General features: G+C 40.0%; 2 protein-coding genes and 1 non-coding gene across 7 annotated transcripts; 2 read left to right on the top strand and 1 right to left on the bottom strand.

Annotated features, from left to right (window-relative positions):
- Nucleotides 1-3472: 3472 nt before the first annotated feature.
- Nucleotides 3473-38295, bottom strand: NUCB2 (nucleobindin 2). Of its 5 annotated transcripts, none has more exons than XM_016225159.2 (14): nucleotides 38182-38295; nucleotides 33743-33865; nucleotides 27001-27144; nucleotides 26300-26407; nucleotides 17817-17943; nucleotides 14192-14295; nucleotides 11776-11961; nucleotides 11490-11580; nucleotides 10845-10903; nucleotides 10654-10746; nucleotides 9537-9626; nucleotides 6694-6864; nucleotides 6340-6418; nucleotides 3473-3608 (listed from the first exon to the last, which is right to left on the bottom strand). In XM_016225159.2, the coding sequence occupies exons 3-14, from the start codon at nucleotides 27142-27144 to the stop codon at nucleotides 3601-3603; spliced, it is 1260 nt and encodes a 419-aa protein (XP_016080645.2). In that variant the 5' UTR covers nucleotides 33743-33865; nucleotides 38182-38295; the 3' UTR covers nucleotides 3473-3600. The 5 variants fall into 5 exon arrangements, with proteins under 5 accessions (XP_016080645.2, XP_016080641.2, XP_087677884.1 ...); XM_016225155.2 differs by having other exon boundaries at nucleotides 38202-38295; XM_087821758.1 differs by lacking the exon at nucleotides 38182-38295 and adding an exon at nucleotides 37702-37764.
- Nucleotides 3808-4497, top strand: LEUTX (leucine twenty homeobox). Its single transcript, XM_087822125.1, is given in 5 exon segments — nucleotides 3808-3869; nucleotides 4066-4220; nucleotides 4223-4315; nucleotides 4318-4384; nucleotides 4386-4497. Coding segments are annotated over 5 exon segments (489 nt in total).
- Nucleotides 32836-32973, top strand: LOC148092021 (U4 spliceosomal RNA). Its single transcript, XR_015715369.1, has one exon. It is a non-coding gene; the product is annotated as a U4 spliceosomal RNA (small nuclear RNA).
- Nucleotides 38296-53411: the final 15116 nt, after the last annotated feature.

Here is a 53411-nt window from a genome sequence, read left to right as displayed (position 1 = left end):
ACAGACCTAAGTATACTATAAAATTTACATGCTTCATGAAAATTCATATTTGAAACAAAACCCCAAATTACTAATACATAACACTAAGTCAGCTAAACCAAAGACTAATATCTAAAGGGGTATGAAGGAGAATGGTATAAACTAAACACAGAACAAATACTTTCTAACAGAGCTGGAAAGAGTACTATTAGCCACTTTCTAAGAAATAATATTCGGTCATGAATGCCTAGTACTCACAGAACTGGAATTCCTTAAGTCCATAAATAATTTTAAGCTAACAATTCTTTTAAAAATAATATAAATTATAATAATTTGCTAGAAACTGTGAGGTATGTCTAGATTAATATCCATCCATTATTTATTCATGCCAAAAAAGCATTTTAAGAAATTCCTGTAAGTTCTCCTCCAACTACTTTCCAATTTAACCATAGTCCACCATCTAAAAGAGTTTACCCTAGGAAAATCTCTGTCTTATCACAGTTTCTGGGCACAGATACAGTAATAAATGAAAAGATATTCCAGACCATTTTTTAAATGTTTCCTACAATTTAAACAATAAAGATAGGAATTCTTCTCCATCCCTCAAAAATGAAGCATCACTCTATTGAGTGATTTTTGTGGAGGTTTTTGAAGCTAAATATAAGCAGAACATTTCTAGATTGCTATATTTAATTTTGGAATCCATGACTTAAAGAAAAAAAATTCAGAAGTATGTTTGGAGGAATATGCAATAATTATTTTAAATTTCATAAAATGAAAAATAAGAATTTAAAAATTATTAATGTTAAGAGAAACAATGTAAAATTATGAGGTGTTACAGTGGATTGGCTCACTTGAAAACCTTAAACACGTATTCCTGTACTACAGAGGTAGGGAAGTTAAACACTATTATTTCCCAGCCTCCCTTGCAGCTAGGGTTCTAGGTCTGATTGGTCCAACAATCATATGCACTCACTTGACACTTTCACTTGGAACCGAGTTACACGGGGAGAGAAGCAGCACATGAGGTATCCATTTTTGCCAACACAGAGCATAGCAGTGGTAGTGTGGTTCTGGAGCTGGCAACTGTTCACATCTTCCCAATCCAGCAGGTAGCTTCCCAATGTGGCAGGCAGATTCTTGATTATTCCAAAAGCAGCAGCTTCTTTGGCAGCACTCTCTTGTGATGTAGTTCCTAGAAGCTCAGCCTAGGTTCTGTTTCTTCAGCCCTCTCAAAGATTCTGTGAGCCATCCATACCCCTTACTCAATCCCATTTGGTTTAATAGCTAAAGAAGATTCCATTACCTACAACCAAGAATCTTGACCTATACAGAATTTGGTAGCTAGAAGTAAGGTACAGCAAGTAAAAGGATCTTCAATGTGAAGTGGGCTGAGTTGAGGAGGTAGGGCTTTGGGACATGAGACTGAAGTTAGGGTATCAAAGAAAGTGGTGGTAGAACTTCAGAATGCTAACATGTGGGGCTAGCTCTGCCTCTTTCGGCAAAGTCCTGTAAGACAGGTGCAACTCGGGATAAGGTTGACAAGCCTGCAGAGATGAAAAGGTATATAGCTTTGCTGAGGGAATTGTTCTCTGCCTACCAAACAAATTCACAAAGGCCTAAATCTGGAGCCCTGAAGAACTGAAAAAGTCAACTACCATACTCCATAAGTAAAGGTTCTGAGGAAGCTGCTAAAATTTCCTTAACCTTTTTCAAGAACCTTCCCTTAAGAATTTTCTGCCAAGTAATGGGAGCCATTCTAAAGAAAAAGATCAGATAAAAACTGTTGTCATCCCATCCAAGTCTATATATAGTGTAAAGTGCTCCCAATAGATGCTATTCATTTACGATCCCAGAGGAAAGAGAGAACACAGAAGCAAGTAAAGATGGGTTCTTTGTTAAAAACTATACCTTGACAAGATCTTTCTGGTTACTCATGATAATAATTGAAGAAAACAAACCAGAAACTTACTAAGTTTTTAGGGAACTGATTTGCCAAAAAAATAAAATAAAAACCCTAAACCTGCAATGGCCTGTAACTATCTAAAACAATCCCCGAGCCCCCAAACCCAAAATAATAGGAAGTGAAGTACTAAGACAGTCCAGCCTCCAAGAAGGGCACCCTTTCCAATTCCCACTTGGATGTGTACTTAAAAATTAATGAACAATAAAGTCTTCCTAGAGGGCAATGCCAAGGGCCCCTGAGGACATTAGACAAGGGAGTTACTCCCAGAAAGGTGAATCAGGAATTGTCTGGTGAAAAAAACAGGGAATATATTTATGGACAGAGCAGAGAGACCTTGCAATGGATCAGTGACTGCTATGTTTCCCATTTTCTCCTTTTTCAAAAAGGTTGCTTTTATTGCAGTTATCCTGTACCTATTCCACCATTATGCATATGGTACCCATGGGGCAGACACCTGCGTTTTAGTTTGTAGATGGCCAGAGATATCATGGTATTTGAGCAATATGCAATAATGGATGGGATTTGGGTGGTTTCCTTCTGAGGTGGTGGAAGTGAGTGTTTTCTGTTTTAGAAGAGTATACATAGATATTTAGGTTGCCAGCAGGCTGTCTGGGTTAAAATTAAAAGTTGCTAACCAAACACTCCCTCTTCCCATCTTCCTTAGTTAAAGAATCCTAACTTTTAGCCGGTCACATTGCCACAAGGATTTCTCAGCTTCCCTAGCAGCTAGATGGCCATGTAACTCAGCTTGAGCCAATGAGATGTAAGTTCAAATGCTGTGTGGTTCTCCAAGAAAATTGCCTCAAGGAAACTGATTCAACTGGAGAAATTTCCTTTTCTTGCCCTTCCCTGCTGCCTCCAAAAGCAATCTTGGATAGTAAGGATCCACGTAGGTTACTTAGAAGTAACTTGAGGATAAAAATCATGTACTGAGGATAGTAGAGCAGAAAGATAGAAACCTGGACACCACCTGCCTACAGATTTCTTTTATATAAAAGGGAAAAACTCCTATTTAGCTTAAACCACTGTTATCTTTGGTTTTTTGGTTATATGTAGCAAACCTGACCTTAAGTGATAGAGTATAAAGCAAAAATATGAATGACAAATGACCTAAAGTGGTAGCAAAAGTTATTCAGTAGAAGGATTTCTAGCAGCTAAGGAAGCTGAAAGCAGGAAAAAGTTACCAAGGAACACTGGGGAATACGATGGTCTTCGCAGGAGAAGAATTGTGAATGGCAGAGACTTTTATTGAGAGAGGGGATGATAAGCACCCATAAAAGAATATCTATCTTCATGAATAAGTGAGAGCAATTTATTTTAAAAGCAACAAACAGCTTTCTCACTTAAGTAGTTACTGATAGTTTCATTAAATTATGGCCTATGGCCACTTGATTAAATCACTACAGGAAAACAAAGAAAGAAGGGGGGAGGTATGAATGTGAAGGCAGTTACTGAAGTATTCTTCCTGGTTCTGGTGGTCTTCAATCTTTAAATATCTGTGTGTCCCCCAAAAAAATGTGCTCTCACTTAAAAATTATCTTCCTTTATTCCATATATGCTTTAAAATATTTATTGAGTAGAGAAAAAGGGAGGTAAAAAGATGGCACAGATGTTGATTTTACAGTTTTCTTCCAAGTTCTGGTGGACTTCGGACTTTAAATGACTGTTCAAAGAAAAAAATATATATTCTCATTTTAAAGATATCTTCCTTTATTTTGAATCTTCTTTTATATATAATATTTGTTTTTTAAAGACACTTAGCTAATCATAGATTACAATTAAAAAATATGATTGACACAGACGAAATTCAGGAGCTCAGAAACACACACAGCAGATCCTTCATTCTACTTCTAAAAGATATGATGGCAGACGCCAAAACACTATGTGAAATCTGGGAATTTGACCTCTTGTCTTTACATTTTGGGTGATTAGGCAGCATGCTGGCTTTTTTTAGTGTGTTTGTATGAAGAATAAGGGCCTTCTACATAAATCTTCCCCAAAAAATGGATCGGAAAAGCCAAGGTCTGCTCGTCAATATTGCACAACCTTTAGTCCAGAACAGTTTAGGAAACTGAAAGATACATTTGAAAAGACCATGTACTCACATTGGGTTACCATAGCAGCACTTACTTCATCTCTCAACTTGATGAGTTAGTAATAAAGACTCAGTTCAAGAACCAGCGAAGCAAAAGGAAGCAGCAGCAGCTACAAACTCAGCTAAATCTGGCACTAGAAGCACCGAACCAAATAGTTTCAGTGAAGGAGGCAGAAACCCCTTACCCATTACTTCTACAAACATCATGAGTCCCAGCATTGTGAATGCCTATGGCCATAAACCACCTAAGACTTCTGGTATCAAGCACCCTGGGGGGCCAGTGCCTCTGTGTGGAATGCACCATGGGATTCTCAGCTTTGTGATCTCCAGCAGATATGTCTGGGTGTCTGATCCTCCTTAGGCCTCCACTCCCTATGGCATAGATCAGTTTGCACAACTATATGACTTACTTGGGGATGATCACCCCAGCAGTCTAGATCAGTACCTCTTCCCATAGTGCCCTGGTTGAGGGGGTATGGCTGGGACTGGTCTCCAGTGTGATGGATGACACATCCACAGCTCTTGAGAAAGGTCTGTGATCCAAATCTTGCCAACCTAGAGACATTTCCAAATACTTTTAATGGGTCGACTCCAGTCTAAGCAGACCAGTTATTTATTTTTTTATATAAGAAGAAATCCCTCTACCTTTCATCAATTGCCTGAAATTTCTGTCCTCTGAGACTCCTGAGCCAAATTTCAGTATCAAGGACAGTCACTGATGCCTCTGGAGGAAGCACAAGCCAGCTAGCTTTCCTTGGGTCCTAGCCTGTCCTGATTGAGCTTAGCACCATAAAAGCAAACCAGCTAAAGTCAATACTATGTAAAAATTCCTGCCCCCCAAAGGACCATCTTTATTTCTTACAGACACAAAAAAGAAACAGCAAACATTTAGTAGTATGACATCAGCAAGATTGGTGGACTAGGAGGTCCCAGTACTTGTACCTCCAGAAAAACAATGATTAACAACCACTTACTGATGAAAATAGCTCTGAGAGAGATCTGGAGTACAATGCAGGAGCTAGAGCAACCTAGTGGAGCGCGGAAATCAAAGATGCCCACAAAGAACAGCACAGGCAGCATTTTACCTATGTCAGCCCATCCCCCACTCGCACAGAGCTTTCTGCCAAAAGGGGTACATACCCTCAGCTGTGGCCTCCCCCTTTGGAGGAAAAGGAGAACAAAAGACCCCAGCAAGGACCCAAGCAGTCCCCGTGGCTGTCAGAGACACCCAAAGTTTTTAGCACTAAGGACTCCCACAGTCTTTGCCTATGCTAATAGCAGATGGAGCCGCCCAGAATCCACGCCCCTGAGTCCCCCAGAGAAGGAGCCAATGCTGTGACCCAAACCACAGTGGCCCTGGCCTAGTACATGCACACCCACACCCTTGACGGTTAGGTGTGAATAAAATGGACATTGATGGGGTTTTAATACAGTACTACCCAAGGTGATGCAGGCCAAAAGTACCCGCTACCAACACCTCAGGATTAAAGAGCCCCAAACGAGTCTGCTTTATTTATCCTGGTTTGGAGACATTTTGAAAGCCAAGATTCAAAGATTATGGTAAGAAATCTGACCTGCAATTGCTTCGAGCAATGGTTAGGGAGATGAATCAAGATGAAGACTGACAAAAGTACCAGGGTCTCTTGACTCGACCCCTCACTGGAGATTCAAAGCCTTTACACCACAGTAGGTAAAATGGTCAGGAGGTAAAGAGAAGTTTCCGGGCTCACTGACATGGCAGCCCCACAAACTGTAGTATCAAAATCCACTGTCAAAGCCCTAGCATGGGCTACAATTAGACTGACAGAACATAAAGGTTGCTTTCCCAACAAAAGGTTCAATGGGATTATGAACATTGGAATGTTTAGACAGGTTTATGCAAAAAACTTGTATCTTCTTTATCTGTTTTATGGGAATGGATATCCTGTCTGGCTGGGGAAGCTTACCCTATCAAGTGTTGTAAAACCAAAACTGTTAATAAAGTCAGAAAGGAGGCTATAAGTTAAGAAAAAAATTTAAAAAATAAATAAATAAAACATGTTCTCTGATAATATCAATAATTGATTAGAAAGAATGATAATGTTGAAATAAATCACCATAAATATGGTTATCAAATTATATAGCTTTTGAAATGTACAGATGCATAAAAACTTTAAGGACTTCTATAATGCAAGGTTCTCTGTTTCCACAAATATATAGAAAATAGCATAGATATTAATAATTTGAAATTATATTTGCAATAAATGTGGATTTCAATTTATTTTCTTAAACAAACAAATAATCAAACAAAATTACATACGTGGCTCGAACTTTGACTCTCTACCAGGGCCTGATGGAGAAATTTCTTGTAACTTTTTTTGTTCCATCTGCTGTACGACCTGGGGCATGGAAAAAGAATGTTTTAAAAGGAAGTATTATTTGACTTTCTCTGATATGTGTGACCTCTAACAAATCACAACAGACTAACTGAAAATTATTTTCCAAAATGAGATAGTTAAATTCTAAAATTTAGATTAATATTCAACAAAGCAGTTTTAAAAATACCAAAATTTAAAATACTATAGCTAATAGTACATTAAAATATTACAACACAGGCTTTTAGCAAAAGGCCCCAAATCCTTTTTAATGCCACAATCCTTTTACAAAATACCACCTGATGATATTCCAGCTTCTGAGCCTGGAGTTGGTCATGCTGACGCTGTAGCTCTTCCTTTTGTTTCTGAAGCTCATCAGCTTTTTTCTTAAGTTCATTTTCTTGTACAGAGATAAGGTTTTCATATTCTTTCAGCTCTTCCTCTGTAAAGAGCTGTTGCTGATCTAATGTCTAGAAGAAAAGAAGTGAAGAAAGAGTAATCTTAGAAATACACCCATAAGGTCTGAGTCAGCTTTAAAATTCTATGATTAGCAGAGTACAACAGGATATAGTATTATACCTTTGGGATAAGAAAGGAGGGGAAATAAGAAAATGTATATTTATATACTCATCTGAGCCAAAGGAAAACCTAGAGACTAATGAGACTGTTCACGTACAGAACAAGGGAGGAAAGTGGGTAGAAAGGACCAAGGGAATGAAGGGAAGGAGATCACACTCCTTTGAATACACCTTTTTGTACAGATTTGATTCTCAGAAACATGTCAATGTTTCACATACTCAAAAAACCACAAGGATCTGTAATATTTCAAACAAAAATAAAATTTTTAAAAAAACACAAAAACCTCAAGGACAGAAAAATTCCCCAAATTGAATACAAATAGGCGCAAAATAAATAATACTTTTATCTTAAGTAAATAAGATACTGACAGAAGGGGGAGGGGGAAAAGAACTAATCCAAGAAACTTCTGATCACAGTATCTGGACTACATGCCCTCAGGTTAAAAACAAACAAAAAGTCTAAACAAATCCTAAAGCCTTGTTTTGCAGAGGCATGGATTAGCAATTCTAAAATGCTTTGTACATGCTAGGACTGAGCAAATAAGTGGGATATTATTGTGAAAAATGGGAGCCAGGCTGCATATGAAATATAGAAAGAGGAAAAGATAAAGTGTATTGAAATTGAAGGTGCTGGATTGAAATTTAAGAAGATACTGCCCGGCTGGGCGTGGCTCAGCGGTTGAGCATCAACCTAGGATCCAGGTGATCGGGGTTCGATTCCCGGTCAGGGCACATGTCCGGGTTGCGGGCTCGATCTCCAATGACTCTCTCATCATTGATGTTTCTATCTCTCTCTCCCTCTCCTTTCCTCTCTCTGAAATCAATAAAGATATATTTTAAAAAAAAAAAAGATAGTGTGAACTCATGAGTTTTAATACATATTGATAGCTATATAAAAACGAATATAAATGTATGTAGGTGTGTCTATATATATGTATGCAAGTATGTGTGTATTTATGTACATATATAATATAAATAAATAAAATTCTTTTTAAAAAATTTTTAAATTTTCCAGCTGTTATCTGCGGAGATTGCTGGCTTCCCTAATCCAAACAGCGGGACAGATAAGGGCTGCTAAAGCCTGGCCCCTACCTCTTCTACCACCACCACCACCACCACCACCCCGCCCCAGCCTCCTCCCTGCGGTTTTTAATGACTCAGGGGAAATCCGAGCCAAAGAGTTTCTAGTGAAAACCACACTCCTCCCTCTCTCCAACTCTTGTCAACTTTTGCTCTGAGTACGTTTTACAGGCTTGTGAAAATGCTGATTAAGACACCTGCCACCTGCCTAGGGCATCTACCAGACTGTCGACTTAAAAACAAACTATAACTCCTCAAGACAACCTCCAGGATCTGGAAAGCTTCAGTGCAATCTCCCAAGTCCCCCTCCCCACTTCATCAGTTTTGCCCTAGCTGCATTTACTCCCCAGTGCCCTAACAAAAAACAATCCAGCCTGTCTTAGGTGCCTTGTGCCGCTGCCAAAGGCGGATGCTTGGCCCTTTCCTCTTTTTAGACTGGGGGTGGGAGAATACAATAAACTCCCTCTTTACAACTATCTCTCCTCTCAGTTGTAAAATCTTTCACAGCCTCAAGTCACCAGCCAAAACCCTAACAGTCAGTACCTTTCAACCACTCTTGTAAAGATGTGTATGCACTCATTTATACACGGTAAACTATGGTATAAATTGGTATGGTAAACTATGGTACAAAATATGGTATAAATTGCTCCTTTCTGGAGCAATTTGACAGATATATTTAGAAACTAAAAAAATGTTCATAAACTTTGAGAATAGTTCTATTCCTAGGAATTAATCCCAGGGAAATCACAAATGGTGCAAATGTATGAACAAATGAACAGTTATAATTGTGTTTTTTATTACAGTAAAAAAAAAAAAAAAAAAGTGGAATGGATCCAGAATGTCTAAGTCTGGAGGAATAGTTATATAAATGATGCTACAACCACTCAACTGCATGCTAAGTAGTCATTTTTAAAATCATGTTTTTGAGGAATGGCATTGGAAAATGGCATTGTGAAATATTGATAAATTTTTAAAAACCAGAATTTTGCAAACATACAAAGTCATTTATATGTATAAAGCCATTTTTAAAAATACATAGCTATGAATTTATGTATATATGTAAATTAAAAATGGAACCACACACTATACACTGTATGCTATATATGCATATATTAAATATATAAACTATTTCTAAATTGGCAGAACACAGTACCTAATTTTAGTGTCTACCTCTAGATGGTAGAATTATAGGTAACTTCTAATTTATTCTTTAAATGTACTTATATTTCTAATTTTCAAGAATGGTCATTATTTTATAATTTTTAAAAGACTTCTAATTATATGCAATGTGATTACAAATAAGAGTGCAATTGCCAGAAGCTTTCCAAGAAATCAAGTTCATTATTTTGAAGTGACATTTTATATGAAAAGCCAAAGTGGTAAGGCTATACACGCAAGCATAATGGGGAATAAAAGTTAAAAGTAGAATACACTGATGTAGAATTTCTTGAACCACACATCCCATTTCAAACAGGTTCTGTTACCTCCCAGCTATCCGGCTCCAAGAATTCCTTTTTTTCTGTAGCTTTCAAAAACTCTTCTAGAGTCACCAATCGGTCTTTGTTGGAATCAACCTGATTAAAGGAAAATTTAGTAAAATCAAATAACTCTTTTTCATATTATGTAGACACTAGAAACTGTCTTCCAATAGATGCTACTACATAAACATACAGCAGTTAGAGCGAGCCTAACATCCACAAACACTAGGGGGGAAAACAAAACAGAACACTCAACATTATACCAGAATCAGAAAATAGGTATTTTTCTCTTCTATATAATTCAAATTTGGAAATGCTGTGAAATATCTACATCCCTGATACCCCCCCAAAATCACCAAGTTTAAGTTGCTGATCTGTCTTCCGCCCTCACCACACCATGTATAGTCCCTCTTGAAGCCAAATGTTTGGGCAAGAAAAATAACCTTTTCAGTAAGAGGATTATTTAGCCAAGAGTAAAGAAGTTTAAGTTAAAATGCTCTCAACAGTTTTTCTTAAAAACAAACAACCTAGTAAATCAAAACGGAAGTTCACAATCTCTCCAAAGCCTCCAATGGCTCTTATAAACTATGGCAAATTCAGTTTAAAAAGCAATAACCAAAGAAATTCATTTGATACCTGGGATGCCCGCAGTCAACAGAAATCCCAGTTCATCAATATCAGGTGAAAATCACTGAAGCAAAGCAGTGGGGCTTTAGTTACCCTGCTTATGATGTCTATATCAGAGTTTCCAGCTTAGTAATTTGAACAAGAAATAAGTATTTGTTGTTATCAACCACTTAGGTACTAGAATTTTGGATTATCTTGCCAAAAACTAAAATAATCATTTAAAATACTAAATATTGGACTACATTATTTTTTACTTCCAAAAGGATGTTTTATAGTTGATATGCAGCAGCATCTTAATCTTTTAAAATATTTTAAAGGAGTTACAAAATTATTTTATTGACAGCAAGGGAATGTACTGAATATTCTGGATCTAAAATGCAAAATCCAGTTAAATACCTATTCTGCAAACCTGTCTTCCATTCTGTGGTAAGATTTATTGCAACAGCTTAAATGATGCATAGAAATACTGTGACATATCTTAAACTTTCAAACATACCTCATTCATTACATGCTCCCTCATTCTAAGCCTTTCTTCCTCCATTTCCACCATATCATCCTCTTCATTTTTAGGGTCATATACTTTCTCCAACTAAAAAGAAAAATTTAAAGCCAACATAAAAGAAAGAAAGATAATAAAAGGAAAAAAAGAGAGAGCAAAACAACAGAATACTTAATGAACTCATTTACCTCTTTAGTAAATAGGGCTTCTAATTCTTGTTCATCAAGGAAGCCATCATTATTGACATCTAAAGTTCCCAATGCAAAAAACTGATTTTAATGCCTTAGAAAATAAGTCACTAAAATACAACAGTTTACAAATGGTTTGCAAAAGTAGTACTGACATGAAGCATCAATATGAGGCAGAAAAAGGTTTCTTCTTTTTTATGAAGCCTCAGATCAGTCCAACTAATAACAATTCACTTATTTATAATTTGTCATAGTTTTTTAGAAAAACATATCACACAATTTTCTCCAAAAATATAAAGTAAAGCAATATGCTATAAGAGTAAAAGTAAATTTTAATATTATAGCGTAAAACCTGTTAGATATCACCTACCTCATCACAAAAATACCTTCATTTTACAGAGAATCTTGTAATAAGTCATATAATGACTTACCAGTAAAAGCTAATATAAAGATACAGCTACTGACATAAAATATTTTATACTGCATATCAGCAATAAAGACTATTATATTACTCCAGAGAAAAACTCTAAACATTTATTATCAATAGGACTCAACAGCAGACCTTGGTAGAAATATTAAGAGTAAAGCAACTATAATTTTTCAAACAGTAGATATAAATATTAATGTTTGTATCAAATATGTTACCATGTAATTTGAAAAATGTCTTGGGATCAAAGTCATTAGGATCCAATCCATCAGCCTCTTCCCATACCTCTTTTAGTTGATCTTTGCTTCCCTGTGAATCAATTTTAAAAAACACTTAAACAAAACATAATCTATGTGTATATATTCAAAATAAAATACAAAGCTGAGGAACTATGCAGAATTAGGAATCAATATTTAAGTACCAATAACTTATGATAAAATTCTACTATCTGGTACAAAGAAGCATTTTCCTCTAATTATGGTTTCATAAAGTCATAATCCTTACTGGATGATTAACTTTGGGGTGATTTTCATGCTTTTTCTTCATTTCTTCAAATTTAGATTCTTCTTCTTTTCTCTTTTCTTCATTCAGTGTTTTTAAATATTCTCTCCTTTCATGTTCCTTCATCATTTCATATTTTTTAAATTCTTCATGTCGAGTTTTATCATAGTGTTCCAGATCACTTGTAGCCTATAATTTAAATAAAAAGATGTTTGAAAAGTATAAATAAAGCCACTCTTGCATATATCATATTTTCTAAAAGAAGACAGTATAAGAGGTCCAAAAAAGTAATGGACTCCTCTTTTTAAATTCTACCATTTTATTTCAGTCATTATTATTACCAGAAAAGTAGGCAAAGGAACTGAAAGTTTAGGAAGTTCCTCATAAGTAAGTAATATATGAATTGATTTGAAAAAGAAAACGGAAGGGACTGTATCAAATCTGTACAGTAGCAAACTACATTAGTTTCTCAACACTTAATTCCATCTCGTAACATCCAGGCAAGAACATTTAGCTTGGTAACTTGGTACAATACAACATGAGAGGTATGCAAACTCTTATCTAAAATCCCTGAGGCCAGATGAGTTTCAGAATTTTCTATCAACTAATATTTGATAAGGGAGCCAAGGACACTCAATGGAGAAATAACCATCTCTCTTCAATGAATGGTGCTGGGAAAATTGGATATTCACATGTAAAAGAATGAAACTAAACCCTTTACACCACTCACAAAAATTAATTTTAAGTGGATTAAAGATTTAAAATGTAAGGCCTGAAACTATAAAACCCCTAGAAGAAAACATAGGGAAAAACTTCTTGACGTGGGTCTTGGTAATGATTTTTTAAATAGGACACATAAAGCACAAGCAACAAAATAAAAAAACAAGTGGGATGGACATCAAACTAAAAAGCTTCTGCACAGCAAAGGAAACAGTCAACAAAACAAAAAGACAACCGATGGAATGGGAGAAAATATTTACAAATCATGTATCTGACAAGGAGGTAATACACAAAATACACAAAGAATTCATAAACTCAATAGCAAAAAAAACCAATTAATCCAATTCAAAATAGGCAAAGAACTTGAATAGACATTTTTCCAAAGAAGATATTCAAATGGCCAGCAGGTACACAAAAAAGTACTCAGCATCACTAATCATCAGGGAAATGCAAATCAAAACCACAATGAGATATTACCTCATGCCTTTTAGAATGGCTATCAAAACAACAAGAGATAAATGCTGACGGGGTTGTGGAGAAAAGGGAACCTTTGTGCACTGTTGGTAGGATTGTTAATTGGTGTAGCCACTATGGAAAACAGTAAGGAGGTTTCCAAAAAAATTAAAACTAGAACCATCATATAATCCAACAGTTCCACTTCTGGGTGTATATCCAAAGGAAACAAAATCACTATGGCAAAGAGATACCTGCACCCCTATGTCCACTGCAGCATTATTTACAACAGCTAAGAGATAAAACAACCTAAGTGTCCATCAATTCGGGCATAAAACAGAAGGAAATCCTGCCACTTGTGACAACATGGATGGACCTTGAGGGCCTTATGCTAAGTGAAATAAGTCAGACAAAGACAAATACTGTATGATCTCACTTATATGTGGAATCTTAAACTAACTTCATAGAAAAAGAGATCAGATTTATGGTTACCACAGGCAGAGGGGTGAGAAAATGGGGTGAAGGTGGTCAAAGGGTACAAACTTCTAGTTATAAGACGAATAAGTCCTGGGGATGTAACGTACAACATGATGACTATAGTTAACCATGTCGTATAGTATATTTGAAAGTTGCTAAGAGAGTAAATCCTAAAAGTTCTCATCACAAGAAAAAAAATTTTTTTCGTAATTATATGAGGTGATGGATGTCAACTAAACTTATTTTGGTAATCATTTTGCAATGTCAAGTCGTTATGCTGTACATCTTAAACTTAAACAGTGTTACGTGTCAGTTATATCTCAATAAAACTGGAAGAAAAAAAAGAATTTTCCAGATTTTTTAGAAAGGGAATATAGCACATATGCCACATTATGGAACATCCCTGCAGAGTCTGTAATCAAACAGAATAGTACTTCTTCAGCAGAATCTAGGAGTACTCACATTAAGTAAGCTAAATAAAAAATATAAATAGCCCTACTATAATTCAAGCCAGGTTTCTGTTTTTATAGTTTTTTGGATTTTGCAATTGTGGCTAAAGTATTACAGACCTGTATATACAAATTATTATCTGTACTAATAAAAGTTAAGCCATCTCCCTTTAAAGATATGCTAGAGAGTATTATATAAAAGTTATATTACCACTTCACTGAATTTACTTGTCAAATTACATATATATAACCATTATATATAGTTACTTACAAAACCTCAAAGGCACAACATAGACATTATTTTTTGGAATTATTCTTACTGCTTTGATTAGCATATCTAAATCTGTAGATTCAAATTTGTCAGGATTCAGGTGGTTTAGGTGATCAAATTGTTTTAGAAGAGCATGGTGGTCTATGCCTGTATCTGAAAGAAAATGAGAAAACTATAAATGATAAAATACTAGAAGCTAGAAACATTAGTATAAGTGTTACATAAGAATAAGCATTCACATTTATTCCTAGTGGACTTTATAACAAAATTCAAAGTTTTAGATTAAGGGATCATATTTTCTTTTAGAATATTATACATTTTGTTATTCTAGGCAAAGGAAATGTCCTTGAATCTAGAATGGAATACAATTTAATGTGTATATCTTAATGTTATTTCTTGAAAGACTAGTTGACCATCAGTATAATTAACAGCAAAAACTATTTATTATCATAAAACTATGAAATTTCCTACTTTTCTTTAGATAAATTCTAATACACTGCCCTCCCCAAAGTTCTAAGTAGAATTTCTAAAAAAAAGTGCTCTAAAATTTGTATGAAAGACTCTTTGTATGCTGCTCCAATGAATCTTGACAAAGTCTAATTCAGGTAAATTCATCTGAATAATGACTTTTGTAAAGAAATATGGATTGTTTTTCTTTGTAAAACATTTTTTAAAAACAAGCTACAAATAATATATTGTAGTTGAATGGATGGAGTGATTCTGCACTGTGTTGTATTATAGAATTGAGCAAAACAGGTGTGTGTTGATTTGTTAGAAGTCAGGGTTCCCACTTAGGAAAAAGGAATATAGTACATAAGAGAAATACATATTAAAACTTCACTAGTATATCATGTAACAGAATGGTGAAATCCCTAAAAATGCAAACTATTAGCAAGGCCGTGAGAAATTATTGCTGGTGGGAAAGTGTGCTGATACAACCTTTGTGAAGTTGGCAATATCTATCCAAATTACAAATAACATAGATCTTTTGATTTAACAATTTCACTGTGGGGAACTTATCCTACAAGTAATCTTACACAAATACATAGCAACATATGTACAAGAGTATTCACTAGAAAAAAAACAAATGTCTATCAACAGAGGCCTGGTTAAATAAATTATGGTATCTCCATATAATGAAAATCTATGCAGCTGTTTTAAAAAAATGGAGATGGTCTCTATGTATTAATATAGAAAGATCTCCAAAATATGTTGTTAAAGGAAAAACACAAGGCAAAAAAGTGTATTGTATGCTAGCTTCTATATAAAAAGAGAGAGAAAATAAGAACTTCTTTTGTATTTGCTTATATAAGAATAAAGAAACTTGGGAAGGATAGTGTTAGGGCAGTGGGAACTGGGAGGTTACAAAAATATCAAGGAGTTTTTTGCTATATACCTTCTTAGACTTTCTGGGTTTAAACCATGGGAATGTATTGCCTACTTTAAAAATTATACCTCCCCAAATTAAGATTCTTGAAACCCTTCTTCAAATTATCAGAAATTTCAATTCTGAATCAATGACAAAATATTCATAAGTTTTCTAAGCATATTAGACTGTTTTCTTTAAATAATGAAATTCAGTCTCTATCTTGAAATAAAGAAAATATTGCCAAGATAAAGGAAATAGAGGCTAAGAGGAAAGAAATTTCAAAACACCTTAGGCCTGGTTTCAAGGGTGAAATTACCTTGTGTACCTAGTGATCTGAAATAGTATGTACAGTATGAGCTCAACTTACCTCTCATTGATACCCTTAATATCAGGATAATGAGTGTTTGGTACTTGTTTTCTAAATCTATTCACTAGCAACGAGTCTAATGCTCTACATGAGCATTTCTCCAATATAATCCACTGACCAGAAGCACATATTTAAAATGCAGATTATTCATCCTTAGAATCAGAATACCTGGAAGTAAGGTCCAGTAATTTGCTTTTTTTTAAAAAAAAAATTTATCTTTATTGACTTCAGAGAGAGGAAGGGAGAGGGAGAGAGAGAGAGAGAGAAACATCAATGATGAGAGAACCATTGATCAGCTGCCTCCTGCACGCCCCTGACTAGGGATCCAGCCGACAACCCAGGCATGTGCACTGACTGGGAATCGAACCACAATCTCCTGGATCCTAGGTCAATGCTCAACCACTGAGCCACGCCCGGCCAGGCCAGTAATCTGCATTTTTAACTAGCTCCCCAGGTTGTTCTTATGGAATCTGAAGATTAAAAACTACTATTCTACCAAGAGTAAATGTTCAGATTCTATTAGTGACAATGCACCACCCAAATAACCAACCTATAGGGGCAAGTCACAAGGACACAGGAGCCAGCTTGAAGGGTCTCCCATCTGCTAAATCTGGCCCCTTGATTTTCATTCATTATAAGAAAAACTATTCTAAGATAATAAAGGAATTCACCTATGTTGTCACCTAATGCTTTTACAGTTTTATTTTCTACACTTAAATCTTTGATTTATTTGAACGTATACTGATATGTACAAGATAGAGAACTATTACCTTTTCCCAATCAGATACCCAATCACATTGATACATTGTATTAAATTATCTTTATCCCACTAAAAATGAGATACAACCTTTAATTCAAACTAAACTCTACGTGTATTTAATTTTACTTCTGGAATTTCTATTCTGTTCCATGGTTCTTTCTACTTATATGTAAAAAACATACAGTTCTAATGACTGAGGCTTAGTGATGTATTTTAATATCTAATATATCTAGTCCTTCATTATTTTTCTTTTTTAGAGGTATGTAGCTTTCCTTGTTTCCTTTTTTCATATGAACTTTAAAATTAACTTGGCTAGTACCAGAAAAAAAAGCACATATTTTTATTTGGATCCTGTTACATTTATAAATTAACCTATGGAGAATAAACATGTTTACAATGTTGAGCGGAAGAGGATATATGATAAATCTCTGTACCTTCCCCTCTATTCTGCTGTGAACCTTACATTGCTCTTAAAAAACTGTCTTAATTTTTTTTTTTAATCAAGCTTCAAAGAATTATTCCAATTTATCATTTGTTCTTTGACTTTATGATTTCTTTTGTCACACTAAGATCTTCTTTCCTTATTTCTAGTCATATGATGATTTATAGTATTAGATTTCTTATACTCCTGAAATAAATCCACTTGCTATGATATAGAATTATTTTGATGTACAATAATTTTAGTTTTGACACCAATATATAATAAAAGTGTGGAAGCTTTCCTTCTTTTCATTGGCTCTAGACTAGTTTAAATAGCATTCACAATCTGCTTTTTAATGGTTTGATAGAATTCTCTTAAAAACAATCCGGGCTGGTGTTTTTTGTGGAGCTAGCTCTGTGACAATTTTTCTATTTCATCTATGGAAAGTGGTCCAATTACATTTTCTTTCTCTGCTTTCTTTTGGTTTGCTTTGATGTTATTTTTCCTCTTTTAAATCAGTGGCTTAATTCATTACTTTTCATTCTTCCTTTTTATTGATATAATTATTTAAAGCTAAGCATTTAGATTTTTGAATGATGGGAATGTATTACCCATTCAACTAATTAAATGTTAAAAATTAAGAAAAGCCAAATTAATACTAACATTAAATTTTGACTAGAAAACATGTCAGGTGCTAATGTAAATTGACCTCAACAACCAAATATTGAAATTTTCCTACTTTTTATTTAGCACTTACCTTGATGGGAATCCAATTTAGCTTTAATTAGCATTCTTAATCTTCCTATTTCTTGCCTTTTCAGTTCATCAAGTTTTGTCCTCACGTGGTGACTTACTAAATCCAGCTCTTTGCTTAGTCTCCCACTCTGTTGACAAAATAATAAGTTAGTTTTATCTATTAGAGTGCATTTTTAGAACAGATACCATATATTAAAAATAGAGTTATAATAGTGACACTTTTGACTAATTTAGATAAATTTGATAGTACAAAAGCATTTCTTTTTTTTTCTTTTTTTTTTAATATACTTTTTAATTGATTTCACAGAGAGGAAAGGAGAAGGAGAGAGAGAGAGAGAAACATCAATGATGAGAGAGTCATTGGTTGGCTACAGCCCACAACTCGGGCATGTGCCCTGACCGGGAATCGAACCCTGATCGCCTGGATCCTAGGTCGACGCTTAACCGCTGAGCCACGCCTGACCGGGCCAAAAGCATTTCTTTCAGAAGATATTCAGTGTGTAAGTCTAAAATCAAGATACCTAAAAGCCATAAAATTTATTAAAGCACAAAGGAGAAACTCAAAAAGTAACTTGAATTATAAAATGCTGCATCCATTTTGGGGGGGGGAAATTCGCAATTCCTCAGCTGCCTAGAAATAAATAAATAAATATTAAATAAACTTTCTCTTATAAAAAAAAGTTAAACAGAGTTACCATATGATGCAGCAATTCCATTTCTCAGTATATACTGAGAGAATTGAAACATATGTTCACATAGGAACTTGTACGTGGATGTTCATAGCAGCATTATTCATTCTAGCCAAAACTGCAGAAATACTCAAAATGTCCATTAACTGGTGAACTGATAAACACTATATGGAACAGCCATACAATGGAATATTACTTGGCCATAAAAAGGAATCAATGTACTAATACATGCCACAGCACGATAAACCTTGAAAACGTGTGTTTTCATTTAATATGCTAAGTCAAAGAAGACAGACACAAAAGCCATATATCGTATATATGGTTGCATTCATATGAAATGTCCAGAATAGGCAAATCCATAAAGATAGAAAATAGATTAATGACTGCCAGGAGCTAAGGAGAGAAAGAAATGGGGAGTGATAGCTTAATGGGTACAGAGTTTCTTTTGGGGGCAAATGAAGTCGTCCTAAAATTAGTGGTAATGGTTACATGACTCGGTGGATATACTAAAAGCCACTGAATTATATGCTTTAAAGGGGAAAAGGTTATGGTATGTGAATTATATTTCAATAAAGTTTTTTAAGTAACTTGGCCTACTTCAGTTATAGTCATCCCTTTATATAAATACCTTCAAAATTCATATTTCTTTCTTTTTTTTTTTTTTAAAGCTATCTTTCTTTTTTTTTTAATATATCTTTATTGATTTCAGAGGGAGGAAAGGGGGGGAGAGAGAGAGATAGAAACATCAATGATGAGAGAGTCATTGATCAGCTGCAGCCCGCAACCCGGGCATGTGCCCTGACTGGGAATCGAACCCCGATCTCCTGGATCCTAGGTTGATGCTCAACTGCTGAGCCAAGCCCGGCCGGGCCAAAATTCATATTTCTTACGGTATCTCCTTTGACTACTTTTTTCATAGGTAAATTATCAGATACATATTTCAAGATTTCAGAAACAAAATACCTAGCGATTTACTTTCTCTTGTTCATAAATGCATTTGCAATCACAAACTGCAAGTCTAACTAGCAATCAGGCAGACAAACCATTTAGGACTGAGTCAATGGGGCCTGCTGAAGAAGGTGCGGAAAAGGAACCCCACAGGGGAGACCAAGAAAGAATGTTCAGAGAGGAAGAGGGAGAGCTAGGAAAATATGCTCTTATAGAACAAAAAGAGCAGTAGATTTCAAGGAGAGAATGGTCATTATTGCTAGATAAAACAATAGTTCTCAAAGTGTGGTCCCCAAGTGGAAGCATCTGCGTCACCTGGGAACTTTACAATACAGGCCCTAGACTTACTGAATCAGGAAGGCCCTAAAACTGTGTTTTAACCCATCCTAAAATCTGAGAACCATTGAGGTAAAGTAAAAGAGTTGAGTAAAAAGAGGAATAATAAGTGTTCACCGGATTTAACAGTTAAGAAATGACTGATGCAAAGCTGTACATAGTTAGATGATGTGACAACCTCAAATATTTATCTAATAAATATGTATTCAGATGAAACCTAAAAAGAGAAAAAGAAAAAGAAAGAAAAAAGGAAAGAAGTCACTGAGTTCAGAGCAAGATAGCAATAAAGTAGGTGGAAGTTACACTCACCTCCTCCCCGGACCATATCAGAGTTGCAACTACAGTTGGATCAGCCTAAATAACCATCTAAAGACTGACTGAACAGAAGTCTTAGACCTAAGGGTTCACAGAGGAACCCACATAGAGACTTGTAGGAAGAGCAGAGAAGAGAAAAGGGCTGGTCCTACACCCACATAAGGGTGGGGAGGTTAAGAATCCAGAGCACTATCTTGGCTGAAGAGGTCCCCCTGGAGGAGCGAGGGGCCTTAGCCCCACACTAGGCTCCGTAAGGCGCAGCACCAGAGCCCAGAATATGAGTCCACACAATATCCGGCTGTGAAGATCAGTGGGGCTTCCACCCAACCTGGTGAGAAGGGAGACTGCTCTTTTAGAGAGCCATTACACAAAATCTCATTCACAGCATTCACTCTGGGCTCTAGTGAAGGGTCAGCAGTTTGGAGGGGACCGGAATCATACAGAAAGAGATTGAACGGCGTGGCTCTAAGGAGAGGGTTGGAGAGAAAGCAGCAAATGTCCCTGTGCTAGGTCCCTTTCCCACACCACCCACAGATGCCATCGTTCCTGGGCCAAGCATTCCCCTCCATTAGGCATCAGCCTGGGAGAGGAAATAGACCCTACTTGCCAACTCCTGGAGGTCCTGCCCTGCCAGGATGGCCCTTGGTAGAGAGGTCTGTCCTGCCCTCCAGCCTGGGCCCAGGGTGCAGAATTTATTGAGGAGCTCTTGAAGTTCAGGCAAACTCAAGGAGTGCCAGAGTCACACAGAGAGAGACTGAGCTGTGTGGCTGTCAAGCAAAGGCCATTTTTCCCCCGTGTGCCTGAGTGGTGCCACTGTTCTGGGATTGGGCCTGCCTCCACCTCCTCAGGACATCAGCCTGGAGACTGGCACTGGCCCTTCCCTGCCGACTCCTGTAGGCCCTGCCCTGCCAGCCTGTCTTGGCCTCCAACCTAGGCCCATGGTGCAGACTTCCTGGAAAGGCTCTTGAGGAGGTCCGGAGAGACTCAGGGAGTGGCAGAGACACAAAAGGAGAGACTGAGTTTCATGGTTCTAGGGCAAGGGCCATTTTTCTCTCGTGCACCAGACGGGCACCAGTGTTCCTGGGCAGAGCCATCCCTCCACACAGCCAAATCTTGGTCTCTTTTAGCCTGACAATCTCTGCTGGATTTACCTGGACAAAGCCCTGAGACCCAACTCCACCACAAAGGTACAAAGGCCCCAGGCACGTGGCAGGTGGCCTTGGTGTACCCTGAGACTTTTGCTGAATGGCCTCACACCCAGCACTGGCACCGAGTTTGAATCTGTATCAGCCTAGTGAACACCACTTGCCCTTACCTGGTGACTCACTGAGAACCTATCTCACACAACTTTCATGTGGTCAGTGACTGAGCTTAACAGGCAGCTAGCAGGTGGAGGCAGATCTCAGGGTACCTTAGGACTTTTGCTGACCTGCCCCCAGGCTTGGTACTAGTAGAAGCCAGACTTGTTATGCAGCTTGTCCCCTCCCATGCACATCCAGGCCCAGCAGAGGCAGCCACAAACAGTGGACCATTTTGTAGCTCCAAACAAGTAGCCCAGGGCGAGTCACAGGCAGCATCTGACATTGACCGGCACCAGAGTCCCTCACAAGAGGCCCCACAACCAACACACCCAATGGCAGCCTTCAGACCACATCAGAACACGACCCAATTAGCTCCATAAGCAGCACACCCAAAGGGAGATTATGGCAGGCACCAGACCCTGCTGGGGTGAATTCTGTTCCATGGGGTGCCCCCACACAGCAGTTCATACACTGTGGTCAGGGTCAATCCTCATAGTCAGCCAACTTGAGGGTCAACCCCACCCACGAATGGGTCAACAGCAATCAAGACTGAACTATGCCTGGCCAATGACTGAAGGGTCCCAGGTTCAATCCCGGCCAAGGGCACATACCTCGGTTGCAGGCTCAGTCCCTGGCCCCGGTCGGGGCATGTGTGGGAGGCAATCAATAGATGTGTCTTTCTCACGTCGATATCTCTTTCTCTCTCCCCAACCTTCCACTCTCTCTGAAAAGCTATGGAAAAAATATCCTGGGGTGAGAATTAAAAAAAAAAAAAAGACTCAACCATAACAGGAGGGCTCATGTAACCCACACGAAGGACATTCCTGGAGCAGCTAGCTCAGGTAATAAGGGAGGCTGCACTACTGAGCCCATAGGACACCTTCTACACAAGGACATCCTACCAAGACTAAGAAACATAAAAGACCTACCTAATACTCAGAAGCAAATACAGAGAGGCTGCCAACATGGGGAGACAAAGAAACATGTCCCAAATGAAAGAACATGAGAAATCCCTAGAAAAAGAACTAAGTAAAACGGAGACAAGCAATCTACCAGATACAGAATTCAAAACAATAGGCATAAGAACGCTCAAGAAATTCAGGGAAAGAACAGATGAACTCAGAGAGGACTTAAACAAAGAGATAGTAAGCATAAAAAAATGCATAGAAACCATAAAAAGGAGCCAGTCAGAAATGAAGAATAAAATATCTAGAAGGAATTGAAAGCAGATTAAATGAAGCAGAGGATGGAATCAGCAATTTGGAAGAGAGGTAGAGAAAATACCCAATCAGAGCAGCAAAAATGAAAAAGAATTTTTTATTTTTTTAATATATCTTTATTGATTTCAGAGAGAGGAAAGGAGAAGGAGAGAGAGAGACAGAAACATCAATGATGAGAAAGTCATTGATCAAGCCCGCAACCCAGGCATGTGCCCTGACCAGGAATCGAACCCTGATCGCCTGGATCCTAGGTTGATGCTCAACCACTGAGCCACACCCGGCCAGGCGAAAAAGAATTTTTTAAAATGTGGAGAGTTTAAGGAACCTCTGGGACAACATCAAGTGTAACAACATTCCATTTGATCATGGTGTATGATCTTTTAATGTATTACTGAATTAGGTTTGCTAATATTTTGTTGAGCATCTATGTTCATCAGTAATATTGGCCTATAATTTTCATTCTTCGTAGTGTCTTTATCTGGTTTTGGAATCAGGGTGATTCTGGTGTCTTAAAAGGAGCTTGGGAGTCTTCTCTCGAAATTTTTGGCATAGTTTGAGAACGATAGGCATTAGTTTTTCTTTGAATGTTTAGTATAATTCACCTGTGAAGTCAGTTGGTGCAGGACTTTTGTTTGTTGGGAGCTTTTACTGCTTTGATTTTGTTGGTTGTAATTGATTGTTCAGATTTTCTGTTTCTTCTTGATTCAGTCTTGGAAAATTGTATGTTTATCCATACAATGGATAAACATACAAATGGATTTATCCATTTCTTCCCGATTGTACAATTTTTTGACATGTAATTGTTCATAGTATTCTCTTATAATCTTTTATATTTCTGTGGTGTATTGTTACTTCTCTTCCTTCATTTCTTACTTTCTTTATTTGGGTCCTTCTTGATGAGTCTGATTAAAGGTTTATCAATCTTGTTTATCTTTTCAAAGAACAGCTCTTGGTTTCATTGATATTTTTAATTTTCTCTTTTAGATTCTACTTCGTTTCCATCTAGATCTTAATTATTTCCTTCCTTCTACTCATGTTAGGCTTTGTTTGTTCTTTTTCTAGTTCCTTTAGTTGTAAGGTTAGATTGTTTATTTGAGATTTTTTGGTTTCTTGATGTAGGCCTTTACTGATATGAATTTCCCTCTTAGGAGGACTGCTTTTGCTGTATCCCATAGATTCTGTGTTGTTGTGTTTTCATTTTCATTTGTGTCAAGGTATCTTTTTGATTTCTTCCTTGATCTCATTGTGAACACATTTATTGTTTAGTAACATGTTACTTAGTCTCCAGGTGTTTGTGTGTGTACGTGTGTGTTTGCAATTGATTTCTAGTTTCATACAATTGTGTTTGGAGGAGATGCTTGAAATGATTTCAATCTTGTTAAATTTATTGAGGCTTGTTTTATGGCCTAACATGTGGTCTATCCTTGAAAACGTTCTGTGTACAGTTGAAAAGAATGTATGTTCTGCAGTTTGGGGGTGAAATGCTCTGAAAATATCGATTAAACCCATTTGGTTTAATGTGTCATTTAAGGCCACCGTTTCCTTGTTAATTTTCTGTCTGGGAGATCTACCCATTGATGCCAATGGGGTGTTAGAGTCCCCTACTATTACTGTATTACTGTTAATCTCTCCCTGTATGTTTATCAAAATTTGCTTTATATATTTAGGTGATCCTCTCTATAGGAATGGGGATGTAAGGTAAAGCATAGGGAATATAGTCAACAATATTGTAATAACTATGTATGGGGCCAGGTGGGCATTTGAATTATGGAGAGAACACTTTATAACCTATATGAACATCTACCTGCTGTGCTGTACACATGAAACTAATACAAAATATGTTGAATGCAAACTGTAATCAAAAAATAAAATTAAAATAAAAAGAAGTTACTAATACCCTTAATGAAAGTACACTAACTGAAGTGGTGCAAGCAAAGTCATAATCTTTCCAGTTAGCAGTGTTTGGGAAGTAAAGAGATATAGCACGGTTCTTCTTTCAACCCACTTGGCTGAAAAGGAAAGGACAAATTCTAAACTTTTCCCCCCAATTCTTCCTGAGTGAAGAGTCTTTGCTAAGCTACTTATAATAATTCCGTTGGCTTGGGTTTTATTGTCTATTTTTACTCTTATTTCTTTTTCATTGAATAACTGTTTAATTTACTTTATTTTGTCTCTCCACACCTCCAATAGGGAATAAGAATCGACTGTGAAAGGAAGACACTTAGAAAGGTATTCCCTACACCAACCCAGGAAGCTGTTGTCTTTTTCCTCCTGATTATCTCTATTCAGGTTGGGGCAAAAGTAGGTGTAGAGTTGTGAGTATGCAAAATACAGTTTATTCTTGTATTATTATTAATTATTTTATTATTTTCCATATGAACAACTGTACACCTACTTTTGCCTCACCCTGTATAGTACCTCCCATTTTCCACATTTTCTGTTACTTAATACTAATACTAATGCTCTTAATACTAATTTAAGTAGATAAGAGATATTGGAAGTTCTACATTAAATATCATTCACCCCAGGAAATTAGTTCCGCAGATTAATTCTTCAAAGGAAATACAAAATTATTCTCAAGACAACTCAGGGGAATTACTGGCTCAGAACAGTTCAGAGCCTCCCAGAGGAGAGCTATGAACTAATAGTCACACACAGGCTCTGATAAATGCCACAACCTCATACAGGTCAGTCTTTCAAAGGGGCCGACACCAGGGACAGAGACTGAAATAACGATGCTTGACTCAGAAACGTTCCTTCTAACAAAAGCCTCTAATTCTGATTCTAGAAATGGGTGAGATATTTTTTTAGGAAAGTTTTAAAAAATAAACAAAAATACCATAAGCAAACAACATTATCTTGAGAGGTGTAACTGAAAGATTTAAATCACTGGAAATTTTTTTTACTGCTGACTGGGTAAACCCAACTAAACCCACCCATTGCCCTTCAATGGTGAGCTTTAAAAGAATCTCTCTGGTCAGATCTTTTACAACTCCCTTTCTTTAGTTTGATTACTAAAATGTCTAGGGCTAGGATTATGTCTAATAGGGTTCTTAAGACAGAGGCAAATAGTTAAATCTCCCCTATTCACATATGATATGGCCTGTTACCTCTTCTGTTAATCTGGGCCTGATTAAAACATCAGAACTTAACCTATTCTAAATATTTGAATAGCTTCCTTATGTCCTCACGTCATGATCATAGTCCCTTAACATGATGTACAAGGCCCCCCCTCCATCATCTAAACCATGATCTAACCCAACCTTGTCTTTTAGCCAATCATGGCCTCTACTTCCCAGTCCAGGTTCCAGCAACAGTTACTATTCTAGTTTCCTGTATATCTCTTCTTTCAGTACCCTTGCACCTTGGCCTAGGATGCCTCCCAGTCTCTTTTCTTTCCTCGGTCACATCATTAAGCACTGGCATAATCTCTACCAAAAAGAATGACTTCCCACCTTCCCCACTACTTCTTACTGAATTATGAGTCCACCCTCTGTATATGCAAAACATATTATATACTCATCATATATTCATTTTAGTAACCTTCTTCTGGATGTTAGTCTCCCTTGAGGGTTTTGTAAGGGCTGGGAGTGAGTCTCATCTTTGTATCCCCAGCACTTAGATCAGTGTCTGGATGCTCAAAGGTTTTTTAAATAATTATTTAATTACACTTACCTTTATTTCCTCTATGTCTGCTTTCTGGAGCTTTTCTCTGAAATGACTGTCTGTTTCCAGTACATCAATCACTTGCTTGAGGTATTCATCATAATAAAGTCCAGTATCCTTCAAATTAAGAAACAAACAGTAAAGCTTCTGAAAGTTTTTCCTTCCCTACATCTAAAGATCTCAATTCTAAAAAATGAAAATGTCTAGCAAAAGTAAATGTCTAGTAAAATGGCTCTGAACATATCTACTTTGATAGTTTGTACAGTCAACATTAAAAAGCTCAAACGAGGAGTTGCAGAAATCATGTTTCAGGGATTGCACCAAAACCATGTTTTACTCTTACACAAAGGTAGGTTTTCTGTATGGCTTAGACAATGAAGACTTTAAAAATATTAATTGGTTTTACCCCATTGTTACCTGTTTCTCCATATTGCTATCTGCCTCTCCTTTGAATATAATGCAATGTTTTTGGGGGGACTGGTTAGCTCTACATCAGAAATGTATTGTGATTAATTCTTCCATACCCTTCTTAATATACTAACTACATTTAAAAAAAAATTGTCTAACATTAAACAATATATGCTTGTCCTATACTCTTTTCACTTCTATTTCAAAAATAGTTTCTAAATGTCCAATTTTATAACTAATAAGTATTAGCAATATCTTAGTTAAAATTCTTCCCACAAGGTTATAATTCTCATTTGACTTACTGGTGGTTCTATCTTTGCACTGTCCACAGGGTGAGGATTTTTTACTTTTGTCTTGTCTATGTCTATAGGCACAGCGTCAAGAGCAGTAAGTAGACATGTAACCAAAAGAAAACAATATTGCAGTAGGATGGTCCTCCACCTCATCTGAAATAAAGGTATAATTATAGTAAGGTCCTGAAAAGATGTTTTCAAACTATACATCCATGCATCCCCAAAGCCACATTAATAATATAATGAATTTTAATATAATAAATTTTAGGAAAAGCATTCTTGTTTTATTGACACATGTGCAACTCAAGAATATGTTTTATTGACTTTAGAGAGAGGGAGAGAGAGAGAGAGAGAAAGAAAGGGAGAAACCCATGGGTTGCCTCATGTATGTGCCCCAACTGGGGATGAACCTGAAACCTGGGTATGTGCCCTGACAGGAAAAAGAACAAGGGGTCCTTCAGGGCACGGGAGGACACTTCAACCAACTGAGCCATACTGTGCAACACTTAATGTCTGTTATTTAGTTGCTGTTTGTTTGTTTTTTGCATTTCAAATGAACCCTGACAGTTCTTTTCCATTGTCTTATTAATAATGTTTCAGATGCATTGTGAGAAAAATAGTTATCTCTAGCTATAAGACAATAGGAAAATTCTAATTCTTATTGCACAAATGGAAATTCAAAATGAGACCGATAGGTACTTTTGGGTAAATAATAAAAAATAATTTATTCGTTCAGTGGAAAAAAAGTAATGAAAAACAGAGCAAAAATTCTGACCTTATAAAATAAAATGTAAACATTAAAAAAGAGCAAATACAATTTATAAACCATCATTAACCTATAGAAGTATAGAACTGGCCATGCTCTATAACTTTACATAATTATCCAATATTCATATTCTTAATATTTGTCTGCTTCTACTGTCATTACTGAAAGGTAAGTTAAAATCTTACACTCTGATTTTTTTATTTATCTGTTTTTCCTTCAAATTTTGTCAATTTTTATTTAAATATTTTGAGGCCATGTTATTAAGTGTACACAAATTTAAGATTTTCTAGCTTTCTAGTGGATTTAATTTTTTATCACATTTGAGTGACCTTTATGCTACAACTTGGATTAAGGTATATTTTATTTGATAGTAATATAGCTAAACCAGTTTCTTTTGATTAGTATATAGATATAAACACACACACACACACACACTTCTTTTTTATTCAGCCCAACAATCTCTATCTTCTAACTGGAGTAGTTTCTTTTATATTTAATGAAATTGTTGATAATGTACTTAATCAATTCCATGATGGCAATTCCTCAGTTTAACATCTCAGAAATCAGAGTGATTTTAGTTGATGAAGTATTAAAATTGAGTTTGACAAAGTGGTAATAGCAACATAATCTTTACTGCCTACACATGTACAAACTTTATCATAGCTATTCTTATTATGATAACTTCAAATTGAGTTTTTGCATTGTTGGTACTTCACAAATTGAGTTTAAGTACCATTTTTAAAAGTCTTCAAAGGATTAAATTACGATTTGGCATTGAAATGCAGTTATTTTGTAAACATAGAAATATAGCAGCTGATATTCATGAAGCAAATGTTTGATGTTAAGGGAATAACAGCAACTTTATAGTTTCTTGTAAAGAAACAACTAAATGCTTTACCTGACTTTAAACAAGAGGACAAAGTAGAAAAACGGCATCACATTTTGTTACTGAGATCCAAGATATCTATGAGCAGTCAAACACTGCAAATGAAAGCAGTAGAAACTGACAATTAATAAAAATTTTAAAAAGTGTATATAGAATATGAGGCTAATTTCATGTGTCATTAAGGCAAATAGCAATTTATCAGAAGCTTCCTACTAACGCTGGACAGAAGCTGCATAACTTCCATATAATCTGAGGAAACAACAAAGCTCAGTCAATAGGAAATGCTGGCAAACTCCTGGTGTCCTTTTACACACCTCAAAATGATACACTAATGTTAAAGGTGCCGGTGACTGATATCCTGAGAATGGGCTAGGAAATAGTGTATCACTGTAAAACTGTCATAAATGCCTATGGCTAAAAGTTGCTGCCATATTAAATTTTAAACTACAAAATAATTTCCCAAAAGTGCATAAAAAGTAAAAAGGGGTGACGGGATGGATGATGGTTGAGCTAAGGAAGGCAGACTAAATCTGGTTTGAATGTCCAAGAGCCCTTCCTAACTCGCCAAGTGTATTAGATTAGTTCTAGATGCCTTCTGCTGAGATGTGTCTAAAAATTTAAATAGGTGGCCTGAAAAGTAACACAACTCACTGTTATTCCTCTAGAATGCAGCCCCTCAGCGTCTCGGCCAATAAACCACTGAAGCAGAAGTTAAGGAAAGGGGGATGCTGAAAACTGCCTGTTGTCATCTTTTGAAAAGCACTGGCATCAGAGTTTGCAAAATGAGTATCGGAGGCTTGAAAGAAAATTCCAGGCAAAGGGGCTTGAAGAAACTTCCAGAAGAAAATTACCATCACTCTCCAGAGTAGAGAGCACAATTCTGTGTGGAAAGACAGACAGTGACTGGTCTGAATCAAGAAAGTGTTTCCAAAGACTGAGACTGTGAAGGTGATAAAGTCTTACAAATACCTTAATGAATCTATTTAACTTGTAATTCCTTTATGTATGCACAAAAGTGATGTGAGAAAAATCTGTATGTCCAAATGAATCTTAAAAAGCACTTTCAGTAAACAAAAAATGAAACTGGAAGTCAAAATCATAGTTTAATTGGCAGTATTTTTTCTATATGGTGTATTTTGGGCTTTCTATTTATACTGCCTCTTTAATATTTACTTTCTCTCCTTTCTTGCCTTTTTTTTTCTTGTTTCGTTGTTGTTGTTTTAATATGTCTTTATTGATTTCAGAGAGAGAAAGGGAGAGGGAGGGAGAGAGAAAAACATCAATGAAGAGAGAGTCATAGATCGGCTGCCTCCTGCACGCCCCCTACTGGAGATGAAGCTGGAAACCTGGGTCTGTGCCCTGACTGGGAAGAACAGAGACCTAAAGAAGAGACACAAGGCTGAACTTAGCTGAAACAGTAGACTGATCCAAACCTGAATGATCTGAAATTCTAAATCAGACAGTGATCTCAAGACTGCAAGGAAAACACTGATCCCAAGGGAATCGGAGCCTGGGGGGAAATTACAAAGTAAGCAGAGTTCTAATGCCTGTCCTAGCATTCAATAAATACAAAATAACTTCCCTAAATTTCCAAGTCCCAAAAGAAAGTTTCTCTCTCTTCCCCCCCTCTCCACCAAATCAAAACTCCCATTCATACACAGAAGCAGGTTTCTTAACTATTGATTCATACCAGTAGTTACTCAGATTAAGTTTACTTAGTGGGTAGGTGGATGAGTGGGGGTGTGCTTCAGATAGCTTTGTTTTGACTACAGAGAGAGATCTCTTGGAAGTGGTTAAAAAGAACGGTCATGGGTGAGAAGAAAAAAGAGTACAGAAGACTGAAACTAACTTGTCTCTCTCTGTTAGACATAACAGAGCAAGGAGAATCGGCCAGGTACAGAACTTACCAGGGCAGAAAAGTCCCAGATGCCCAGCAAGGGGCAAAACTGGGAAAATAAGAACCTTGTCCCCAGGCAACCTATCCTCCCCTAGCATATCGCTGGTGATGCGGTTTACACCCCATGAGTGTTTCCCCCCTAACGATAACCTCCAGGCACTAGCTGTATTTCAGCTGCAGGCCCAGAAAAGCAGCAAAACCAGACAAGCGACACCATGGCTGCCTCAGGACCAGCTACATTGACTAATGGCCCTCTGCCCTGGCACTGACCAATCAGTGGGGACCATGACCTTAAACTAGCACCCCTGGAAAGCTGATGAATATTCTATTGAGACACTCCCCTGAGACCTTCCCTAAGGCTTCCACCTGCAGGAGAGAGATAAATATGCTCAGGACAAAGGACCCAGTGCAAGCTTCCCCCTTCTTCCCTCCAAGGGGGCCCCACTAGACTTGCAACCAGGGGAGCAATGGGCAGTGGCAGCTGGTCCTGGTCTAACCCCCGAACCTGTCTCCATGGTCCCCTTCCCTCTCTGACTTCTCAGTGAGCCAAAGCAGCCCAGCCGAGGCTCTCCTGTTAGTTCTTCTATGAACCTTCCTTGTTTCACCGTCCTAAGTATATTTTTGCTGCCATCATGGACCCCATATCCTTTGGCTCAGTGCTGTGTAGCCCTTCCTTTTAATTAAATAAAATTTAATTTTTCTTTATTCACCATCTGAGATGGCTATTTAGCCCGCCTGTGCACCACCAACCCTAACCTTTCACTTCCCTTGTAATAGTCTGATCCCCCCTCATCTATCTTTTTATCCCTCCCTAAACCCTCTTATTTTACTCTTCTTCCTTTTAAATTTAAAGCTAAATTAAAGTATGTTTTCTTTAATCTGTTGTATGTATTTAGTAATTTAACAAATAGTTATTAAGTGTCAACTATGTACCAGATATTATGCAGGATACAAAGTTAAGTGAGATAGACATAACCCCCACCCTCACAGGACTTTCAATGTAGTGTGGAAGGCAGCCTAAGAAATAAGCAATTGCAACTTGAAAACAGGTGCTTACAGAACAATGCATAGCATGATCCTTTTTCTGTTTATTAAAAAATCTTTAAAGGTGTTAAAATGGTATTCAGCAATTAGACATTTTCAGTCAGGTGACTGACAATGCTAAATGTCTCTTAAAAACTCATAAGGCTCCTGATTATTTTGTTTACTTGAGGTCAATGGTTCTAGATTGGAAAAAAATGAAATCAAAGCTACCTAATAAGCCAGTTAGAGAAAGACAAATATCACACGGTCTCCCTTATATGTGGAATCTAATGAACAAGATAAACTGACGAACAAAATAGGTCCAGAGGCATGGAGGCATGGAACAGACTGACAGATCTCGGGGGGGAGGGGGAATTGGAATAGTTAACCAAAGAATATATATGCATAGCCCATGGACACAGACAATAGTGTGGGGAAGGCCTGGGGGGGACTGGGTGGAGGCAGACAAAAGGGGGAGGAATGGGGGGACATCTGTAATACTGTCAACAATAAAAAAAAGCACTAGTAGCAAAAGAATTACTATACTTTGTCACTAAGTGATACAAGGAAAATATCAAAACCTTGCAAAAAAACATATATAACTTGTAGAATAAAACCTTAATTTGCTTCTTCTCTTCCTTCTAATATCCCCAAAAGACTGACTGAATCTTTAGATTCCTCCCCTCTCCAATTTACATTCCCGGAATTTCAGTTTCCTTTTCTCGAAACTTCATTTTTAAGTTACTTTCTCCACAGATATAATGACAACTGAACCATTTCACGTGACAAGGGTATATTCATATAATATTTGCAAATAAAAGTCTGGAATAAAATAAAATACTGGTATACCTAAGTAAGTTAAATAAGAACTAGTAGTTAAGTAAGAAGAAATTTCAAGATAAGTAACAGTTAAGTGGTTAAAAAAAGAAAGCCACAACTTCTAACTAACAAGGAAGGCCGAAGTGTCCCTCATGTGATCATACTGGGCTTAAATGGACTTTGAGATGGATTATACTTTTCATCAGAAATTTACTTCCTAGCCCTGGCCAGTGGCTCAGTTGGTTGGAGTGGCGTCCTGCACACCAAAAGATGGTAGATTTGACTCCCAGGCACATACCCAGGTTGCAGGTTCAATCCCTGGTGGGGGCATGTAGAGGAGGCAACCGATCAATGTTTCTCTCTCATATCTCTCTCTCCTCTCTCCCTCTCTCCCTCCCTTCTTCTCTCTAAACATATCCTAGGATAAAGATTTTTTTAAAAATTTACTTCCTAAGCTTTATGCAGTAGCAGTACCATAGCCAATGAGGTTTATCCGAGGCACGATTATTGATAATCAAAAAAAAAACCACAACTTACTTCCTGATGATTATGTGATATCCTTGGGATAACTTATCTCTGTCTTTTTAGTGCCTTGCATAAAGCAAGTGGCTCAAAAAAAAGTTAGCTCTTTTTTAACACATCCATAAATTGCACAAAAACATCTATTAGCATTTATGGGTAATAAAAACAAACAAAACAAAACAAACACACCAGAATAAATACCCAATCAAGACAGAAAGGTTTCTATAACGAATCATGGGACAGAAGTAAAAAAAAAAAAAAAAATGTATTAGATGAAAGTTATTTTCTTCTGTAGATATGGTCAGACGTGAAGATCTACCATGGAAAAGTACTGAAGCTTTTATGAGTGGTTATCACAGCTTACAGTTTTCAGACATGAAAGAGAAAAAGATCCATACTGTGGAAGATAATTCTATTTGCCTGCCAATATCCACATCTTCCCCTCCTCCTCAATAACAAAAGCCCAGTTTTATTCAGGGCAGCCATGCAATCCAGCTACCTTTTCCTGCTTCCCCAGTAGCCTGGGTTTGGGGTCAGGACATCTCTCTAAAAGAAGAGACTACATCCTTCTTTGTCTTTGCCTTGCTGCCTGGAACTTGGCTGTGAGGGTAAGAGCTCTGGCAGCTACCTTGGACTACAAGGACCAGGTCCACACCATATGGGTAGCAGATCAAAGAATCAGAAAATGCTTAGGTCCTTGATGACTTTATGAAGCTACCATACCTAACCTAGACTGTATGCTTCAAGAATTATTTCACATGAGAAAATAAATATTGTGTGTTTAAGCCATCATTAAGTGTTTTTATTTTTTTTTTTGCTTTCTTAACTGATCACTTACCTTCAGATAAGTTAAGAATTTTTATCTCCTTTTCACAGATGAGGCAGCTGAGATCTAGAGAGGTAAGATGACTTGCACAGTATCAAAATAATAAGGAGATGGGTCTTGGCTCCAAGCTCAATTCTTTTTCACAAAAAAAAAAAGGACTCTTAACAGGTTCTAAATGCAAAAAAATTTTAAAAATAAAAACATTAAGTATAAATATAAATATAGGCTTATTACAGTGGTAATGGCACATCCTGTGAAAAAAGTACCAAGTTTTTGTAATGTTGGAGAAGACTACATTCTATCATATTCCAGTAGTGAGGGGAGAGAGATATGTTAAATAAACAGAATAAAAAACCAGAATAGACAAAGATATTGATTGTGGTACCCAGGTTTTACTATATTGCTCCCCTTTTAAGTAAATAAGAATTCCGACCAAAAGTTTATTTTGCTCAGCAATAAGAATTCAAGATATAGGGTGAGTTTTCCCTTTCCCATTAAATCCTTAATTGGAATCTTTATTCACCATTACCCCTACTTTTAAAGATTAACCCTGGCCCCAGTCTCAGTCACAGAGATCAGTAATACAGCAAGACATCTCAAGTTCTATTTTGAAAGCCCACTATCTAACTATAAAATACAAGGCAGCTAGCTCATGTGCAAACTCACTGGTAAACGTAGTCAATTATTTCTAAGCAGTCTGTAAGAAAATAAGCAAATAAAATGTCTTCAAATATTAAGAACAGATATATTTCTTTCTTTTTATGGTATATTTAACATCAAAATCATAAGCAGAGGAATGACCATATGCATGTTGTATGTGGGAAAGGCATATGACATTTATTAACACAGCATGGTCAAAAATAAACAGCAGATTGAATCCTAACCACACCTATTTATTAAAATGTTACTTGCCTCTCTGAGTCTCAACTTTCCTACTTATAAAATTAAACTAAAACTTCTTCATAAGTTTTTGATTGGATGAAAATAAGAATGAATACATTGTGAGTAGCACAGTGCATGGCAATAGTAAATGCCCGATAAATATTAATTTCCTTCCTGTCTTGAAAATGAAATAGCTATATATTGAAATAATGACAATCTGTTCTGTTAAAAAGCAATAAACCAGTTTGGCATACAACCTTTGAAGGGCATATTAGAGCTCTCCTTTGAGCATTGCCACAACCAAAATCCTGACGCAGCTATGGGCCAATGAAAAGAATATATCCAACAAAGAGGAACACAAACTCTTTCTCCCTGGCATTGAAAGAGATTTTTCAAGAGGCCCAGGTTTCTTTCTCCAAGGTACTGCCCTGAGCCAAGAAACCTGAGTTGCTTCTTCTTATTGTCAATGTCATAATTCTAATAGTGAAAAGGAATGGGGTGGAGAAAAAAATGGTTTCTGAGTTTCTCAATGGCAGTGGTGACAAGAACAACTGGTTACCTGATGCTCAATCAATTCCATTTTTCCCTTTGAAAATGAGAGTCAATGGGAAAGTGAGGTCCAAAATAAAATACCAGCTGAGCTGAACTTCAACCCTACCCTGTATCAAGACATCAGTATAGATGCTAGTGTCTCTGATGATCATGTCTGCAAAAAAGGACATCAATCCAGGAAACCATTCATGGCCTTTTTTTTTTTAATATATTTTTATTGATTTTGGAGAGAGGAAGGGAGAGGGAGAGAGGGAGACAGAAACATCAATGATGAGAGTCATTGATCTGCTGCCTCCTGCACAACCCCCCTTGCTGGGGATCAAGCCCGCAGCCCGGGCATGTGCCCTGACTAGGAATCGAACCACAATCTCCTGGATCATAGATCGGTACTCAACCACTGAGCCATGCCAGCTGGGCCATGGCCTTTTTTTTGTACTTAATCAGTTACAGTACCCTTGATAATAGGCTTATGAGAAGTAGATATTCTTGCTCATCTGTATCACTCAATACAAATTACAGTGTCTTCAATACTTACACATACTTACCTCGGATAACTAAAATACAATATGGTCAAGAAGCTATGGCCAAAATAGAAGCATGCAACTGCTTTCTCAATTTCCCTTAGGTTGCTTTGAAAATTTTAAATCAGAGAATTCTGGGACCACAAATGATCTTAGAGGTGGTCTGGTTCAGACCTTACTCTTATAAAAGTTTATAAAACACAGGGAAGTTAACTGATTTGCCCAAGATCAGTTGGTAGAGCTAGGATTAGAATCTGGCCATCAAATTCTAATTAAGTATACTTTCTACCATATCACGACGGGGTTTTTTTAATATTTTATATTGAAAATCATTAAAGTGATTAAGGTTTTTTCTTTTCCTAATAAGTTATTTGAAATTGTTAGCAGACTGTTTTCTAAAGTCTATAAACTAATTGCATGTATTAATCATAAAAATAACAACTTTCCCCTTTCTAGACCTTCAATTATTTAGAAAAAGTTAATCATCTATCATGCCAAATATAGTCAGCTCAATTACTCACAACACTTAAAAGATTATCTACTTTAAGGATTATTTTAAATAGGTTTTAAAATCCTGCCCTTGATTCGTCCAGTTACCCAATATTTACAAGGGTATTTTGCACACCAAAGTCTTCCAAAGGGTCCTTAGAAAGTGGAAATCAATTTAAATATTATTCTAAATAATGCACAATTGGTTTAGGATAGAGATATACACAACAAATCCCTAAACAAAAAGACACTGGTGTTAATCGTGTTACTGATAGTGATATCCTATTCTATATCAATAACTAGTGTTTTTTTTATTTTGTTTTGCTTTGTTGTTTGTCTATCTTTCAGAAAGAGAAAGAGAAACATCCATCTGCCACCTCCAGGGCCCTCCCGGACTGACTGGGCATGTACCCTTCTGTGTACAGGACAACACTCCAACCAACTGAGCCACACTAGCCAGGGCTCAATAACTAGTGTTTTGAAAGGTATCCTCAATGCCTTAACTGTGCATTACATTTTAAGCGCTCTTTACAGACCACAAAACAGCTTGGCAAAAAGCATGCTGAATGGGTATATACAAAATGTGTGACGTGAATAACTGTCACAGGAGATGAGAGAAAGGTAAACACAACGTGGACCTGACCCTTGCAAGATGGGTAAAGTGAGGATAGATGCTGTAGAATAGCATGAGTAACCACAAGGAGACAGAAGTAAATTTTTCACTCATACTACGAAGTTGGACCAGATCATGGAGAGTTTAAAGACCAAAATGAGAAATAGAAGCTTCACGTTCACCTTAATAACAACAGTGATATTATTTGAGATTTCATTTCTAGTTCTAAATGTCCATATTCGTTTCTTTTTTTTTCTTTTTTTTAATTCTTGACCCCACTAACTGAGGAACGTTTGTTGAAACATATTTTTGTTTAACATTTGTTGAACTTGTTCAAGTTTTACAAAACAAGAACTCACACTTGGCTTAAATCAGGATGAATCCTGAGACAATTTCTGTAAGGGGCAAGAGGCCAGAATCTGGATTCTCCCTAACTCTATTCAACAGAATTCCCCAGAGAAGGCCTTAAGAAGCAAATAATTTATATAGGTTGTACAAGAAACTATACATATTCTGATCTAAATCTGTAGTGCCACTAGTCATGTTACTTTAAGCATTCCTTAAAGCAACTCTCTCATCAATTCTAAATCCACAGTCTCCTTCAAACAAACCTGTCAGAAATATTTGCATTTAATCTCACTCCCTGTCCACGTCTTTGGAAACAAGATAATATATCATTTGGTGTTCATATTAATCCATAGATTCAATAGCCTTAGTAAAAGGCACAGCTGGCAGACGGCGCTTGCTCAATTGTGTAAAATGTACATTATCCAATTTAGGGGCTTAGTGCCCAGCGCCAGCCACAATAACCACATTTGCCACCGAGCAGTTGCAGAAGTACCATTTCTTCTTAATCTGAAAGCGAAAGGGCTCGGCTCACGCTCAACCATTTGTCACTTACGGGAAAACAATACCTCAAATGAAAGGAACTCTCTCCTCTCCAAGTGTCAGGGGTTGCCGGCTGAACAGAACAGGCAAGAACAGGCAGAAGAGCAGGATTCACAGGTGCACCTCTGCTGGCAGCGCGGGGGGGGGGGGGCGCGTAGCATTAGCCGGGAATCGGTGAGTACACTCTCCTCAACAGTTGGCACCTCCGTCACCCATCGACCTGCCAAGGCCAGGCTGGAACCCCGCCTGGGTCTCGGTCCAGCGCCCACCCGCGCCAACTCCTCCACCAGAGCCTGTCACCCTCATCGACCCCAAAGAAAGCCCGGGTGCCCTGCAGCGAGTGGAGCGGGGAAAGGACCCTGCGCCTCAGGCTCCAGCTGGAAGCCTCTCCCACCTCTGCCCTCCCACGGCTTCGCCCCAGCCATCCTCAGTGCGGGGCAGGGCGGAAGACCGGAGCCTTACCTCAGGACCCGCCCCAGCCTCCCGCGGTACTGATCTGCACCCACCTCGAGGTCACGGGCCTTACCTAGCCCCAGTGCCGCCGCGCGAGGTTCCGCCAGCCGAATGCCTGTCCCGCTCAGACCTGTCGCGTCTCGCCAGCTTCCAGTTTGCTGCTCAGCTCGGTACCTCTGCCCACCGCACTCTCCCGCCTCCTCCCTGCTTCGGCCACAGCCCCGCCCCCGAGGCAGCCGATGATTGGCTCGACTGAGATCAAGGAAGGCGCTGATTGGTCTGGGCGGAGATGAGGCCGCCCCCCCGCCCCCCCCCCGGGCTGAGAGGCGGGCCGCGCGGAGAGCGTAGCAGAAGAGCCGAGTGCAGGTTGAGCCAAGAGGGACGTGGCGCTTCGCTGTGCGGGCGGAAAGCCGCGCCCCTTCCTTTTGCTTTCACGGAGAAGCCTGTAGAGCAACATTGGGGCGAGTGTTTCGGGAGCGGGCGCCCGTTTGGCTGCTGCGCGCCAGCGCCCGAGCCTGTCAGCGACTGGCCGTGAGGCGCATTTTCGCCCCCAGGCCTCGGTTGGGTCTCCCAGCCCCGAGCCTCCCCCACGCCCGCCTCCGTGACCCGGCCCCCGCCGCTGCGGCTTCGCCGCTTTGTACGCCGCCTCCTCTCACAGCCGGCTGCGCCCATCTCTCTTCTCTCTCCCCCCGTCGCCCTCACAGAACCGAGACATCTACTCCACAACCGTCACGCGCAAGTCGGGGACGCGGACTCGGAGAGATACGGGGCTCGAGGGTTAGGGAAGCTTTCTGAGCCCCGAGACTGGTTTCAAAGCGTGCGTCTGCTAACGAGCAGCACCTCCCTGGGCCTCAGGTCTCTCCTTTGTGAAGACGGTGCCATCTGTTTCGCGGTGGTTAGTGACGACTCCGTGAGACGACGCTGCAGGAACCCCGCGCAGAGCCCGCGGCGCGGGTTGGGCACCGAAGCTCTTTTCCAGGAACTCGCGGGGGGCAGTCGCGAAGCGCACCCGCTTGCAGCCAGGCTGCCTGGGTTGCAAAACCAGACTCTGCTTGTCCCAGGCCAACTCCACCACCGGGCAAGTTACGTACACGCTCTGTACCTCAGTTTCCTTTTCTCTAAAATGGGGATTAAAATACCATCCTCCTCCTTGCGGCACAAGTTAATAGAAAAGCGATGGGCGCCTAGTAAGGGCTCAGTCAGTGTCACCCATTTTCACCCTAGTGGCTGAGCTAGGGCTGTGAGTCAGGTCTCTGGTTTCCAAGATCAGCAACCTGGGCTCATATACTTATATTTTACATACTTAGAGCGGTGCCTCCAGGTCAGGCTCCTATTTAAGGCTCAGGAGGAACCACTTACCCATTTTCCATAAAACCAAATCTCAAACTATCTCTGTCGTCGTCATGAACATCCTAGAACGTTGGTGGCGCTGCCTCCCCTGAAGGTTTGATAGTGGAGGCAAGTGTTAGGAAAAGAATCACCTTCCGTCCTCAAGGACAGACCAGAGGGAGAGAGGACATTCAAGAGGTTATGGGGTAGGAGCACCGAATTTCGATTTGAAAGACATGAGAAATATTTTAGTACTGGTTATGGATCCGTCGTAACCAAGGTTAGTGTGAGGTCAGGAGACAACACCGCATCCCAACACTGTGGGAAACAATGAGTTGTGAATAGTTCAAGGGTAGGAACTAGCTTCTACATTTTTATCACCTGTTATCTCCCACAGGGCCAAACACACAGTGCCCGGTCCAGGCACTAAAATTTGGGTGAGACCCTTTAATAGGTGGTTATCTGGTAATAATCTAGATTATTTATAGTAACCCAGTGGAGATGAAGAACGGAAAAGAAGAAGATTGGTTTAGTCCAACAGTCCAGTGAAAGGAAACGGGTAATGAGCACTAGTTTGGCGACTGAGGTACCAGCGTTATTCTCAGTAATATTCTGGGGTGAAGGAAAAAGAGGAAACAAGGAAGACACAGCAAACTAATTAAATAGCAAGATGCATGATTAAGAGGACCCTGAAAGGACACACCTGGAAAGCTGCTGAATACTCTGTTGAGATCTTCCCCTGGGACCTGCTCTAAAATCTCCACCCTTAAAGCCCTTAGGACAGAGGACCCAATGCACTCTCCCTCCTGGGAGCACACTTCTCCTTTCCCTTTCCACTCCCCACCGCATCCCCCCCTCCTTTGCCTCTATAACTTGTTCCCTAAGTCTATTTCGTCTACAAATTACTTCTTCTACCGCTGTGATTTTCCAAATAAATGTTCTCTAATTTTAAAGAGAAAGAGAGAGAAATCGCTGAGGAAAATATTTTAGAGTGTCAAGTGCATATAAAGCAGCCAACAGCATCTCTTATACAAATAAAAATTGTTTCCTAGTAGAGGAAAATAAGAATGCTGATAGTGAGCCATGGAAACATCCTGTGATCTGAGGGATTTATGAGGAAATGTTACTTCACTTAATAGGTAAAACCTAAAACTTGGGGGGTTAGCACTGATGGAAAATCTCCTGATGGGAAAGAGGACCGGAGAGCATACCTACTGTGTTGTACAAGGGAACAAACAAGGCCTTGGGATCAGAACTGGGTCCCAACTCTGCCTGCGTTAAAAACCCAGCTCCACCTTTAATGGCTGAGTGTCCTCTGACAGTTACTTAACAACCTCTCTCCATAGCATAACTTCCCTATCTCTAACATGGAGGCAATAATAGTGCTCACCTCACAGGGTTGTGAGAATTAAATGAATTTTTATTTGTAAAGCGGAGCAGTGCCTGACACACAGTAAGTGCTATATTAATGTTTGATAAAATATTGGTCTCAGTTTCTCCATCTGAGGCCATAATACTGCACTTACTGTAAAGATTCAAGTGATGCATGTAAAGTGTTCAGAGATACTCAATAGATATTATTTCTCTTCCCCTTCATCCCCTCCCCCCAGTCTCCTGCCACCCCGCCAGCCTGTTACCTTTGAACCGCTCTCTGATTACCAATGTCACTGCCATCAAGGGGCTGTTGCTCAACTTGGTCTGAGCAAGGATAAAATATCTTTCCTTGATTTCCCTTGGCTCAGCTGAGAAGCTCTACTGGAGTCCAGGAGAAAATAAAAGTGAAAAAACAGAGAACTAGCTGATATGAAGTCCACCCCCATATTACATCTCTGGCACTCCAGGGGAAAAAAATAATAATGTCAAAGAGATTCTGGCTATTTAATACTTCAGTTCTTCCCCTTGTCACATCTTCTAGAATCCCACAGAACATCAACTGGCCAAGTTCTTCATGGTTTCAAGTCTTACACTCATGTCTTTAATCCATTTTTTATTCATTTTTGTGTATGGTATAAGAAAGGGGTACAGTTTTATTCTTTTAAATGTCACTGTCCAGTTTTCCCAACAATATTTATTGAAGAGACTTTCCTATCCCCATTGTATATTCTTGGCTCCTTTGTCATAGACCAATTGACCATATATGTGCTGGTTTATTTCTGGGCTCTCTATTCTGTTCCCTTGAGCTATTGTTTCTGTTTTTATGCCAGCACCATACTGTTTCGATTACTATAACTTTATAATATAATTTGAAATCAGGACATGTGGTGCCTCCAGTTTTGTTCTTCTTTCTCAAGGTTATTTTGGCTATTTTGGGGTCTTTGGTGATTGAATACAAATTTTAGGATTGTTCTATTTCAATAGGATTGTTCAATTGCTTTGAATCTGTAGATTGCTGTGGGTAGTGTGGACATTTTAACAATATTAATTCTTCCAATCTGTAAACATGGATTATCTTTCCATTTATTTGTGTCTGCTTTAATTTTTTTTATTAATGTCTTATAGTTTTCAGTGTACAGGTCTTTCACTTCTTGGTCAAATTTATTCCTAGGTGTTTTATTGTTTTTGATATAATTGTAAATGAAATTATTTTCTTGATTTCTATGTCCAATCAGTTTTTATCATTTTTTTCTTTTTATTTCTTCCTTCTGATTCATCAGTAAAATAAACTCCATACAAACATCAACTCCTTTGCCCTTCTTTTCCTCTCTTGCTCTCACCTGACAAAAACTCAGCCCTGGATAAACCCAAAATATGTCTTATCCTTGCCTGTATCAATATAGCTCTGCAGCCCTAGCCAGTTTGGCTCAGTGGATAGATCCTGCAGATTGAGGGATCCCAGGTTCAATTCCAGCCAAGGGCACATGCCTTAGTTGCAGGCTCAATCCCCAGGCCCAGTTGGAGCTAGTGCAGGAGGTAACCTATCGATGTTTCTCTCTCTCTCTTCCCCTTCCACTCCCTCTGAAAAGCAATGGGAAAAATACCCTCAGGTGAGGATGAAAAAAAAAATTAAAATAAAATAAAAGAACAATAAACCACAATGTCTAGGTCCATGTTACAATGGCCATAATTGTAAGAGTCCCTTGCTTTATTTTTTAAATATATTTTTATTGATTTCAAAGAGAGGAAGGGAGAGGGAGAGAGAAACATCAATGTGTGAAAGAAACATCGACCAGTTGCCTCCTGTACATGCCCCTACTGGGGCTCTAACCTGCAGTCTGGGTACGTGCCCTGACGGGAGTTGAACCTGTGACCCTTTGGTGGACAGGATGACCCTCCAACCAACTGAGCCACATTGGCCAGGGTAAGAAGTATCCTCTTTTTAATTAGTCTCAGAAACATCTGAGTGAAGCTTTCATTGTACCTGTCACAGGTGTTAAGAATTTGAAGTTGAATTCTGACAGTGAGTTACTTGGGGAAAACTCTTTTAAGCCTTCAGACAATACCTGATGAATCACATAGAGACAACTCGTTGTAATCAGGAATATATAGGTATGCTTTCAACAATTTCCTTACATGTCTTCTATGTGTAAGGCACTGCATGAGTCCAGTCAGATCAATTGCATTATAAAGTTATACACTACGAATTATTCCAAATCCAAAAATTGAAGTGTTCCCTGGTTAGCTTGATGTAAGTAAGTCTATATCAACTGTGAGAAGAAGGTATCCCAATAATTACTAGAAAAGCTGCCACCTGTTTCTATCATGCTTACAACTTAACATTTTTAATATTTATATGGATTTTATGCAGAGCCTAATGAGGTTGGAGAATTATGCTGTTTATAAACATTTTTACAAACTAAGTAAATTGGCAAACGAATAGCAACTAATTAACTCTTACCTTATGTGAAATCTCTTTGGGACTAGTTTGGCTATAAAACTAACTTTAGCACTGGCCAGTGTGGCTCAGTTGGGTGAGTGCTGTCCCATGCACCGAGAGGTCGCCAGTTTGATTCTCAGTCAGGGCACATGCCCAGGTTGCAGGCTCGATCCCAAGTAGGCTGCATGCAGAAGGCAGCCGATGGATGTCTCTTTCTCATTGATGTTTCTCTCTCTCTCTCCCTTTCCCTCCCTCTCCCTCTAAAACACATAAAAATATATATTTTAAAAAATTGTTCTAAACAATTTAAAAACATATATTTTTAAAATGTTATGAAAAAAACTAACTTTAAAAAAATCTATCAGAAGTGAGTCCTAGAGAAATCCACACAGGGTTGAAAGTAGAAAATTTTATTTAATATAATCCACTTTAGGTAATACCAAGCATCCAATCCTCTCCTGCAAGGAGTCATACAGGCCATAGAGCTGAGAACTGAGCCAGTCTGGCAGTTGGCAGCAGCCCTCTCCAAGGCTGATGGGAGGTTCTGTAATCCGCTTTGCAAGCATTGTCACCAGGTCTCACTTTTGGTAGTCAATCAATAGATTCATCTCACTAAATCGGCTGGGGAGTGTTCAATATGTGTTGGCAACAGTTACCTGGAATTAGCAACTGTGAGAGATGCTAAGGTAACAGTATTCCTATTGATGTAACCTTCCTGAATTTTGTTCTTGTGGATTTTCAGCCTGCTCTTCTACAGGGGGTGCTGAGTTCCAGGTTTATCTTCTCAGGTGGGCTAGTTAACCACCTTGTCCTGTGGCTTGCATTCCTGCTTCTTACAAGACTCAACACAGGCACAGGTGGGAAATGAGAGCTCTTGTAAGCGCCTTCAAAGGCCATAACTGTTTCTTTAGAACACGCCCTTATTTATTCCCATTTGCTTCCTGCGCCAGGCTTCTCCAGCAAACCCCCTTTCCTTTCTGTGACATAATAACAGAACTCATAACACATCAACATTACTTCCTGGGAGACAGATGTCTACTTAGGCTTAAAATGACACTAATAACAAGCACTCTTGAAGTGCAGCCGAGCCAAAGCCTGGCTGGATGCACGTCCTAGTGGCCTGACAGAGCCACCAGGGAATGGGCTGGGTCAGCAGCATGCAGGTGCCTGTGGTCTCATGTCGCGGCAAAGGAGGCGTTTGGCTTGAGTGGAGGAAGAGGATCAGGAACCGGGAGTTTTGGTGGGGCCTGCGTGCTGCATCAGCACGTCTAGTGCCACCACTAGTGCCTCGGCCCCCTGCAAGGGCGAGCGGGCTCCAGGGACTGGCTGAGTGTCCACAGCTGGGCTGCTGGGGTCATTCTTCCTGCCGCAGAGCAAAGGGTGTTTCGCAGCACGCTGGTGGGTGGTTGGCAGGCCTGTGGCCCCTGGGGTGTGCAAGCCACTGCTCGTCGTGGGCTGTGCTCTCCACGTCTTGGAGGGAGTCACCAGCAACCAACTTCCTTTTGGTCAGCAGCAGCAGACGGACCCTGCGCAAAGTGGCCAGCTCCTGGCCTTCCAGGACCCTCTCCTGTGCCCAGCAGCGTGCCGCTGACCTTGGTCTATGCCCCTGAATCGCAGCGCTTAGTGTACAGCGCCTTCCTCTGCTACCCAGGGGTCTTCCCGCAGCCCTTGCCCTGCAACCTTTCCCTGTGTGTGTGTGTGGCTGTTTCGGCTTCCTGTCCTCCTCCTGGATCTCCACGAGTTCATGGCTATTCCCCAGCTGAGCTGCGCACTGGCGGCGCCCCTGGCACCTCTGTAGCAGATCTCACTGTGGCCGAGAGCGCCAGACCCACACCAAGGCTACGCCGTGGTCGCCTCTGCTGGAGTCTTGCAAGCTCAGGCCCCTGTCTGAGGACGGCAGGACCCCGCAACCGTGCGCTCCTGGCGGAGCGCTGGCGCACAAGTCCCTGCTCCTTCCGCGGTTTCGGGCCGCCTGCAATCTGTTGCCCCCACTCCCACCCCTAGAATGTCTTTCACCTGCTCCAGAGACTGGGTGGGCCAGAGCCTCATCTCCCACATTTTTCAGTGTCCTGCAGCTTCTCTGTCCCTGGGGCCACCCGCACCTGTGTCACCCACGAGGCTCTCCACTTCTTGACCAACTCCGGGTCTTGCCTCACACCCCATCCCCTGCCTTTCTCCCTCACTCTTAATGCTCGAATCCAAGTGAGTCTAGAGGCTGTGCCCTGAATCTCCGCCCCACCCTTGCTCTTTCACAGGCCCCAGCCCCTGGGAACTGTGGCACGCCCGGCGTTATTGAGGGTGGTGCAGGGGGCACTGCAGTACCGGGGCATGATGCAAGGGAGCTCTGCAGTGCAGGGGTGCTGCAGTACAGGGGCCTGATGTAAGGGGACGCTGCAGTACCGGAGCATGATGCAAGGCGCCGCTGCAGTGCAGGGGCCTGAAGCAAGGGGGCGCTGCAGTACCGGGCCCCAGCGCCAGGGGGCGCTGCTGAGCAGCGGGGCTGCAGTACCGGTCCCCGGCGCCAGGGGGCGCTGCTGAGCAGGGGACCTGCAGTACCGGTCCCCGGCGCCAGGGGGCGCTGCTGAGCAGCGGGGCTGCAGTACCGGTCCCCGGCGCCAGGGGGCGCTGCTGAGCAGCGGGGCTGCAGTACCGGTCCCCGGCGCCAGGGGGCGCTGCTGAGCAGGGGACCTGCAGTACCGGTCCCCGGCGCCAGGGGGCGCTGCTGAGCAGGGGGCTGCAGTACCGGTCCCCGGCGCCAGGGGGCGCTGCTGAGCAGGGGGCTGCAGTACCGGTCCCCGGCGCCAGGGGGCGCTGCTGAGCAGCGGGGCTGCAGTACCGGTCCCCGGCGCCAGGGGGCGCTGCTGAGCAGGGGACCTGCAGTACCGGTCCCCGGCGCCAGGGGGCGCTGCTGAGCAGGGGACCTGCAGTACCGGTCCCCGGCGCCAGGGGGCGCTGCTGAGCAGCGGGGCTGCAGTACCGGTCCCCGGCGCCAGGGGGCGCTGCGGAGCAGCCGCGGTGCAGTACCGGTCCCCGGCGCCAGGGGGCGCTGCTGAGCAGCGGGGCTGCAGTACCGGTCCCCGGCGCCAGGGGGCGCTGCTGAGCAGCGGGGCTGCAGTACCGGTCCCCGGCGCCAGGGGGCGCTGCTGAGCAGCGGGGCTGCAGTACCGGTCCCCGGCGCCAGGGGGCGCTGCTGAGCAGCGGGGCTGCAGTACCGGTCCCCGGCGCCAGGGGGCGCTGCTGAGCACGCAAGTTTTTGCGAGGAGCTGGGCAATCTCTTGCTCGCCTGGTCCCGCAGGATCCCGCTGCAGGACCAGAGCATGACACTCAGCGTGGTCATCTGATGCCGCTGCACCTAGACCTGCCTCATCTGATGCCCCTCCACCCCCCTCTCTGGTCTCCGAGGGTGCCGGCGAGGCTGGACTGGGGAACCTGCTCCCAGAACCAGAGCTAAGCCAACACGGGCAGAACACGCAGCCCAGCCCTCTTACTCAGCCGCCCTGCCTTGTCCTTGAGTCTTTGTAAAACGTTACATGGGCTTTGCTGCTAGTGCTTTGCTTGGAGGACGCCAGGGAGAGGGAAGGAGATTTACTATTTTCTATTTGTGCTTTAAAGGTCAAGCAAAGCTCTTTCTCTGGTTTTCAAACAGTGTTTCTGAACCGTGGCCGCCTTCCTTGCTTTTCCAGACGAGAAGGGGCAATGAGGTAGGATGTAAAGCCTGTCGGTTTGCCTTTTTAAAAGTTTGCAACTCGGATATAATACCTGATATCGCTTAGCTGACTGGAACCCGTTTGTTTCTAGAATTCCGGGGAAGCGTGTATTACCAATCGACATCTAGGATGTTAGCGTTTCCTGAATAAGGCCTTGATACATCAAAGGGGGTTTTCATTTTAAATCCACTTGCATTTATAGTGCAAAAGACTTACAAGTCACCTTCAAGAAGGTCTTGCTATTGTTTTTCCTCTCCTTACCCCCAATTTTATTTGAAAATGATGAGATAAATTAGTCAATGAAGAGATTAAATAGGAATAAAGTGGAAAAGGTACCAGTCACTTAAGGGGACATACAGCTGTGCATAGGACAGACGTCCTACCTGTGGGTATGTTTGTGTGTACACACCCAGTGTTTGCCACAAGGTGGGCGCTCAGGTATTTGCTTTTCTGAAACTGGGTGTAATCTGTGAGCTACAGCGTTCTCCTGCATCGTCTAATTGCTCGGTCGCAGCAGACCCACGGCGGTGGTCTTACAACTGCTCTCCACCTGCTCTGTAGCGACACACCTGGGACACGATCAACTCCGAACACAAGGACCGGGAGAAGCTTACTTAAGGTCAAAAGAGAAAAATAAACTGTCACTCTCCAGGATGCACAGAACACGTAATTCCAATCCCATGGTTAAGGGAACAGGTGAAGACTGTTGGGCTGTGATACCAGGCTGATAATTCTCGCCGTAACCCCCTGAGAGTTCTGTAAATGAGGACAAGTGCCCAGGGACAGGGGTTTCCACATTGATGTTGCAACAGTGACCGGGCAGTGAGAGCAGGATACCTGGTATGCAGATCAGCCCTGTGGCACCCCAGGGACCGGCTCCTGCGCTTCCAGCAGCGCCATTACCGGGAGGCTCAAGGCCACACACCCCATGTTTCCTTAGAGCATTCTTGGGGTATGTGTGGAGAGTGGGGGCGATGGGGAAAGGATGGGATTCGTTGGGGAGAAATATGATTGATTGTGGTCTCTTTGTTGCCAGGTTAAATTCACTGCTTCTTAGCTCTGGTTGCTCCTAGAATCACCTGGGGAGCTTTCAGATAACATCACTGACTAGGCCCTGTCCTCAGAGAGTCCAGTCGATTTGAGATGGGCCTGGGCATAAGGGCTTTTCAAAGCATTTTAGTTGGTTTTAATATATGTTCAAGATTCAACTTTATAATTTTTAAAATTGGCTTTAGAGAGAGAGGAAAGGAGAGGGAGAGATAGAAACATCAGTGATGAGAGAGTCATTGATCAGCTGCCTCCTGCACGACCCCTTCTGGGGATTGAGCCCACAACCCAGTCATGTGCCCTACAGGGAACAGAACGTTGATCTCCTGGATCCTAGGTCGATGCTCAACCACTGAGCCACACCAGCTGGGCAAGAGCCCCTTACTTTAAAAATTAGACTATCCCTACCCAAAAAGTTTTATAATGTCCTAAGAACAATAATCCTACTCCCACCCAGCAATTTTAATTTTGAAAAAGAATAAACTAGAAACAAAGTAGTAGGAACAATCCTGAAGTATCTATTTCATGGATTCTAAGAATTTAGTGAGAATAAAGTTCAGTGGTGCTACAGTAAGGAACATTATCAAATAAATAGTGGGTGCTACACTAATAATTTTTATCTTCTTCCAGCAAAATCCTTAAAACATGCAATGACTATAGTTATATAAATCTTATTTTTAATCTCTGGATTTTTATTTCATAAAGTTAAAAGAAGATAACTTCTCACTACCCCTAAGGAATAGGCAGTGCATCCAGAGAGCAGAGTCCCTTCAGAGATCTCCTATAAAACTTTACTATGATAAAAGCTGACCTGAAATACTTGGAAAACTGAGTTTATACCTCTTACTTATTCTAAAGAGATCTAAATTGTTGTATTTAAATGTCCTTCTCTAACTTTAATGATTCTTTTTAAAATCTGTTGTGCAGACATTTTCTTATGAAATCACGAACTTTCCCAAACAAACTCATCCTTTTGTGATGCCATAAGGATGGCATCTTCCCACTGCCCATTCCAGGTTGCAGTCCTAGGATGAGATTAACATGTGATGTCACAGGGGATGATTCAAAGAAATATGCAAAGGAGGAATGAATTGTCATTTCAAGGTGGTAGGGCAATTTATGGTGTCATAAAGGGTGTGGCCAGGCAACCTTCAAGAGTGAAGGGGAAGATTGTTGGTAGAGTTAATGATATCACAAAGAAAGGGGTAAAATTTGCTGCTTAAAGGAGTTGGCAAACTCTGAAATCACTAGAGGCTGGGGCAAAATAGTACTTCACAAGAAGAAGGTAGAGTCTATATCTGGGAAGTCAGTGATGTCAGAGGAGATGGACCAATCCTTCATTCCTTCAAGTATTACATCATAGAAAACTAGAAAAGTTTTAGGACAAAGGTCACAAACTGGTGCCCAGGGTAGATTCCGCCCATAAACATTTTTTGTTAGCCAGTCTTAGGATGGGTTGGGTTCTTTTCGCAAATAGTTATCAAATTGGGAGTTCCCATAATAAAAACCAGAATGTCTGGCTTCTCTTGAAAATGTTGGAGCTCTGAGAACCCTTGACCTACATTCCTACCTGGAAATGGCTGGCTGGAGCAAAGTAGCAGCTTCCGTCTTTGGAAAAGGCAGATACTCTTAGTTTACCAGTCCCCCCTTGGTCAGCTTTACTCATATTATCTAGCACTTGAAGGCATTTAAGTTTGTGACACTGGTTTGGGAATTCCATATAACAAAGAGGTGAGTCAGTGTAGGAGGAGAAGGCAATCTGTGATACCAGAAGGTATGCAGACCTTGGACACTCACTGTGGTAAGGACAGAAGCAGCAGATCTTTATATGCTGCCATTTTTATCCCAAGAACATTCTTTCTGATCCTGCCACCCTGACCTCAGAGCATTTTGCCCCCATTATGTATTTGAGAACTTAGCAGTCTGTGTATTAATCAAGGGATTCATTCATAAGATACTTTCCAAAAATTTCACTAACATTGGCATAATTCTTATACGTTTATTGTCAAATATCCTTGGTATCAAACATTCCTGGTTTAAAACAAATCTCATTATCCGCAAGTGGTATAAGCCATTATTTCTACGAAAGATAAGATATTCCATTACATCGACCATTTGTCCTTGGAATGTCCCATTCTCCTTACAGCCTGTAAGCCCTAGCTCAGGCAGCTTCTTTTCTTAGAATGTCTTTCTCTCTCACTAAATTCCTAGTCCTTCTTCAAAGGACAATGGAGAAATCACTCTCCCTAACTGCACTCTCCTATCGTTAAGAAGCAACTCTTCTATTAGGCTCTCATAGACTTTTGAAGATATATTTATTAAAGAACTCATACCCATACCTTTATCACAAAACTGCAGAAGGTTTTCTTTTTTAATTTATTAACCTCCTTTGGTAGAATTAAAGAATGTGTGTTACTTAAATGCAGTATTTTTGTGTATTCAGGGCCTGGCATCTAAAGACATTTAATAAATATTTGTTGCATGAATGGTCATAAACAGGTATTGAAATTGGCTACGTCAAAAAGTTACAGGATGGGGCCATGATGGGATATGCTATCATACAATAAAAAGTTGTCATAAGGGGATGGAGCAGAATAGGTTGTCATGAGAAAAACCTATGAAAATTTATCTAATGACACTAATCTGGAAGTTTTGACCACAACAGAAAGAGGAACTGAACCTTGCATTTAGGCCAGTAAGATGACACAAGCCTCTTGGAAATCTTCCCCTGTCCAGATAAGCATTAACATCTACCACAGTTCCTGGAATCCAGTAGGCCTCTAATAAATGCTTGTTGAATATATTAATGAGTGAATGAATCTGGAAATAAGCTAGCATATTCTGGACTCCAGAGCATCCTAAACCAGGCTTTGGTTCTAATCTGGGTTAGTCAGGAGTGGTTTTGTTTCCATGTCAAGCTGGACTGGCATATAACTGTGTTCTGAGTTGTGTTGATCTCTTAGCTGAGGACAACGATGTTGTCTGTCTACATCAATACAACTTTGGGTACCACCTGTATTGAGATGGTACTGGCTGGGATTCTGTCTGGACTGTAAGCTGGTTTCTGAACTGATATGCTTGGACTGGTCAACAGGTCTAATCTTAGATATGGGTCCCAGGGTTGTGAATTGGTTTGGCATTTTCCTTTAACTAAATTAGCCTTTAACTAAAATCGTGAGCTAGGTCAAACTAAAGACTATGATCAAAATTCAAGGATAAAAGAATTAACCCCACGCTGGCACCTTAATCTTGGACTTTCCAGACTCTGGAGCTGTAAGTAAAAAATTTCTGTTGTTTATAAGCTACCAAGTCTGTGTTATTTTGCTATAGCAGCCTAAATGGACTAAGGAAAAACAAGTCAAATAACATTAACTTTTTTAAAGTTTTTATCCTGTATTATGCTCTTTAATATTTTGGAATAAACTAACAGCTTACTAATGTTTAGGGCAGTGGTTCTTTCTCAGGTACATGAGATCAAAGGTATTTTATAATAATACTAAGTAAGATGTTATTTATGTTAACATGCAATGGGTTCATCATTGCTAACTTTAAACAAATCAATAAAAATGTCTTTAAAGTTTTCTTGGTTTGATTTCCAATATGGAATTATAAGTGTAAAGGAATCTGAAGACCAAAAACCTGAGAATTTCTGCTCTGGGCAGTGTGGCTCAGTTGGCTGGATGTCATCCCATGCACCATGAGGTTCCCGTTCCATTTCTGATCAGCACACATGCCTGGGTTTCGGGCTCAGTCCCCAGTGGGGGACGCGCAGGAGGCAGCAGATCGGTGTTTCTCTCTCTCATCAATGTTTCTCTCTTTCTCCCTAAAATCAACAAAAACATATTTAAAAAAATAAAACACTGAAATTTTCTCTCTGGAGAGAATCTTGAAGAGAGACTAAAGGAAAGGCTAGGGGAAGAGGAGTCTCCAGCTACACAAACTAGATGTGGGGTTTTTTATGTTCAAAGTTGAGGGCAGGGGGGAAAAGTCAGGGAGCAGCTATCCTAAGGGTACTACCGCAGGTGGCAGAGATAGGGAGGGGGAAATTTAAAGATCTTTTTCTCTTTGCCTTGGCTGGTGTGGCTCAGTTGGTTGGGCATCGTTCTGTGCACCAAAAGGTTCAATTGCCAGTTCAATTCCCAGTCAGGGCACACGCCCGGGTTCTGGGATCAACTCCCAGTAGGGACATGCAGGAGGCAGCCAATCAATGTTATGCTCTCACATTCGATGTTTTTCTCTCTCTTCCTCTCCCTTCCTCTCTCTAAAACTCAATTTAAAAAATAAATAAGATCTTTTTCTCTGTATTCTTTCCACTTCTCATTACATTTTGATTTATGTATTTGTTTCTTATAATGTGACACTCAGAAATCAGGCCAACTCAACCAGTATGAAGATTCATTAGCCCAGCTAGACCATGAAAGACTGTTCTTGCTGGCTTGCTGAAGTCAAGACACTCTAAATTCCTGATATGGTAAGCATTCATTAGATGGTTGTCATAGTGAGCTGAATTATGTCTACTTAAACTCCCTCGTTTTATAGCAACGTATTCTTGTACAGGTTTCCTTCTCTGGGCCTCAATTTTCTCATCTGTAAAATAGGGCACTTAAGTAAATGACAGTTGCAGGCCTTTACTGAGAAATTATTCTCTTCCAGGTGCTAGGTTTTACCCCTGTTGTCCTGTGTAATTCTTACAACAATCTCGGATTGCTGTAAGAATAATAATCTGAAATATTATTTTCATTTTATACATGAGAAATTTGAAGCACAAAGAAGTTAGGCCTCTTGCTCAAGGGTCAGTGCCAGGACTCAAAGCCAGGCAGTCAGCCTCTACAGCCCCCTACCACTAACACTCCATTCTCCCCGTGGTGCTTAAACCAATTACAGAACCATGCCCACTGCAGCTGAGAGGACTTTCTATGGCTTCTCCTTCATTTATCATTAACTCCAAATTCACACCAGTTAGTGCATCTGAAAGGCTGCGCCTGAGCATGTGCCGCCACTCTCAGTTTTTGGAATGGGAAGTGACTCCGCCTCTCTCAAGTCTCACCAAGATTCCCCCAACACAAGAAGTGGGCCCAGAAGCCAAGCAGCTAAAAATACAACTGTCCGCTCTTACCACTTGCTTTGTGGCCTTTTCTTAAGGAGAAAGCAAAGTGTGGACTAGGAATTAAACTGCCTGGGCTCTGCCACTTACTAGCTGTACAACCTTGGGCAAGTTACGTAGCCTCTCTGTACCTCAGTTTCCCACAATAGTGTGTATCTCATCAAGTTGTTATGAGGATTAAATGATAATATTTATTTGGAAAGTACTTCTAACAGTGCCTGGCATATATTAAGTGTTATATAAATATTACATTAAAAATTTGTGAATAATCTTGTTATCTAG

The sequence above is a fragment of the Miniopterus natalensis genome, chromosome 11 (genome assembly GCF_054644295.1).
Source record: "Miniopterus natalensis isolate mMinNat1 chromosome 11, mMinNat1.hap1, whole genome shotgun sequence".
Classification (NCBI taxonomy): Eukaryota; Metazoa; Chordata; class Mammalia; order Chiroptera; family Miniopteridae; genus Miniopterus; species Miniopterus natalensis.
Note: the sequence above shows the minus strand (reverse complement) of the source record. Positions and strands in the feature narration are given on the sequence as shown.

Bases quoted from the DNA above. Each gene is read 5' to 3' on its own strand.
- NUCB2 (XM_016225159.2), bottom strand. From the start codon at position 27,144: ATGAGGTGGAGGACCATCCTACTGCAATATTGTTTTCTTTTGGTTACA. The intron at 17,944-26,299 runs GTAAGTGTAATT...TTTTGTCAACAG, and splicing joins CAGACATAGAGGAAATAAAG to AGTGGGAGACTAAGCAAAGA. The intron at 11,581-11,775 runs GTAAGGATTATG...ATTGATTCACAG, and splicing joins ACCCCAAAGTTAATCATCCA to GGAAGCAAAGATCAACTAAA.